The sequence below is a fragment of the Lolium rigidum genome, chromosome 2, assembly GCF_022539505.1.
Source record: "Lolium rigidum isolate FL_2022 chromosome 2, APGP_CSIRO_Lrig_0.1, whole genome shotgun sequence".
Lineage (NCBI taxonomy): Eukaryota > Viridiplantae > Streptophyta > Magnoliopsida > Poales > Poaceae > Lolium > Lolium rigidum.
This window is the reverse complement of record NC_061509.1, coordinates 45,427,433-45,498,016: the sequence shown is the minus strand read 5'-3', so window position 1 is coordinate 45,498,016 and position 70,584 is coordinate 45,427,433. Positions and strand designations below refer to the sequence as shown.

General features: G+C 44.6%; 5 protein-coding genes and 1 non-coding gene across 8 annotated transcripts in view; 2 read left to right on the top strand and 4 right to left on the bottom strand.

Moving 5' to 3' along the window:
• Window positions 1-23,511: 23,511 nt before the first annotated feature.
• Window positions 23,512-23,593, top strand: TRNAS-GCU. The gene has a single exon. It is a non-coding gene; the product is annotated as a tRNA-Ser (tRNA).
• Window positions 23,594-24,009: 416 nt separating this feature from the next.
• LOC124686347 (ADP-ribosylation factor-like) lies at window positions 24,010-27,380 on the bottom strand. Its single transcript, XM_047220312.1, has 7 exons — window positions 27,087-27,380; window positions 26,180-26,270; window positions 25,623-25,738; window positions 25,209-25,268; window positions 25,036-25,101; window positions 24,471-24,682; window positions 24,010-24,291 (listed from the first exon to the last, which is right to left on the bottom strand). The coding sequence occupies exons 1-6, from the start codon at window positions 27,141-27,143 to the stop codon at window positions 24,488-24,490; spliced, it is 585 nt and encodes a 194-aa protein (XP_047076268.1). The 5' UTR covers window positions 27,144-27,380; the 3' UTR covers window positions 24,010-24,291; window positions 24,471-24,487.
• A 2,850-nt stretch (window positions 27,381-30,230) lies between these two features.
• LOC124691686 (dnaJ homolog subfamily B member 1-like) lies at window positions 30,231-34,843 on the top strand. Of its 2 annotated transcripts, none has more exons than XM_047224964.1 (5): window positions 30,231-30,387; window positions 30,486-30,669; window positions 30,792-30,957; window positions 32,811-33,226; window positions 34,069-34,843. In XM_047224964.1, the coding sequence occupies exons 3-5, from the start codon at window positions 30,799-30,801 to the stop codon at window positions 34,505-34,507; spliced, it is 1,014 nt and encodes a 337-aa protein (XP_047080920.1). In that variant the 5' UTR covers window positions 30,231-30,387; window positions 30,486-30,669; window positions 30,792-30,798; the 3' UTR covers window positions 34,508-34,843. The 2 variants fall into 2 exon arrangements, with proteins under 2 accessions (XP_047080920.1, XP_047080919.1); XM_047224963.1 differs by having other exon boundaries at window positions 30,486-30,670; window positions 30,788-30,957.
• Window positions 34,844-44,752: 9,909 nt separating this feature from the next.
• On the bottom strand, window positions 44,753-51,550 carry LOC124689644 (protein SENSITIVE TO UV 2-like). Its single transcript, XM_047223140.1, has 12 exons — window positions 50,951-51,550; window positions 50,811-50,855; window positions 50,481-50,578; window positions 50,096-50,238; window positions 49,573-49,928; window positions 48,895-48,963; window positions 48,076-48,158; window positions 47,468-47,740; window positions 47,275-47,381; window positions 46,310-46,464; window positions 45,692-45,888; window positions 44,753-45,339 (listed from the first exon to the last, which is right to left on the bottom strand). The coding sequence occupies exons 1-12, from the start codon at window positions 51,548-51,550 to the stop codon at window positions 45,003-45,005; spliced, it is 2,463 nt and encodes an 820-aa protein (XP_047079096.1). The 3' UTR covers window positions 44,753-45,002.
• A 10,197-nt stretch (window positions 51,551-61,747) lies between these two features.
• On the bottom strand, window positions 61,748-67,030 carry LOC124691685 (transcription factor HBP-1a-like). 2 transcript variants are annotated; one of them, XM_047224961.1, is made up of 14 exons: window positions 66,910-67,030; window positions 66,391-66,537; window positions 64,947-65,012; window positions 64,746-64,829; window positions 64,321-64,404; window positions 64,156-64,209; window positions 64,048-64,078; window positions 63,910-63,967; window positions 63,777-63,828; window positions 63,541-63,577; window positions 63,231-63,448; window positions 62,717-62,794; window positions 62,514-62,639; window positions 61,748-62,112 (listed from the first exon to the last, which is right to left on the bottom strand). In XM_047224961.1, exons 2-14 carry the CDS (start codon window positions 66,442-66,444, stop codon window positions 62,020-62,022), a joined length of 1,035 nt encoding a protein of 344 aa, XP_047080917.1. In that variant the 5' UTR covers window positions 66,445-66,537; window positions 66,910-67,030; the 3' UTR covers window positions 61,748-62,019. The 2 variants fall into 2 exon arrangements, with proteins under 2 accessions (XP_047080917.1, XP_047080918.1); XM_047224962.1 differs by having other exon boundaries at window positions 63,231-63,376; window positions 66,910-67,028.
• A 2,102-nt stretch (window positions 67,031-69,132) lies between these two features.
• The window catches only part of LOC124686346, a 4,483-nt gene continuing 3,031 nt past the window's right edge, over window positions 69,133-70,584 (bottom strand). Inside the window, exon 2 of the mRNA XM_047220311.1 lies at window positions 69,133-69,840. Within this exon, the coding sequence (XP_047076267.1) occupies window positions 69,604-69,840 (237 nt within the window). The 3' untranslated portion in view covers window positions 69,133-69,603. The remainder of the gene's footprint in view (window positions 69,841-70,584) is intronic.

Here is a 70,584-nt window from a genome sequence, read left to right as displayed (position 1 = left end):
GGGGGTTCTTCCGCTTATTACTGTTGCTGACGCCATTGTCACAGTTTTTCTTTTGTTGATGCAGGGGTATGGCTGTAGCTGCGAGATCTCCGCCTGCGTCGTCATCGGCGGCAGTGTGATCGATGGCGATGTTTATCATCTCATCAAGCGTGAGTTTGTTTGCATTCACCAGGCAAGTAAGCTTGTGCCACAGTAGCCCTCCACGTTGCAGGCTGATACGTCTCCGACGTATCGATAATTTCTTATGTTCCATACCACATTATTGATGTTATCTACATGTTTTATGCACACTTTATGTCATATTCGTGCATTTTACGGAACTAACCTATTAACAAGATGCCGAAGTGCCGAGTTCTGTTTTACTGCTGTTTTTGGTTTCAGAAATCCTAGTAACGAAATATTCTCGAAATCGGACGAAATCAACGCCCGGGTTCCTATTTTACCCGGAAGCATCCAGAACACACGAGAACCACCGGAGAGGGGCACGAGGCCCACCAAACCACGAGCCGGCGCGGCCGGGGGGCCCGCGCCACCCTATGGTGTGGGCACCCTTCGACCCTCCGAGGCTGCCCTTCGCCTATTTAAAGCCTCCGTCGCGAAAACCCTATGAAGATTGACGAAACCCACGAAACCTTCCGGAGCCGCCGCCATCGCGAGGCCAAGATGCAGGGGACAGGAGTCTCGTTCGGCACGCCGCCGGAGCGGGGAAGTGCCCCGGAAGGCTTCTCCATCGACACCGGAGCCATCTCCACCGCCATCTTCATCACCGCTGCTGCTCCCATGAGGAGGAGTAGTTCTCCATCGAGGCTCGGGGCTGTGCCGGTAGCTATGTGGTTCATCTCTCTCCTATGTACTTCAATACAATAATCTCATGAGCTGCTTTACATGATTGAGATTCATATGATGATGCTTGTAATCTAGATGTCATTATGCTAGTCAAGTGAGTTTTACTTATGTGATCTCCAGGAGACTCCTTGTCCCACGTGTGTAAAGGTGACGGTGTGTGCACCGTGTGGGTCTCTTAGGCTATATTTCACAGAATACTTATTCACTGTTATGAAGAGCATAGTGAAGTGCTTATTTATATCTCTTTATGATTGCAATGTGTTTGTATCACAATTTATCTATGTGCTACTCTAGCAATGTTATTAAAGTAGTTTTATTCCTCCTGCACGATGTAATGGTGACAGTGTGTGCATCCGTGTTAGTACTTGGTTTATGCTATGATCATGATCTCTTGTAGATTGCGAAGTTAACTATTGCTATGATAGTATTGATGTGTATTATTCCTCCTACATAAGCATGAAGGTGACAGTGTGCATGCTATGTTAGTACTTGGTTTAGTCGAATTGATCTATCTTACACTCTAAGGTTACTTAAATATGAACATTGAATTGTGGACCTTGTTAACTCCGGCATTGAGGGTTCGTGTAATCCTACGCAATGTGTTCATCATCCAACAAGAGTGTAGAGTATGCATTTATCTATTATGTTATGTGATCAATGTTGAGAGTGTCCACTAATGAAAGTCTAATCCCTAGGCCTTGTTCCTAAATGTCTGCTATCGTTGCTTGTTTCTTGTTTTTCTTGCGTTACTACTGCTGCAATACTACCACCATCAACTACACGCCGGCAAGCTATTTTACGGCACCGTTGCTACTGCTCATACTTATTCATACCACCTGTATTTCACTATCTCTTCGCCGAACTAGTGCACCTATTAGGTGTGTTGGGGACACAAGAGACTTCTTGCTTTGTGGTTGCGGGGTTGCATGAGAGGGATATCTTTGACCTCTTCCTCCCCGAGTTCGATAAACCTTGGGTGATCCACTTAAGGGAAAACTTGCTCAGCTGTTCTACAAACCTCTGCTCTTGGAGGCCCAACACGTCTCTACGGAAAAGGAGGGGAAGTAGACATCAAGCTATTTTCTGGCGCCGTTGCCGGGGAGGAAAGGTAAAAGGTACTCACACTCCGGATCTCGGCAACTAAGCTATTTTCCGCCGTCGTAAGTACTCGAAGCTATTTCCTTTAGATCCTGCAATTGCAACTTTTTGTTTCTTGTTTACACTAGTTTGGCATAATGGACAAGAATGAGCTTCTTATGCTATTTCCTGATTTAAAACATGGATTGTTTGATGCGAAAATTAAAAAACCTATGGAATCTTATTTGCATGCTGGTAGTAATATTATTATGAACGCTTTGAGCACCATTGTTGATAATGATATAGAAAGTTCTAAGCTTGGGGAAGCTGGTTTTCATGATCTTTTTAGTTCCCCAAGAATTGAGGAGAAAATTTACTTTGATGATGCTTTGCCTCCTATTTATGATGATTATAATGATAGTAATCTTTTGTTACCACCTATTATGGAGGATAAATTTGATTATGATTACAATATGCCTCCTATATTTGATGATGAGAATAATAATGATAGCTACTTTGTTGAATTTGCTCCCACTACAACTAATAAAATTGATTATGCCTATGTGGAGAGTAATAATTTTATGCATGAGACTCATGATAAGAATGTTTCATTTGATAGTTATATTGTTGAGTTTGCTCATGATGCTACTGGACATTATTATGAGAGAGGAAAATATGGTTGTAGAAATTTTCATGTTACTAAAACACCTCTCTATGTGCTGAAATTTTTGAAGCTATACTTGTTTTATCTTCCTATGCTTGTCACTTTGCTCCTCATGAACTTGTTTATTTACAAGATTCCTTTTCATAGGAAGCATGTTAGACTTAAATGTGTTTTGAATTTGCTTCTTGATGCTCTCTTTTGCTTCAACTACTATTTATTGCGAGTGCATCATTAAAACTGCTGAGCCCATCTTAATGGCTATAAAGAAAGAACTTCTTGGGAGATAACCCATGTGTTATTTTGCTACAGTACTTTGTTTTATATTTGTGTCTTGGAAGTTGTTTACTACTGTAGCAACCTCTCCTTATCTTAGTTTTGTGTTTTGTTGTGCCAAGTGAAGCCTCTAATCGAAGGTTGATACTAGATTTGGATTTCTGCGCAGAAACAGATTTCTATCTGTCACGAATCTGGGCTGTTTTCTCTGTAGAAAAATCAGAAAAATATGCCAATTTACGTGCGTGTTCCTCAGATATGTACGCAACTTTCATTAGTTTTGAGTTTTCTGATCTGAGCAACGGAAGTATTTATTAAAAATTCGTCTTTACGGACTATTCTGTTTTGACAGATTCTGCCTTTTATTTCGCATTGCTTCTTTCGCTGTGTTGGGTGGATTTCTTTGTTCCATTACCTTCCAGTAGCTTTGAGCAATGTCCAGAAGTGTTAAGAATGATTGTGTCACCTCTGAACATGTGAGTTTTTGATTATGTACTAACCCCTCTAATGAAGTTTATGAGAAGTTTGGTGTGAAGGAAGTTTTCAAGGGTCAAGAGAGGAGGATGATATACTATGATCAAGAAGAGTGAAAGCTCTAAGCTTGGGGATGCCCGGTGGTTCACCCCTGCATATATCAAGAAGACTCAAGCGTCTAAGCTTGGGGATGCCCAAGGCATCCCCTTCTTCATCGACAAATTATCAGGTTCCTTCTCTTGAAACTATATTTTTATTCGGTCACATCTTATGTGCTTTTCTTGGAGCATCTGTGTGCTTTTGTTTTTGTTTTTGTTTGAATAAATGCCTTTGTGGGAGAGAGACACGCTCCGCTGTAGCATATGGACAAGTATGTCCTTAGGCTCTACTCATAATATTCATGGCGAAGTTTCTTCTTCGTTAAATTGTTATATGGTTGGAATTGGAAAATGATACATGTAGTAATTTGCTATAATATCTTGGGTAATGTGATACTTGGCAATTTTTGTGCTCATGTTTAAGCTCTTGCATCATATGCTTTGCACCCATTAATGAAGAAATACATAGAGCATGCTAAAATTTGGTTTGCATATTTGGTTTCTCTAAGGTCTAGATAATATCTAGTATTGAGTTTGAACAACAAGGAAGACGGTGTAGAGTCTTATAATGTTTACAATATGTCTTGTATGTGAGTTTTGCTGCACCGGTTCATCCTTGTGTTTGTTTCAAATAACCTTGCTAGCCTAAACCTTGTATCGAGAGGGAATACTTCTCATGCATCCAAAATACTTGAGCCAAACAACACTATGCCATTTGTGTCCACCATACCTACCTACTACATGGTATTTCCTGCCATTCCAAAGTAAATTGCTTGAGTGCTACCTTTAAACAATTCAAAATTTATCACCTCTGATTTGTGTCAATGTTTTATAGCTCATGAGGAAGTATGTGTTGTTTATCTTTCAATCTTGTTGGGCAACTTTCACCAATGGACTAGTGGCTTCATCCGCTTATCCAATAATTTTGCAAAAAGAGCTGGCAATGGGATTCCCAGTCCCAAATTAATTAACAAAAATAGACACTCCTCCATGGTATGTGATTGTTGGACGGCACCCGAAGGATTCGGTTAGCCATGGCTTGTGTAAGCAAAGGTTGGGAGGAGTGTCATCATAATAAAACTAAAATAAAAAGGCACTCCTTCATGGTATGAGATTGTTGGCGGGCACCCGAGGATTCGGTTAGCCATGGTTTGTGAAAGAAAGGTTGGAAGGAGTGCCACCCAAAATAAAATAAAATGGGAGCCGCTCTTTGAAGGTTTGTCTGGCAAGGGGGTTAGAGTACCCGCTACCATTCGTTGACAACAACAAACACCTCTCAAAACTTTATTTTTATGCTCTCTTTATGTTTTCAAAATCAAAGCTCTAGCACAAATATAGCAATCGATGCTTTTCCTCTATGAGGACCATTCTTTTACTTTCATTGTTGAGTCGAGTTCACCTATTTCTCTCCACCTCAAGAAGCAAACACTTGTGTGAACTGTGCATTGATTCCTACATACTTGCTTATTGCACTTATTATATTACTCTATGTTGACAATATCAATGAGATATACATGTTATGAGTTGAAAGCAACCGCTGAAACTTAATCTTCATTTGTGTTGCTTCAATGCCTTTACTTTGAATTATTGCTTTATGAGTTAACTCTTATGCAAGACTTATTGATGCTTGTCTTGAAGTGCTATTCATGAAAAGTCTTTGCTATATGATTCACTTGTTTACTAATGTCATATACATTGTTTTGATTGCTGCATTCACTACATATGCTTTACAAATAGTATGATCAAGTTTATGATGGCATGTCACTCCAGAAATTATCTTTGTTATCGTTTTACCTACTCGGGACGAGCAGAACTAAGCTTGGGGATGCTGATACGTCTCCGACGTATCGATAATTTCTTATGTTCCATACCACATTATTGATGTTATCTACATGTTTTATGCACACTTTATGTCATATTCGTGCATTTTACGGAACTAACCTATTAACAAGATGCCGAAGTGCCGGTTCTGTTTTCTGTTGTTTTTGGTTTCAGAAATCCTAGTAACGAAATATTCTCGGAATCGGATGAAATCAACGCCCAGGTTCCTATTTTACCCGGAAGCATCCAGAACACACGAGAACCACCAGAGAGGGGGCACAGGCCCACCAAACCACAGGCCGGCGCGGCCAGGGGGGGCCCGCGCCACCCTATGGTGTGGGCACCCCTTCGACCCTCCGAGGCTGCCCTTCCGCCTATTTAAAGCCTCCGTCGCGAAAACCCTATGAAGATTGACGAAACCCACAGAAACCTTCTAGAGCCGCCGCCATCGCGAGGCCAAGATCTGGGGGACAGGAGTCTCTGTTCCGGCACGCCGCCGGAACGGGGAAGTGCCCCCGGAAGGCTTCTCCATCGACACCGGAGCCATCTCCACCGCCATCTTCATCACCGCTGCTGCTCCCATGAGGAGGGAGTAGTTCTCCATCGAGGCTCGGGGCTGTACCGGTAGCTATGTGGTTCATCTCTCTCCTATGTACTTCAATACAATAATCTCATGAGCTGCTTTACATGATTGAGATTCATATGATGATGCTTGTAATCTAGATGTCATTATGCTAGTCAAGTGAGTTTTACTTATGTGATCTCCGGAGACTCCTTGTCCCACGTGTGTAAAGGTGACAGTGTGTGCACCGTGTGGGTCTCTTAGGCTATATTTCACAGAATACTTATTCACTGTTATGAAGAGCAGAGTGAAGTGCTTATTTATATCTCTTTATGATTGCAATGTGTTTGTATCACAATTTATCTATGTGCTACTCTAGCAATGTTATTAAAGTAGTTTTATTCCTCCTGCACGATGTAATGGTGACAGTGTGTGCATCCGTGTTAGTACTTGGTTTATGCTATGATCATGATCTCTTGTAGATTGCGAAGTTAACTATTGCTATGATAGTATTGATGTGTATCTATTCCTCCTACATAAGCATGAAGGTGACGAGTGTGCATGCTATGTTAGTACTTGGTTTAGTCGAATTGATCTATCTTACACTCTAAGGTTACTTAAATATGAACATTGAATTGTGGAGCTTGTTAACTCCGGCATTGAGGGTTCGTGTAATCCTACGTAATGTGTTCATCATCCAACAAGAGTGTAGAGTATGCATTTATCTATTACGTTATGTGATCAATGTTGAGAGTGTCCACTAGTGAAAGTCTAATCCCTAGGCCTTGTTCCTAAATACGCTATCGCTTGCTTGTTTCTTGTTTTTCTAGCGTTACTCTTGCTGCAATACTACCACCATCAACTACACGCTCGAGCAAGCTATTTTACGGCACCATTGCTACTGCTCATACTTATTCATACCACCTGTATTTCACTATCTCTTCGTCGAACTAGTGCACCTATTAGGTGTGTTGGGGACACAAGAGACTTCTTGCTTTGTGGTTGCGGGGTTGCATGAGAGGGATATCTTTGACCTCTTCCTCCCTGAGTTCGATAAACCTTGGGTGATCCACTTAAGGGAAAACTTGCTGCTGTTCTACAAACCTCTGCTCTTGGAGGCCCAACACTGTCTACAGGAAAAGGAGGGGGAAGTAGACATCACAGGCCACCAATGAAGGCGTGCATTGCTATCTACGTTCTCGCACTCGTTTCTGGTTGCCAACCATCGGGTGAGGAAACTTCTGGATGTTTCACCCTTCTTTTGGATGCAGGCCTGAAGGTCGCTTGTGGTGGCCGGTCTCTTGTAGGTGCCTCTGAAGTGGTTCTCGAAAGCCTTCTTCAGGTCAAACCAGCAAAAGATGGTGTTTTCCTCGAGGTCGCTGAGCCAAACACGAGCCTCCGGCAATAAGGTACAACTGGAGCATGCGGCAGGCTATATTCGGGGTTCCTCCGGCAAAGGTCACTGCATTGTAGTAATCCTCAATCCAGGTATCCGGCCTCTCACTGCCATCATAATGCTTCAGATTTCCGGGTAGCTTAAGGTTCAAGCTTCTTGGCTTTGGTTCCTCTCGGATCATCCGGCCAAAGCACTTTGGACCGATGTAATCGGATCTGTACTCGTTGAGACGTTCCCGAGCGTCGCGGGGACCGCCGCCAGGTGATTTTGAGCGGGAACGGGATCTCCGGCCTCCGCCTCCGCCTCCTCCTCCGCCTCCACTGGGTGGTGGCGAGGGAGATCTGCGAGGGGGCCTGTAAGATGTTCTTCCGCCTTCAGATTCTCGGCGGTCTTCCCGCGGCTGGCTCCGGCTTCGGTGGCTTCCTTCCTCTTGGTGGTGGTTGCCGCCGTCATTCCGGCTCCTGCGAAGCTCAGGCGCGTGCTCGTCGTTCCGGCTCCTTCTGGGTTCAGGCTCGCGTCCTTGGCTTCTGCGAGGCTCAGGCTCGCGGTCTTGGTTCCGGCGAGGCTCAGGCTCGCGGTCTTGGTTCCGGCTCCTGCGTAGCTCCAGCGGGCGATCCCTGTTCCTTGGCGGTGGCATATTGTCGCGGATGTTAATTCCACCTGGCCCATGGGGCCTAGTGTTTCCGGCGGGACTGCGACGACGAGGGGGCGGCGGAGGACGCGAAGGCCCGGGTGGTGGTGTTGGATGACAATATTTGTCTCTGCCAGTGTTCATTGGGCCCTTACCCTTTGCTGGGTCTCTCGGAGTTGAATCCGAAGGCACCGGGATCGGGTTTGGATGTTCTCTGGCTTGTCTCCTGCGTTCCGTGGAACCGGTGCGCGATTCACCATCACGATGTTGATCTTCTGGGGCGTCCTTCTGCGCGGTGGACAAGCAGTGATCCGGATTGGACTCCAACCTGCGCGAAGTATCTGCCTTACTCTGTTGCTGCATTGCTGAAGCAACGAGCGTCCGGACGTAATTGATGTCAATCTCCTCGTCCTTCTTTTTCAAGAGCTCAGCGGCCTTCTTCATGTTATCCTTTGGAGTTGCGAGCGGCTGCTGCTCTGTGGGGGTTGCGAAGGTAATCTTGCGGGGAGGGATGGCTTCACGCCTGATCCTAGCTTCCTCCTCTTCAACGAATTTTACCTTGGCCTCCCAGTGCTTCTCGAGTTCCCTGACTTTTGCAAGAGATTCATCGACCTTGCGATCCTTCTTCTGAAAGTGGACCACAAAGTTGGCAGCTTCTGTTCTCTCATCCAGCATCGCAGCTGCGGTGTTGGCGAACTTTTTGGCAGTAGCCAGCATCTCCTTCCTTGTGGCTTCTAAAGCCTCTAGATCTGCGGCGTTGTCAGGGGTTATCGGCTTGTTGAGGACATCAGACTGTGCGACTAAATCCATGCGTGCTTGCTCGACCATCTCTTCCGGAGACAAAACTGCCCTGCGCGGTCGTTCCCGTGATAACGGAGATCCTGCGTTGGATGGTTCTGGGTCGGGGGTGGAGTCTTCATCTTCCGTTTCCTGCCCATCCAGCGGTGCCACGGTTGCGAGAACCTGCATAGGCTGGGCGGATTCTGCGTCAGATTGCTCACCAGCTCCGAGTTCCTCTAGCTTGCGGTTGAACTCTTCCGTATCCATGGATGAAGCATCGTCGGAATTTGGGCTTAGGTTGCCGAGGATTGATTCCTCAGGGTTTCCGGCACCCTCTTGCCCCGGAGCGTCGCTTTCTCCGACAGCCTCCTGCTGATCCGGAGCGACAGCGTTTTCCGGCGCCTCATCCTGCACGGGGCCAGCTCCGACTTCTTGAGGGCGGCTCCGGCGGTATGGGCTATGAAGTGCACGAAGTGACACCTTTGCTTCTCTAACACCTGGGAGACCCAGGCGGATCTGCATTGGTCTTCCACCGTTATTTCCCGCTCAGGGGCGGATTGGGTGGGCCTTGATTTTTTCAGATCTAAGGCGGAATCTTCCTTAGGAAGCTCCTGCGACTCAGATCGGATCTTCGCGACTGCGTCCTGCTCAGCGGCGGTCGCGTCAGCGTTACTTACCAGGGCGTTTCCGTCGGAGTCGACGGTTTCACCAATGAAGATGTGGATGCCGCCGATTGGGACGATGGAGAGCTTGACGGGGTTAGTCTTAGCCGGAATCCAGCACTCATCCGGAGGGACGATCGGAAGGTTTCCGGCGTAAAGAACACGCCCCACCGCGATCGTGTTGTCGTAGCTTCCCATGGCGGAACCCTCCCGGTTCCGGCCTCCAGACGCCACAGGCCCCACGGTGGGCGCCAACTGTCGTTGCCTATTCGACGGTACCCCGGAGGAGGGATCCTCACGAGGGGGAAAAGAAGTAGGGGCCATAGGGCGGAGTGCACACGGGACGGTGGTACGCGAGTTACCCAGCTTCGGAACACCTGCACGAGGACAGGGCCTACTGCTGCTTGTCTGGAATTATCTGGGCGCTTGCGCGTTGTTACAATGCTTGTGGTTGTGCCTCTAGGGCTCCCGGGATCCGGCTTATATAGGCGCACGGATCTAGGGTTTACATGGAGAGTCCTAGCCGGAATACAAGTTGCCTAACTACGGTACAATATCTTGCCGTGTACGTCAAGGATCCGCCTTCCTTCTTGGCCGTCGTTGGATCCGGGATACTTTATGGGCCTCCACGGATCCGGCCTCCTTCGTAGGTCGGTTGAGATCCGGCTCCTCGTTCCTGGGCTGGACTTCATCCTTCATGATCAACAGCAACTGGGCCGCCCGATGGGCCACATGCCACCATCACCGTCTGTGGGCCACCCGGGCTTGCCGGATCCAGGCCACGTCGTTGATATACCCATAAAGTATACCCACAACAACGAGATATGTAGACACGTCCTGTGGATACATCAAGACATTTAACTCCTTTATGCATGGGACTATAGCCAAGAAAAACACACCGTTGTGAGCGGAAAGCGAGCTTGCGTTTGTTATAGGGACGAAGATTGGGCCAACAGGCACAACCAAAAATACGAAGTGCATCATATTTGGGCATAACATGAAGAAGGCGCTCAGCTGGAGACTGAAAATCAATAACTTTGCTAGGGAGCAAGTTAATGAGAAAAGTGGCAGTGAGAAAGGCTTCGTCCCAATATTTAAGAGGCATTGATGCATGTGCAAGCAAGGCAAGACCAACTTCAACTATATGATGGTGTTTGCGTTCAGCAGAGCCATTTTGTTGGTGAGCATGAGGACATGAAACATGATGTGTAATGCCAGCCTTTTGTAAGAAGGAATTTAACTTTTCATACTCACCCCCCCCAGTCAGTTTGCATAGTGACAATTTTCCTATCAAACTTACGCTCAACATATTGCTGAAAATTGAGAAAGGCTTGATAAACATCGGAGCGCTTTTTAAGCAAATAGATCCAAGTAAATTTGCTAAAATCATCAATGAAGCTTACATAGTACTCATGTTTCCCAACAGAAAGAGGTGCTGGTCCCCATACATCAGAAAAGACCTATTCTAAGGGAACAGTGGATCGACTGGTAGAGATGGGGTATGGAAACTGGTGGCTCTTGGCAAGTTGACAAGAGTCACATACATAGGAGTACTTTTCAGGGTGTAGTCTATTTTATTTCTTCTAAGAACTTGCTGAACGACAAATGAAGAAGGATGTCCTAGACGGCGATGCCACGTGGAGGAGGATGGCTTTATTGTGATGAAGGCATGCTTGGATGCCGCGGAGGTGATGGGCATCAGGGGATAGAGGCCTCCATAGCACGGGCCTCTAAACAGAATTCGGCGTGTTGCTTGGTCCTTTATCAAAAAATGAAAAGGATGAAACTCAATAAAGACATGATTATCAAGAGTAAATCGATGTACGGATAAGAGATTTTTGGTGGCATTAGGAACATGTAATATATAAGTAAGGCTGAAAGAATTATGAGGAGTGCTTAAAACTGAGTAACCAATATGACTAATGCGCATACCTGTGCCGTCTGCGGTGCGCACACGGTCTTCGCCTGGATATGGATCATAGGTGGTAAGCTTGTTTAGCTGACCCGTGAGATGCTCAGTAGCCCCCGTGTCGTAGTACCAGTTGGTGTCAACTCCATGAGCAGCAACAAAATTTGCACCTTTGTTGTCACGATCACCGCGGTCAGCGCGGTTAGAGCAATCATCTTCGTTGCGCCACCAGCAGTCACGAGCAGGATGCCCATGAATGTCACATATCTGACAGGTTACGTTGACGTAGGGCGTGGGGCGACGGTCACGGCGGCGACCACCATCATCACGGCGGCGACGATCATCATCATAGCGACGAGGGCGATCGTCGCGGTATTCCTGGCGTGGACGGTCTTGGCATCGCCGATCATCATAGCGAGGCCGGTCATCCTGGCGGGGACGCCGGTCGTCGTAGCGGGGGCGGTCCTCCTGGCGCTCCTCCTGGCGTGGGCGGCGATCATCATGGCGGGGGCGATTGTCGCGGCGAGCCACGTTGGCAGAGGAGGTAAACCCCGGCTCATCGGTCTTGTGCTGCCGGTCGAAGGCTTGTATTTGAGTGAGAAGTTCGGCGAGGGTGGTGTTGGGATTGGCATTGACAGCAGTACGGAGGTTGTTGTAGTGACTCCCGAGGCCTTGCAGGACGTAGTAGACGAGCTCATCTTCATCGAGAGATTTTCCCACCGCGGCAAGCTCAGCGGCAATACACTTCATCTTGGCAACATATTTTTCCGCGGACAGATCACCTTTGCGCGTGTCGTTGAGGGCCGAGCGAAGCTGTTGGACCCTAGTCTTGGACTGGCCGGAGACGTGGGCGTTGAGGGCTGCCCAAACGGCGGATGAGGAATCGAGGCCGACGACGTGAGCGAGCACATCGGGCGACAGCGCATTGAGAAGCCAGCGCAGAACTTGCTGATCACGGGAGATCCACGCCTCGTAGTCAGGATTGACGACGGTGATCGGCTTGTTGTTGGCATCCTCGGCAGAGACGGACTCAGCGGGTGCCTTGTCCTTACCCTCAACCAGATCGAGCACACGGGCGCCGCGCAGCGTGGGAATCACCAATGCCTTCCATACGAGCGCGTTTTCACGCGTAAGCGGCTGGGATGGAGGTGTCCCAAGCGCAGCAGCGAGAGCGGTGGCGGACATGGACGTAGAGGAGGCCATCAGATCGGAAACGAGAACGACGGCAGAGACGCAGCAGCAGCGATTTTGGTGTTTGGTTTTGGTGTGAGCGGCAGCGGCAACAAGGCGGCAGCGGCTAGGGTTTTTGGTGTGTGGGCGGCGGCGGCAGCAGCAAGTGCAACAGCGGCGGCTAGGTTTTGTAGTGTGGCGGTGGCGGCAGACTAAGGCTACGGCGGCGGCTAGGTTTGTAGTGCGGCGGCGGCAGACGAGGGCTGCGACGGCGGCAGATGGTGTTTGGCGGCGGCGGCAGCAAGGTGCGGCGGCGGCTATTTTGTTTTAGGGTTTTGGCAGCTAGAGGGAAGAGACCCGCTCTGATACCATGTTGGTTTTGGTGTAACGATGCGTAACCCTTTCGGGCCATCGGTTGCGTGTTATATAGAGTAGGGAAAAGCCCCCTACGTGGCAGTACATGAGGTGTACGTGTATAGTCGGAGTACTACTCCGTACATATACACGTACCATATTACATACGCTAACAATTCAACCTACCCATATAAGTGCTATGTCAATTGGTGTGCTGGCTACTAATTATTGGAGGGAGGGAAAGAAGCCTATTGGGAGGAAGAAAGAATCATGGGCACGCCCTCCTGAAGGTAAAATAAATATTAATGTTGATGATGCGTTTGATATTGATCAAGGTAAAGGGCCATGTGAGGTATAGCAAGAAACAGTGATGGTAAATTTGTGTGATTGCTAGATACATGGAAATACACTTTGGCGGACCCTCTCATGGTGGAGGAAAATGCATCGAGAGTTGGTTTGAGCTTGGTTCAACATATAGGAGGTGACAAGTTGATACCCAATTTGATAATAGTAAGGTGATTGAGACTATGTTAGATGGAGGTTAGATGGCTAGGAGGACAGTGACATCCCCAGCCCGCCAAGGATCAAATCCCAGGTTTAACACTCTGGTGTCTTATAAAGGTGGAATATTCTTCAGTGGAAGGTGACGTTCTCGTTAAGAGCGAGGCCTCTCTGGTGACTTCGTCAATCTCAAGACATTGTACCAAATGAAGCCAGTCCTCCCATTTATTTCTTATTAAAAATCTTTGAGATTCTACATACAAATGGACCTTGGAATGTATTTTTGCAACCAAAACATTATTCTGGCATACGGTATTATAAAGCAATGGGTATTGCTTAGACAGTAGCGTTTCACCCAACCAAGTATCTTCTCAAAAGCTAGCTTCTTGCCCATTTCCAATAACAAAAGACCCACTATAAAAAAATCACCTTTAACTTTTATCAGACCCTTCTAGGATTGATAATTCGTGGATTTATCCCATTAGTGTCGTGCTGTCCTAGAATCTATGAGAGAGAGAGATGAAGTCCAGGTCTCTTCGCATGCCAAACTGTTTGATGAGAGATCAAGTGTTAACCGATTCACCAACACTGTTATAAATCAAAATATATGGAAAAGTGCACTTTTTTACACGAACACATATGAAGGGGCCTATGTGGGAGGAGACACTGGTGAGGGTGGATTTCAGTCGAAAGAGCTTATGCAGTCGCAAGTGACAGGGTCTTGATTCTAGGTATTTTTTAGGTAAATAGCTCTTTCCATACTCTCTCCTCGTTCAAAAGTTTGAACAACCATATTATTAATAGGCACATGTTCTTTATATCAAGAACCTGGCTTCCTAAAACCCCTGATCTTTGGGTCTACACATGATAGTCCAATTAATTAGACGGTACTTCCGTTGTGCTGATCACTCTGTTTTTTTACCGGTAGTGATTTACTAAATATTTTTCTCACCACTTCCGGTATCTCTAGAAAATAAGCATAAACATGGATAAACTTGTAAGAACAGAATTAATAAGTACAAGTCTGCCTCCGTATGGGAGTAGCTTTACTTGCCAGCATCCCAAATTCTTTCCATACTGGTTCTCTATTGGATTTCATTCTTTATGTAGAAGTTTCCTATAATCAATTTGGATACCCAATTATCGAAAAGGAAGAGATCTAGCCTAAGGGCCGAAAATCATCTTGTACCGTTCTTCCATTTATTTTTCCTCACCAAAACGCAAAAATATCGCTCTTGTGAATGTCTATTTTAAACATGACAATTGCTTGAAGATAAATAAGATTAGCTTCATGTTAACCGCCTTCTCAGAGTCGTGTTCCATGAAAAGAATCGTTTCATCGGTATGCCTACAAGATAGAACCCCTCCCTCAACGAGATGAGGGATGAGTCCTCCAACCTTGTCATCATGTTTTGCCCGTGCAATCAGCATTTCTAACATATATGCCACAATTAAGAAAAGCGTTGGTGAAAGTGGGTCTCCCTGCCTCAGACCCTTTCTAGTTTGAAAATATTGGCATGCGTCGTCATTGACTCAAATACCCACCCTGAATAAAATTTGCATTAAGATGTACCACTTTTGGTCAAAACCTTTCATGCACAATGTTTGCTCCAAAAAAAAGGCCATTTCATTTTGTTGTTTGCTTTCTCAAAGTTGATCTTTAATAAAACCCATTCGTTTGCTTCCTATGAAGCTCATGTATGGTTTCATGCAAAAACACTACCCCCTCCAGGATATGTCGTCCAGCCATAAAGGTTGTTTAGGTGGGTCGAATGAACTTGTGAGCTATTCCTCTGATATTATTTGTACCTACTTTGGTTTTAAAAAACTAAAGCTCACATTAAGAAAACAGATTGATCTATAGTACTACTAGATTTTGACCGCATCTTCTTTCTTTGGCAAGAGAGTAATTACACCGAACTTTACACTAGTAGGAAAACTCTTATAGGCGGAGCTTAGTTCTGTGGCGGACCCCTAAGAATGCGCCACAGAATGTTATTTTGTGGCGCACCAGGAACGGTGCGCCACAGAAATAGCTTAATTTTGTGCCGCACCATGGAACCATGCGCCACAAAAACTTGGTGGGGCCCACACCCTGTCACGCCCAATCATTGGTTTTACTTTTTCTACGGCGCACTGCACTTGGTGCGCCACAGAAATAACGTATTCTGTGGCGCACTGGCCTCGGTGCGCCACAGAAATAACGTGTTCTGTGGCGCACTGTCACAGGTGCGCCACAGATATAACTTCTCCTATATCATGCCGTACCCCTCCCTCGCCCGTATACCACTCTCTCCCCTCTCCATACTGCCTCGCGCTGCCGCCTTCCATGGCGAGCGCTGCCGTCGCCATCGCCGCCGCCGCCTTCCTCCGCGAGGGCCGCATGCCGCCACGCTCCACCCATCCCCGCCACCAGCAGCACAAGCCGCTGCGGCGTGGAGGAGGAGGGGCCGGCGTGGCGTCAAGGTGGAGGAGCCGCCGCCGCGTCAAGGTGGAGGAGCCGCCGCGACCTCCACCCCTGCCGTCGTCGTCGGTGAGCTCCTCCACAACTGCCGTCGTCGTCGGTGAGCTTTCTCCCCTCCCCTCCCTCTTCCTCTCCCGCGCGAGCACAACGTGCTCGACGAAATGTCGTCGTCGTCGGTGATGCCCTGGTTCGATCCCCTCTTTGAATTTGATGCCCTGCAGGTTTAGGGTTCATAGGAATTTGATGCCCTGGTTTAGGGTTCATTTGATGCTACTGGTTCATTTAAATGCATGAAATGCTACTGGTTCATTTGTTGTGTTCAGTGAGGTTAACTGTTAATCTTGATAGCTTATTACTACTGGTTCATTTGTTGTGCTCAGTGAGGTTAACTGTTAACAATTTTCTTGATGGGTTCATAGGAATTTGATGCTACTAGTTCATTTAAATGCTTGTTGTGCTCGATCGATGAGGTTAAGCTGGTTCATAGTAATTCTCTGTTGGGATTAGTTTTCCGGACCCCAAGTTTTCTGGACCCCGATGATTTACTTGATGGATTCTTGTGAGCTTATGGTATGCTACTATGCTTATAATGCTCTGATTAGTGGGGATGCTTACTGGATCATGTGCATATAGTTCATATAGTTCCCTAAAAGGAAAGAATGCTCCCTGGCCAGATGCTTGATGTCTTCGCTCAGCCAATGATGCAAAGGCTGAGGCAAAAACTTGGATAAGAACAGATACTAAAATGTGTGATTTAAATGGAATGCTTATGATGGTATACTAAAATAGATATATTCACATTAGGGAATCATGTAAATGAATGCCACTGTGGTATCCTTTGAAGAAAATGGGAAGTTTCTGATGGTTTAAAAGACTAGGTGATACTAGGTTATTAAGTTGGCTGTCAAGGTTGGTTTTATCTGGTTAACTTGGATAGGCTATGTGTTCTTGCTTACTTATGCATATCCATCTCTACTCGGATTGACTAGCTCAGGCTTGGCCTCTCTCTTGCCAAGCATCACTTGGTTACTACCAAGTGATGAATAATCCCTTATGGTACCCCAGCTTTGTTTCGAACTCAACCGAGTAATGATAAATTTCTATTTCTTGTTGGCTTTGATGAAAATAGAGATATCCACGGTAGGGGATCATGTAAATGAATGCCACCGTGGTATCCTTTGAAGAAAAAGGATCATGCTTCGATGGTTTTAAAAGGCTAGGTGGTGCTAGGTGATTAAGTTGGCTACCAAGACTTGTCTCATCTGGTTAGCTAGGATATGCTATGTGTTGTTGCTTGTTTAGGCATATCTATCACTTCATTGGATTTACTTGGTTCTTGATTGGCCTCTCTTTTGCCAGCATCACTTGGTCTATATACCAAGTGATGAATAATCCCTTTGGAGCATCTGCTCCATGCATGCTATGTGTGTTTGAGCATCTTGACTTATGTCACCATGGTTGCTGGTTTGGTGGTGTTTTTGTACTTGCCGATGATTAGATGGTTGGTCGATCACTCGTACACTCGGGGTGGAGCAAGTGAGCCCTGGTGTGATGGCACAAATATCAATATCTTGTGCATCCTACCTGGCCTCACTTACTCCATCCCTGGATGTTAATATTTGTTTCGACCAACAAAGTATGAAGCATTCCATTTAGTTCATACTAGCTACTTCTTAATTGCATTGGTCTTTCTTCCATTTTAGTGCCGATGATTAAATTGTTTGGTCACTTGTACACTCTGGGGTGGGGCCAGTGAGCCTGGTGCGATGGCACAAATATCAATCTCTTGTGCATCCTACCTGGCCTCGCTGACCCCATCCATGAATGTTAATATTTCTTTCGACCAACAAAGTATGAGGCATATGATATCTAGTTGAGATACCACTTGGCTCTTTCTTCCATTTTAGTGCCGATGATTAGAATGTTTGGTCACCTATACGCCGCAATATACTTTGTAGACGGGCCCCCCTTTCCCCGGCCGCCGTTCCGTGAACGAGTCCTTGACGAGACAACAACGCCGACATGTCTCTTCGGCGCAGAACCACGCCAGTCCCAGCCGTCTCCCTTGTGGCCGTGTCTCCTGCGCTCTGCGCTTTTCTCCATGGCCGGACCACGATTGGACTCACCGGAGGAATAATGATAATCGCCATCACCACTATCGTCAGACTCCACAGGTGTAGAGTATTTTGCAGCAGATGCCACTTTTCTTCTCTCGCCGTCCAGTGAACGAGTCCTTGATGCAAAGATCGTGCCGGCCTCCCTAGCATCAGGCCGGCACGGTCCTAGGGAGGCCGGCACGGTCTTTGCATCAAGGACTCGTTCACTGCACGGCGAGGGAAGAAAAGTGGCATCTGCTGCAAACTGCTATGCTCCTGTGGAGTCTGGCGATAGTGGTGATGGCGATTATCATTATTCCCCCGGTGAGTCCAATCGTGGTCCGGCCATGGAGAAGAGCGCAGGAGACGCGGCCACAAGGGAGGCGGCTGGGACTGCCGTGGTTCTGCGCCGGAGAGGCAGATCAGCGTTGTTGTGTCGTCAAGGACCCGTTCACGGAATGGCGGCCGAGGAAAGGGGGCCCTTCTGCAAAGTATACTGCGGTGTATACTGCAACTATGGTTTCTGACCATAGTATTTGTGTTGACCAACAATGTATGAGGCACTTATTCCATTTTGTCATTCCATTTGCTTTGAGATTTTCAAAATGCCGATGATTAAAATGTTTGGTCCCCGTACACTTGGGGCTGGCGTAAGTGAGCCTGGTAAGATAGCACAAATATCAATCTCTTGTGCATCGGACTTGGTCTCACTTACGCCATCCCTGAATGTTAATATTTGTGTTGACCAACAATGTATGAGGCATTTATTCCATTTCTCTTGTGCATCGGACTTGTTGGTCTCACTTTCTTCCATTTTCATCATAGTAGGAACTGGATATGAAGACCCCGATGCAAGCGAGCCTGGTGGGTAGAGATGAGGGAGCAAAGGAGGAACCGGATGAAGACTACTTTGTATCTCGAAATTGTGAAATTTGTATGAATTAAGAGTTGTATGCAAAACATTTGTCTATATTGTTGTGTAATGTGATAATGATGTATAATGTTGCTATGTTATATGTGTCCATATTATATCTGTCTATATTATATCTGTATATAACCTGTATACTGTGTATAAAACTTGTATAATACACCAGGCAGTATAAAATCGAGTATACCTGTACAATGTGCCACACCAAAATGTAATTCAGTGGCGCACATGTTTCTGTGGCGCAGGGGGAACCATGTGCGCCACAGAAACCTTAATTTTGTGGCGCACGGGCCTCTGTGCCACAGAAACCTTATTTTTTTGGCGACGTTTCTGTGGCGCACCACCCGTGCGCCACAGAATCACTTTTTCGTGCGCCACTGATGAGGCTTTTCCTACTGGTGTTAGTTTGTTGAGTGACAAATCTCCCTATTGCAACTATACAAACATTGCCAACAATTCTTTTTTGACGACATGCCAAAAGTTCTTACAGAATTCAGCTGGAAGCCCATATGATCTCAGGGCTTTGTTATGCTTGAGAGATTGTCTAAAAAACTTCTTCCGCTATAAGAGATGTGTGACTGAAATTTTTATTTCCAATACTTTCTAACCCAGATTAAATCGGTTTTCATGGACTGTCCGCACTTAGATGGTAGATTATTGTGCTACAAATATGTGAAAACATATAACTTTGTGAGACCTCATTCACTGGACGCGTACATGGATACTGAGGCTCTGCATTTCTTTGTTATGAGGCTCCCTCCAGTGGCCATTATTGCAACCCTTTAGATATCAACCTACCCAATTTCTACTATATGATATGCATGGAAGAAAAAATAAATCCTAGAATTTATCTTAGTAACTATATTTGAGATTTCAAATTAAGGATGCTTGTGTCAAACTAACGATATGCTTGCCAAGGATTATGTTCGAACGATATGACACAAAAATATGAATCATGGCGGCTGGTGTTAATGTCTCTTCAGACAACGGAGTTTTATGAGTTTTTCTTTGGTACGCTCAGAATGGGATTTTTGTGCCGATGAGCATGCGTTGTTGTAGCTTGATGCATGCCCACAAAAAAAACCAAGGCAACTACACATACAGGAGTGACATCAGCCATGTGCTGACCAATCCTTCCACAAAATTATGAAAAAAAAATTAAAACATAATTGAAACATAACTGAAACACGAATATTTTGTGAAATAAACCCCAGTGATGTCAGCAGTAACGTCATCGGTTTTACTTTTTATCAGAATGTTTCACAATATTTTTCATGTATCACTTTAGTTTCACAAAAGTTTCACTTGTGTTTCAGTTATTAGTTTTATTTTAAATCAAAATCAAAATCCGCACTAATCTTAAAGCAGAAAGTGGATGGTAGATATGACACCGGTAGGTACCGTTGCCTTTAAATTCGCTGCATTCATGCCCACAACCACTGACTGTCGGTGCTGCTAGCCTCTGAAGTGTCCCTGATAAGCGAATTCCAGCCTTGTGCAGGATAGAAATATATAGTTTGGATTATGATCCATAATAATAGGGCGAGTCAAAATTGTACAAGTATGTAATTTTTTTGACTTTGCATGCACATGTTCATGGTATTGGTCAGTTCTCGGGAATATACACAGAAGTTATGTTGGCCTAAAAATTTCCATATGTTTTTCATGTCATCACGACTCAAGGCCTTTCACTTGCACTACGTTAGAAATATTTAAAAACTGATAGGAAAACTAATCCTCTCAGTTTTCTTGTCTGGGGCGGACTGTTTATATGAGCTTTTCTTTGATACACTCAATCATGTGCAATCTAAAAGTTGTTCCTGGCCTCACCCCGCTTTTGCCATGCTGATCTTCAGGTGCTAATGACTTGTATGTGATACTATATCATAGAAAGTTCGCTTTCCGACACCTCCTAAGTCCTAACGCTAGGCTGATTTGGCTCTCATGGACTCTTTGCACGCCGTGCAAAGTTTAACCGATGGTTGTGGCACAAATAGGCTAAATTCAAATAACTCTGTATGACCTTGTCGGGTGGGATGTACACGGGTATGGAGGCTCCTTGCTTCTTTTTCTAGTGCTCATATGTTGATGCAAATAGTAGTAGCTTTACTATTGAGGTGTAGTTATTTTTAATAATTAGGGCTCACCAACTGTCTACCATCATCCCTAGTTCCTTACTCATTTGCACTGTTGGCCCAGACTTATTCTGCACCTCCTCACGCAGAATTTGAACTTATATTAGCGCTAAAAAAAGTATATACATATTTTAACGGTAACAAATCTTGAGGTGAATATCTCAAATAAATCTCGGTATCAGCTTGTAAATATTGCTCAAAAGTCAGTAGCCCATCCAGTTTGTTATTCACGTTAGTTCTCTCTCTTCTCGAGTCTGTTGCGCATGTTGATTATTCACGAATAAGCCCCCATCAATCTGTGGTGGTTCTTGAAGTAGATGACTGAACTGTGACATATATCTATAGGTAGTTACCATGTGTCCATGTGTAGCTAGATGTGGAGATTGCGATTGATTGTCATCCTCACCAACCAAGTACCTGTAAATCTTCTAAAACATATAGTATATAAGTTTCAAAAGGGTATTTGCACATTTACATTTTTTATAAAGGGACTTTTTACCTCAATTTTGAATCTCTAAAATAAATGCACGTACAACCTCCCCATACCCGCGTCCTAGGAGAAATTGCACCAAAGCTCTACCATAGTGGAACTTGTCAAACATGTCAAGCGCCACATGCCGTAATTAGACAGAAAACAAACAGATCTTTGTAAATGTTGATACTTTTCTAGAGATTATTTCAGAATTTGAATCAAGGCACAATCGCCTTCTTCTGTCCCAAGTTCATCTTGTTCCACACCTTGTGATTTTCTAATCCCATTCTTCTTCTTTTTTGAACAGGAAGGGTCCCGAAGGACCTAGGGCTTCATTTCTTCAGCGGTGGAGTACATTTTACAGATAAGACCAGAAAGAAACAGGAAAATTACACGCCAACCCTTACAAATTGCACTGAGGACCTCAAGATAAAACCAGAAAAAGCAATCAGGTCCAGCTCCTTCTTCACCGCGTTGAAGCTCGCCGGAGTCAACCGCTACGCCGCCGGGGACGAGACCACTTGGGGCGCAGAGGTGGGAGCCAACTCCAACAAGACTGTAGAGCCTCCAAGTCAGCATGAACGCTTGACGGAGGTAGCTGCTGCCTTGAGGACGGCTTGTCGCCGTCACACGAGGGTGGAGGGGCCGCCCTTCGGCCATGGGATACGGCGACAGTGGCGCCGTGGAGATCCTCCGAAAGTCCTGTGGGCGGCCTTGATTTGTCGCCACCACACAAGGTTGGAGGGGTTGCCTTTCAGCCATGGGATACGGCGACAGTGGCGCCATGGAGATCCTCCGAGAAGAAGCCGATGAAGATCCACCGGACCACCACCTACAGCCGCTGGCGATGATGCAGTCATCCACAACCTCTCCCTCACCACCAAGGCCGGCCGAGAGGAGGGGAGAAGCAGCATCACACCGGAGAAGGTGGCTGCGCTTATTGAAGCAGGGGCTCACCATTAGAGGATACACCGGCTCCTTCCTCCATGGAAGCTTGCCGGAGCACTCTGCAAATGACTGATCTGCGCCGCGCAGATGCAGTAGAGCAGCTGAAGACCCCCACCACCCAGCAAATCGACTGTATTTGCTATGTCTCCCCCCTCCTCCTCACCTCCATGGCCGGCCAGAAGGAAGAGAGAAAGAAAGACAACAACATAGATTACTGGACGGCGACCCTTAACCTTATTGACGGAGATAGTTGCGCCGGCGACGAAAACCAGCAGCTCCGCCCCTCGGAGCTTGCCGGAGAAAAGCCACCACCGGTTGCACCAGATCTGGTCAACCGAGATCTATGCACGCCTCCAAACATTGGCACAACGGCCAAACCTACAACTATCTACACTACGAGGGCTGGCACGGAGCCTCAGCCGCCGGCCAAAAGCGGCGGAGAACCCACTCAGGTACTGTAGCTGGGTGAGAGAGGAGGAGGGGGGAAATGCCGTGATCTCTAATCCCATTCCCAATATCTGATTCTTCCACTACTCGATCACAAAATTATGTTATATTTCGGTGGATCATGTCAACTCAATCCAATTATACGTTGGGATATAACACTTCGGTTGTTGTTAACCATGGTCATTATTTTTTTCTAGTCATGTGGAGAATTGTTACTTGATGTATATATGCTTTGAGAAAATTGGGGTGTGCATGTATATCGAGACTACATAAATTTCCCAGTGTGAACAGAATGGAGGCTGAGCTAGATGTAGCTTTTCATTTTTGAAAATTCGAAGATCATATTTATAAGTTTCAAAAAAAAATCAAAAGGATGTTTGGGTGTAGTCAATGATGTGTCCCACAAGCATGCAAAATTCTTTATATTCTAAGGTACACAAGAATATATAATCCAACAAATTTATAGTTTTTACTATGCACTACTTAATAGACTTAGATTCACACTTTTATCATTTTTGTGTAGCCTACCATATAAAATAGTTTGTACTGAAATTTCCATGTTTATAGGGTACATCTTTGACTATATCTAGACTTTTTCGGTATTTTTTGAAATTTAATTTTTTAAATAAAAAGCTATGTAGCCCACTCCGTTTGATGTTTTCGTGAATATTCCCTCCTTTTATCATTCTGTATCTTCACGGGCCTGACCCGTCTAGCATGCTCTGGCTGTGTATGGTAGGAGCACTCTCCAATAGGCAGGGAACTAGGGTAAGTAATGCCTCCGGCCTCAGCTTTCAACAACCGACGCTTTGGCCGAGTGGTTAAGGCGTGTGCCTGCTAAGTACATGGGGTTTCCCCGCGAGAGTTCGAATCTCTCAGGCGTCGTTTATTTTTTACTTTCTTTCTGTCTCTCAAAGATGCAACAATTTCAACCATTTCGTTTTGCAGCTGCTCTTTATTTTAATTTTTTCCTTTCTTTGTCTCTCGCACGCAAATAATTTCTGTCTCTTGTTTGTCTTGATGGTTACAAAAGTCCATTTTTTTGTCCTAGTTATTAACACAGTCAATGTTTGTTTCTACAAACTGCATCGAGCTGGAGCAGCAAATTCCATTAATTGGGCTTCACCATTTTCCTAAATATATATTGCTGAACTAGTTTATAGATCTAAATGTACACCTTCCATGTTTAACAGCTTATTATTCAGGCTCTCTTTATTTGTCTCTTAACACTGAACATCAACACAAAGCATCCGTGAAGTCATGAGCGATCATACAGCCAGTTCACCACGTACAGACAGTCATACAGTCGTAAGCTTTTTTCTCTCTTTTCATCAATAGGAATGGCGGAAAGCAATCACGTGCACAAGTGGCTCCCCCTCAAGTATACACACATACAACCATAACAGGTGTTGTTTATCATTCACCCATTCATACAGCAAGCATCCCAGTACGAAGAGGATAAACTGCAAGTGAGTGTCATCCTGTGCGACAACCCGCCACACGGGAATCTAAAGCGTGATGTGGATCATATTCTTGTGGGATGAACAGATCGGCAGATGGGCATGACTGTCGTTGCGAGGTCACTGCGCAAACAGAACACCAGTTTCAGACTTGAGCAGAAAAAATGCGACCAAATTGGTCAGTGGAAGGCAATAATACTTTAGGCATGATTGATGTTAACAAACGAACTAACACAATTATTATTGATGTTATAAGGGTAGGAGTTAAATGGAATCGAGGTAGGTTTGGAATCGTGTAGGACCTTTCTGTCGGTGAAAGTTAGATTGAAGGTCCAGCGACTGAAGTAGCATGGCCCGTCTCCTGCAACTGCTTCAGGGTGGACGCGAGCCAGTCCAGCCCATCATAGAGGCCCTCGCCACGGAGTGCACACGTCCCCTGTATATGCCATATTCTGTTCTTGAGATCATGCAGGCCCATTCCTTCGCTCACCTCCTCCGGGCTCATCGAACCTCTCTATGTGAAGATGGAAAACATAGTGAGTCTAGATTGGCTGAAAGTAAGCATCCACGTGCATTCTCTAATATATGCAGGCTGAAAGGTCATATCTGATTATGTCAGTAATCAACATAAAATTTGATGCCCAAACAGACATGCTGGTAAAGATTTTTTGTTTGTGATAACATGATTCTAATAGGACGGCAATTATTAAGATTATGCTAAACAGCTAACATGCTTCTAATCGGAGGGCAATTATTAAGATTATGCTAAACAGCTATCCTTATCAAGATATGTATGGCGACGCAGGTAAAAAATAAGGTTGTCATGAACAGGTAGGAAATTATGCAGTAGCAGTTAATTTAACTTACCAAGTCCTGTTTGTTTGCTAATATTAAGATTATGCTGTTTGCCATCAAAGGGTCCTTGATAATGGTCTGAAAGTGGCAATGGAATGCAAGTTAGCAGGATCTCACGTTCTCGGCAAATGTAGTTTAAGGCAATTGGAAGTCATATACTACAGAGATAGTATAAAATATGTTACCTGGAATTCTTGTCGGGCATCTCCTATCCTTTCTCTGTCCAAAGAATCAACAACGTAGATCTACACCAAATCAAAAGTGGAAACACATCCTTAAGCATTGGCAGCGAAAGATTTGTATATGATCCATGCAACAATTCAAGCAGTCAATGAACTCAATCAACAGCGAATCAGCTAAACAGCTATCCTTATAAAGAAGTCTAAATGATCTTCAGGTATATAATGCACATCAATCTACTCACCCAACAGCTAAAAGAATAGGAAATGAAACGACATGTCCAAAAAATTTAAGAAGCCCTAAGATTTGAGGCTGCAGTTAACACATGAGATAAATCAATGATTTATTTTGTAGGTACTAAAGCACAGCTAAAATGGTAAAAATGATATGCTAAATTTCAATATTTGTGTAATTATTACCAATGCATCGGAATTGCTGAGGTACATCTTCCATAATGGTCTGAGCTTTTCTTGTCCACCAACATCCCAGACTGTAAATGCCACATTTTTGTACTGAACCTTCTCGACGTTAAAACCTGCAGAGAAAAAAACATATCCGAAAGAATTAGACACAAGACCAATGAATGGGGAAATTGAGGGCTTCTGTAAAGCCCAACATGCCATCTGGTTCAATTTATTGTCAGAAACTAGATAAACTTGTGTAAGCTCCCAAATTTTTGCTACTCCCAATTATTTTTTTAAGATGAGTTGTTCTAAGAAACATAATCTGGTAGAAGACAACGCTAACCACTCCAATAACAAGGAGACTCAATTTTAACAACATGAAACCAATTTTTGTATAAGTAATAAAATGAAAGAACAGCATCTTCATGGCATGATCTCATAGTCATATAGAAGCCACACACAATGAGGATAAGTACCAGCTTATTCATTATTACCACCTGCATTTTTAGCATGGTACAGTAGGGCAACATAAACAAATACAGAAACGATAGTATAATATATCAGTCTCCTACCTACTGTTGGGACCGTTGAAAGAACCTCCCCCATATGCAGCCTATACAATATTGTTGTTTTGCCAGCTGCATCCAAACCAAGCATCACAACCTTCAAAAGGTTATTCACCATCAGCAGGAAAAAAAATCACCAAAGAATGTACTTTGCAGAACGATTTGAAATGAACAGATAGAGCAAGACTTGGCGAAACACTTCCGCCTAGCCACCACAAACTGTTGAGTTAAGTCAGATGAAATGGTTGAGATCTTCTGAATTTCGTAAGAAAAAAGAAGTATTATGAAGAACTGCAGAATCAATGTACATCTACATTTAACTAGGCCACTAGCTAGATTCGCCAACTGTCATACTATTTCGTCCTACGCAAAATTAACTGAACTGAGTTTTTTTCTTTTTGCGGGGGAACTGAACTGAGATTCAGTATACACCCATTAATTGCAACTGCACACTGCTAGAGTGCCATCCCAAACCGTTTGGCCACAAATTGCTCACTTCCCTGCAGGGACAAATCCGACCAGAGAACACTGGATTCATCAGACCTGCGGCGTGCACTTGACGATTCCAGCCTCAGCAACGAAACCCCTAAATTAAGAATCCCAGGCCACCACACCAGGATGAGCGACAGGACCCACCCAAGAACTCGGATCGGCGCGCGGCTCACCCTTGCCATGGAACGTCAGACAAACTAGCACACGGGTTCAGATTGGCACCCTAACTCGAAGTCTGGTCGGGATTCAAGCAAGCCCCAGGCTCCAGGAGGGATGGTTCGATTAGAGCAGTCACATCGAGAAATTTAATAATTGATCCAAAGAACTGCGCCGCATCGAGAAAGCTACAAGGACCTGCAAGATCGAGCGCCTAGGTACCCCCGAAGCGAGGAAGATTGAGAGGGGGGAGAGAGATTTTTACCCTCATCTCTTTGGTGGAGAAGAAGTTGTCGAAGAGCCTGCGCAGCGCCTGCCCCATCTTCTTGCTCCCGCTCCCTACTTCTCCCTTCTCTCTCTGTCTCTCTCTTGATTGAGTGAGTGAGTAGGGTGGATTCTTAGCTGCGGTGGTCCAGTTCAGGGGCCGGGTTTGGGTTGGTGAGAGGAGAGGAGAGTTGGCGAGGAAGAAAGGGCAGCGCCCACGGTTGGAATACTCGTCTTGCTTTCGCCTGGTGGACGGTGTTTCTGCTGTTGCTCTCCCTGGTTCAGCTCCTTCACGGCGAGGTTTTTGTTTGCGTCAGTGCTGCTATGACACCTCCAATTTCAGTACTACTACCAATTCTCAACAAAAAAAATCAGTATACTAATTAATAAACTGAGCAATCCAACATCTAAGCTTTGATTCGGATCCAGCTATTCCTACTCTGAACAGTGTGTACAATTAAAGGTGGTTAGAAAGACGTTTAGAAATAATAAAACAGTTTTTCATTGGTAGTACTCGTGCATGTTATGTTAGCAAAACTTTAATATGGTAAAATAATTAACGAGAGAGGTGAGAATGGTATCACTGGTTACGGTATCATAACACGGAAAACTAGAAAAACTTGATAGCAAATGCATCATGTACATAAATTATAAATTTGTATTTAGATTCTATAAAACATTAAATTTAACGAAATTATAATATTACCTTATGATATTATGCATTATAGAGGTGGTATCATAAACTAGTATCATTTGCATGATACTAATTTGTGATACTTTTTATTATGACTAGTCTTACATATCTTCTACTTTCTAAATAGAAATCTTCCATTAAAGAAATTCTCTCAACACGCAAGGTATCCACCTCATAACCATCTAAGCAATAATAGCTTGCCACCTAATGCAAAGGAATTTTTTTGTTTGAGTACATAGCTGCGGACCTCACCACCTACGGTCCATTATTGCAAGTGCGTTGATGCTAACCGATCGGTCCAATTGATATTCTTCTTCTCTATTGACATGTGAAGCTAGAGCGTTCGGTGGATTTTTATCTTCATATCCTCCTTTATCAATGTTCCCGCACCCAAGCAATAACTCAAAAGACGATTTGTCCCTGCCTTTTCATCTTCTCCAAACAAGAATAACCGATGTGGAGATTAGCCTTTATAAAAGTTGGTCTCGATTTCACTAGGGGTCTCCCCACACGCCCATCTCATACACCCTACGCCTCGAAAACTTCGGCCGCCACAATCAACTGCTCCATCTCTAATCATGCCAGCGCCATCATCAGTAGCAGTCCGCAAACGCGACCTCTTCTTCTCCTTAGCTACTAGGTTGTGTTCCTTTTGTCCCTCCTGCTTCTCTCCTTGACATCTGCCATATTGGCCGCCACATGCTCTGGTTATGGTTCAAGTGGGGGGTTGGTCCGCAGGTTAACACTGCCAGCGGACGACGTCTCTAAATGTATATGCTAGTGTGTGCCTAGGATCTTTGTGTGCGTCTTTCTTCTCACCCCAAGTTGTGTACTAGGAGTATATGTCAAGTAGCTAGCTATGTTTTCCGGTTATACCACTATTGTTATTGTATTTTTTTAGAGTATTCATATTCTAGTTATGCCATTGAGCATTAATCATGTATGACTGCCATATATCTCACTTTGACCTGAACAGCTAATTCTCTTGATTTCCATTGTCTTAGTCCCCCTATATCATACAATGTGTTGCTACTTTCCCTTCAGATAAAATCGAAGCTCGGGTATTCTAGCAAAAACAAATCTTCCTTACAATCCCTCCAGAAGGGGCTCCTGGAGTGCCTTATATCAGGCGTCCAAGTTACACAGGAAAAGCCAAGGGGAAGAGGGTCGTGTCCTCCGGTACTTCCTAGGCATGCTGGTGGGTCCTGCTGGCTGCTCCGTCTTATCCCCCTATCATCAGCGACAGGACATGGTGTTGACGCTACATGCCCGTAGCGCCAATGTAGCCTCTTACCCCCATGGTCATGAACATGGTATGTTCCATTGTCCACCGTATTGGCGACGTGCAGAGCGATCAAGAACAATGCCACATCGTGAAAAAATGGATGTGACAGGAGCACAGACTTCCAGCAGTCGACAGTCGGCCTCCAAGCGGTAGTCGGCAGATGGCCGGATCGGTCGACCAACGCCAGGTCAGCCTTCTTCTTGGTTATTCCTTGTCTTTGGCATACCCCCCCCCCCACATATTTTTGCTGGAAAAAATATATTTTAAGTTGGCCACACACTAAATTGAACACTTGAACTAAGGAGGATACGCCACCTTACTTTATTGCCAGTTGATGCCACCAAGAAGAAGTAAATGACTTCATACTGACTTCTTAATTGTTTATCTGAAATGGCAATTAATAAAGAATAAGTAAATGGCTTCAAGACAACATCCCGAGAAGGAAGGGCATGACTCAACAAAGACTATTGTTCCAGCCAAGACTACACACATGGCCACACTTTATACAACATTGGCTGAATTCAACACTTATACACACTTTATTGCCAACTGCGGCCACCGAGAAGAAGTAGATGGCTTCATACCAACTTTTGAACTTTTTATCTAAAATGGCAATCAACAAAGAAGAAGTAAATGGCATCAAGACAACATCACAAGAAGGAAAATCAAGACAATTTTTTTTTTGTATATGAGAAGGTATATAATGGACTGAAGAAAGCATATGATGGACAAGACTCATGTTGGTCTTGTTGGAATGTGCATAGAGGGAAGAAGTTTTGATAGGATATGTTTTTAGTACTCCTTTCATCTAAAAATAAGTGTCTCAACTTTATCTCAATTCGGATGTATCTCTAACTAAAATGCATCTAGATACATTCGTATGTAGACAAAAATAAGACACCTATTTTAAAACCGATGGAGTAGTACTCAGATATTATGGATAGTTTTTCAAAATTAGGTGTATATGAGGTGAATACAAACTGGTGCAAAATTTCCGATCAAAACACATGAATAGCCGGCTCACACAATTTCAAACCCAGACCATACTAAAAAAAGGGTACGGAGTATCCCACTCCTTCCATCCTTAAAAATACCGAATACATATAATAAATCCATCCAAAGAAAACAAGGAAATCAGGGGGCGGAAAAGAAAAAAGAGACCAAATCCCAAACGTCTCCATTCCAAAATCATTCCGCGCACCGCCCGGCGAGATCAGGCGGCTCCGTCGCCAATTCTCTGCCGGAGCCGGGAAGGTGCGATTTTCCGAGGCGGCGGACCCATTTTCCTGTGAGATTTACTACGGTGGCGTTTCGAAGTCTCAGGTAGCAGCAGTATTGTTTTATCAGGTCGCCTCATCTTTACCTCTATCCTGCGCATTCCGGGCTATCCAGAGCGGTGATCCGGCGTGGTTTGGCTGTAGGCAGTCGGAAGGCGCGATCTTGCCGCTGCGAACTCGGGCAGATTCTTGCCGCTCATCTGAGGATTAGAGGTCGCGTGCGGAGGTGAGAGGCTGGGCACCTCCACCGCGTTTCTTGCGCGGATTTCATCCATTTCCTGGTGCTGTTGCCGAGAATCCGGCGTGAAATTCGTTGCGGGAGGCGAAAGGTAGGATCTGGATCATTCAAATTCCCGAATTTATCTGGACTCCATGCTGACTTGGAGTCCGGGGGCATGGTGATCTAGGGTTAGGTTTTGATTACCCTTTTGTGATTGTTTGGCAAGACACGAAGGCGATGGACTACTACAACATCCTCAAGGTGAACCGCAATGCCACCTTGGAGGACCTCAAGAAGTCGTACCGGCGGCTCGCGAGGACGTGGCACCCCGACAAGAACCCAACAGCTGGCGCCGAGGCTGAGGCCAAGTTCAAACAGATAACCGAGGCCTATGAGGCAAGTGAACTCTGCATTTGTTTTCTCGCAGTATCTGTTGTTGAGTACATGGTTGATTCCTTGCCAGTTTGAAATTAAATGATAGCTGTTCCTGTGAAGAGATTTTAGTTTTAATAAATGTTAGGAAGATTTATCCTTTTGTTTTCACGCATATTAAATATTGGTTGCTTAATGCATGTGTTCAATTGTATATCTTGATTATGAGGATTGGCCATTTAGTTGTAATACCAAATCATGAACATCTCTTTGCCGCGCCGAGCGCATGCTACAGAAGTTTTTTAGCTCAGCTTTGTACCTGGATCTACCAAGTTGTGCTCCAGGTGGCCCATTTGGAAATTGAAATATTCGATCGACTTGGATCTACAAGGAGCAACATATAGCTCTTGTTTTTTCCTCTTCGGATTATTTTTTGAGTTTACTTCTTCGGAATTTTGTGCATGTTGTGCATTAGTCCTTTACGAACATATCGTTGTGCAAAATGAAGGCATTATTGCCGGTTACATGTTTGATTCTTTGCCAGTTTTAAATAAAGTGATAGCTATTGTTGTGGAGAGATTTTAGTTTGAATAATTTTCAGATTTATCCTTTTGTTCCATGCTCATAAGAAATTATTGCTTGATTCATGTGTTCAGTATTATATCATGATTATGGGGACTGGCCGTTTAGTTGTGAACTTGTAATACCATACCACAAGCATCTCTTTGTTGCGCTGAGAGCATTCTACTTAAGCTTTTTAGCTCAGGTTTGTACTTAGCTGGGTTTCCAAGTTTTGCTCCGGTGCCCATCTGGAAACTGGAATCTCTACTTGGATCTACAAGGAGCAACATATAGTTCGTTTTTCTTATTCATGATTTAGTACCTGTTGTGCATTTACTCTTTTCCTATAGTACTCCTTCCATCCCACTGAACTTGTCTGAGTTTTATCAAAATTTGGATGTATCTAGATGCTGTTTAGTGTCTAGGTACATCCCAATCTAGACATATTCGGACAATTTTCATGGGACGAAGGGAGTATTTCCGTATTCATAATGAGAGCATTGTTTCACCATCCATTTGAATTTTAACATTTCAAAATTGACTGAAAAAAGTCAATTTGATTATGCAAATTCCTGGTGGAGTTTGTTAGTCTTGTTAGTTCAGAGGCAATGTGTAGGAAGTGGTCTATGTGTGATGCTGCCAAAAGCTTGCTGCAGCTTGTATTGCATAGTGCTATTTATAGGATATACAAGCTAGGTACAACATGTAGATTTCTAAAGCCTTCTAGAGCTTTCTACTGTTATCCTAACATTCTACAGGTTTCTACTGCTAACCAGAGTTAGCTACTGCCTAGTGCTTATGCTTATACATATGAAATGTACCACTACAACATACTAGAACATACCAGCACCTACAGTACTACTAGAACCTACCAGTCCTACTAGAAGGTACTAGCTTAACTCCAAAGCAAGGATTACTCTTAACAGATTTATCTTGCAAAAGAAGCTTCACTTTTGTTTTCTGTTTGAAAAATAGCTATACTATTTGGCATATGAGAAGTTAAATTTGTAACCTGTAACTATAAATTACATTTAACATTGTTTTGAATGGTGAAACTGGGGCTTCTCTGATAATACATTTTTTACAAAAGAAGTTGCAGCTGATTTCATCTCTGGTAAACATCACATGCATATGACTTCATTACCCCTCAAGGCATTAAGAGTTGTACTGCATTGCCTTCACAGTTATACATGGTTGTAGGCATGCAGTATGTGATGTAGTGTACTTTTTTCCAATTTCCTTAATGACTGAAATATTTAGTTCATGAGTTGTTATACTTATTTGCTCTTCTCACCAGCTTTGTATGATTTTGCCAGGTACTAAGTGATCCAGAAAAGCGTGCAGTATATGACCAATATGGTGAAGAAGGTTTAAAGGGGATGCCTCCACCTGGTTCGTATAGCCGTACCTCCACAACTGCAGGCCCAAGTGGTCCAAGTAATTTCCGGTACAATCCTAGTGACCCAGATGATTTCTTTAACGAGTTCATGGCGAGCAACAAGACATACACCTTTGACCAAGACCGAAGGCGCTTTCAACCAACACACCGGACCTCAGCAAGGAATAGTCGAAGTGAGGCTTCTTCCAGTTCTCAGAAGGAACCCAGTACTAGCACAAGACAGCTAGAAAAGCCCCCGCCTGTGGAAAAAACATTAATGTGTTCTCTTGAAGAGTTGTTTAATGGAACAAAAAAGAAGATGAAGATCACTAGGAATGTCGCAAAACCTGATGGGTATGTATCTACTTTTACCATATACACACATGTTTTAAAAGTTTTATTTAATCCTGGGAAGACAAGTATGAAACTTGAAATGTAAGCCTGTACTGAGATTAACTTTGCAATTTTTGATTGTCAGAAGCTTGGTTTGTGTTCTCCATTGCACTTTCATGGGATAAATATTTTAACTGCAATATTGTGTTTGTTTAGAGACAATATTGCGTTAATATTTCATATTACCTAGTCGGATTTTTTGCAAGCAAGTTGTGTGGATTTGAAATGCTTGTTAAAAGCTTAACTTGAGTGCATCTTTGTGGTATTTAATTTTAAACATCTGTAAACACACATCAGCTTTTCTTATTCAACGATATCTTTGCTGCAATGTTGTCTCAGATAGAAGCCCCTACTCTTTTTATAATCTTGTTATCTCCAGTTAAATGACCCGACAAATCCAAAATAGAATTGTTGGAAGTTAAATTAAGGAGTTTGGTGGCAAGGGCGTGGCTACTGTTTGCCTGGATTCTGAGTGTTCTTAAATCTTAACCCTGATGAGCAGGTGGCTGGTAAATGCACAATGTGTTTTTTGTAATTGATGTGAATGTGAAAATAATACTGTGATTGACATCCTACCTGCCATCCTACTACTTATCTTGGTTCAGTTCTACATGTCTATTTCTTTTGGTCTCTTTAGTTCTTCATACTATTTCGTATTTTCTTATTTACCCTAGGACTGAGTCCCAATTGGTTAAAGTCCTTCCTCTTAGTTTTGCTGCATTACATGGCAGCACAATTGGCTTGAGATGTTTTCAGTTCGATATTGGGTATCTGATTCTCCATCTTCATGTCATCTTCTGCAGAAAGCTAGAGGTCGAGACAGAGGTCTTGCAGGTCGAGGTGCTGCCAGGCTGGAAAAGGGGAACAAAGGTGACATTTGACAACAAAGGAGACACGCTGCATGGCTATCTACCACAGGACCTTACCTTCGTGATCGACGTGAAGCCTCATGACACCTACACTCTAGAAGGGAACAACCTCCTAGTAAGCCACAAGATCGCTTTGGTGGATGCTCTTGCCGGGACGACCATAAACCTCAAGACCCTCGATGGCAGGAGCCTTCCTGTCAGTGTGGACGAAGTGGTGCGCCCTGGGCATGAGATCGTGATCGAGAACGAAGGGTGGCCGATCCGGAAGGAGCCAGGGAAGAAGGGGAGCCTGAGGATCAGGTTTGATGTGACCTTCCCGGCGAGGCTGTCGTCGTCGCAGCGAGCTGCCATTAGGCGGATCATGGGGAGCTAACCTGAGATACATATAAACAAAGAAAAAGAACTGGCTAGTGTGGGGGCAGGTTGAGCTGATTTAGATAGTTCATCTAGCGATTGTAGGTCCGGTAGCAGCGGTTGTGGCACTGATTCTATCTTGTCGGTGCTGTTGTTTGGAAAGTGAGATGGTTTTTTGTTTCTTTGCTCATCATTAGAAATGATGCTAATTTTGGTCATGTTGAACTGATCCATTTTGAAAGCTTTGTTATTGGTGGTAGTTCTTCAAATAATTGGAAGGAACCATGCGGATGGTTTAAGCTACTGATAAGATATATAGTTAGATGAATGAACATCATTGTTATTTCAAAGATCAGAAGACCTGGCAAAAAAAAGTTGATTACCTGCGATGTACAAATAAATCTACCCCCGTCCAAAAGATAATATTTCTACACATATGTAACATGATTATCGATGAAAAGCTGTTCTTGCTATTACCATATGTCAATGTCTAATGGTTAACCCAACTGCTAAAAAGCTCTCAGATGCTGGTTGTCATTTTGAGCACTACCTAGGATAGCGTGCTAAGATACAATCTATTGTGAAAGGCCTAAATTTGGTGTGGCTTGTAGGCGACCTGGAGGTGCTGGGTGTCCATTTTCTTAGAGGTACCATGTCGAATTTTTTTGATTAATTGGAGAAGAGAGAATGAAGAAAGAGAATCATCTCTTAGGAAATAAGAGATGACTATCTTCTCCACCGTAGTCTTCCCGAGCCACAAATTTTTAACCAAATTCTAATTATTAATATTAATTGCTAGAAATAGTTATAAAAGATAATGCATTATATGACTTGTATCTATTGACTTCTCTAGCTGATGTGGCGAGGTAAGGGAAGACATGCCTTCTCTACCATTGTGCATGCTCTAAATAAAATTAACGTATATACAGTCCTTAAAACTCTAATAAGAAATACTATGCATGAAAACTTGGAAAAATCTGAATAATGGATTTTCTAAGCTCAATTTTAAGTCGGACAAGAATCATTCACTCTAAACTAATATAATACATTCAAAATTTGTAGATGTTTCAATTAAATCTACTCCCTTCGACTTATAATAACTGTTGTAATTTTAATTTATTTTTAAAAATAAGGGGAATCTCAGTCACCTTATGTCATCTAGTCTCAACTACAACCTAATTGCAACTAATGCAACTCATAACCCAGCATGAATTTTGGAACAAATTCAATGGTGTGGATATTTTCTCAATTACAAGTTACAACCCACTTGCATGTGGGGAAAGTCTTAGTTGCAACCCACTTGCAACTAGTAAAATCTCAATCAGTTGACGAGGCTAACCTAATGACTAAGAAGTAGACTAGGACATAATAAAAATCAGACGCCTAGCAAATCTGTAAATAACTACTATACTAAACCTGAACGATTTCGATTTTTCTCAGTTTTTTGGGATTTTTTTTGGGCACTCCTGCTGGTTGACACGTGTAATTCTGTCCGTCCCTTTGTTTTTGTGTACGTTTTTTGGTGTAGGTTGCACTTCTTTTTTACCCACCTCCACTGTGTTTCCTGTTGGTTGGCCCCTTTTTGGTGTACGTAATGTTTTCTCCCCACCGCCTGGTCGTTCGCTTGCGGGCCCGCTTCCATCTGTTCGTGCGGAGTGGCCGGTGCTATTTTATCGCCGCGTCTCCTTCCTTCCTTTCCTTGGCTGTCCCCGGCGAGCTCGACGCCAGCACGCAGCACGACGTGCACGGCCGGGACGAGCACCACGCCGGTGGCCAGCTCCGCCCCGCCCACACCCGCGGCCGTCGCAGCGAGCGCCGCCCCCGCCCGGCCACTGCTCGCCCCGCCCCGGCGTCCGCCGCGTCCCGGCAGGCCACGCCCGGCCATGGCTCGCCAGGTCACGCCCGCGGCCGTCGCGGCGAGCGCCGCCCCCGCCCAGCCACGGCTCGCCCCGCTCCGGCGACCTCCGCCGCGTCCCGGCAGGCCACGCCCGGCCATGGCTCGCCAGGCCACGCCGGCGGCCAGCTCCGTCCCGCCCACGCCCACGCCCGCGCCCGTCGCGGCGAGCGCCGCACCCGCCCGGCCACGGCTCGCCCCGCCGACAACCGCGCCCCGCCTGCCCGTCCGTGGCCGAGCTGCAGCTGCTGCCTGGCCGGGCCTGCTCGCCCGTGCCCGCGAGTGGCCGACGCGGCCGGCGGCGTGCCCGCCCGTGCGTGGCCGACGCGGCCGGAGTCGAGGCGCGCACGAACAGCTCCGGCCGGCTCCACCCCTGCTGCGACGATGTAGAGGCGGCGGGAATGGCGCCGCTGTAGAGGTCGGCTGAAATTTGGCCGGGGGCAAGCTGCTGGTGGCCGGGGTGCAGCCGAGGCGGACGCGTCGAGCGGCGCCTGCCGCGGGAGTCAGGCGATCGCGCGACGCCTCCCCTTTCCAAAACTGAGGGCCTCCTCTCTCAGCTGCCCCCTTGCCCTTCCTATAAGCTGCTCCCTGTCGTGGGTGTCGCCATGGCAGTATAATCAAAGCATCAAGATGTGCCGCTAGGGCCAGAGCCCAGTTCTCTCCCTCTCCACCGTCGTGCCGCCGTCTGCGCAGCTATCGCCCTGCCGCGCCCTCCTCTCTCTCCCGAGACGGCTGACAGCGTGGAGAAGGATCTCGGACCTCTCCTTTCCTTCTCGAGGTGGCTGGTGGCACGGTTGAGGACCCGACGACGTGTACGTGGTCGCTGGCAGAGCGGACGGACTGGAGTGGGGGCGCCGTTGAAGCCTCCTCCTCTCACCGGCACGGGCGCCCTCCTCTCTCTCTCTCCGTGGCTGTCATGGGAGCCCCTGCCCCAGTTCCTTCCTGTCAGCTCAGGACCGGAAGCGGGAAGGAGGTAGGTGCCGATGGGAATTTTCTGATGATTAGATGATCTGCTTTGTGATTTTGGTGCCTAAGAACTGTTTGTTTTTATGCCTACAAGAACTCAATCAGTGTATTTTCAGATTTCTCATTTGGTCTGTGTGGGCTAAATCAATTTATTCAGCTTAGCATGCGGTGCATCTGGGACTTCTTGCTAGCCTTGATATATTATCGCTGTTGGGAGTGGTATGGTGATTTGATTTTTTTTGCTGTGAGATTCCGCAATTATATATTGGAGCGCATTATATAGTCAAGCATGGACACAATCGAATGATTCATGGGTATCATCTTAAACAATGATTTTTCTTATGACAACGGTTGGCATTATGCATTGCAGATTTAGGCCTCAAAGACTAAACTGGCTGTTCGAGGTATCATCTTAAACTATGATTTTTTTTTCTCACTGCACTATTTAGGTGATTTGCAATAAATGGTTGGCAATATATACAGTGGGTTTATTCCTGTAGATTTTTCTCACTGCACTATTCAGCACGTACTCTAGAAATGTAATGGTTAATTTTGATGATGATTGATGGTTGATATTTTTTGTTGCTTTATCAGGAACTGAACATTCAAAATTAGCGTGCATTTTGAACTATGCCATATCCAGGTGAATTATTAGTGTTTTGAGTTTCTATGCTGGTTTCCATTTGATATGTATGCTACAAACCAGTGGAGGTTTGGCTGGGCATCACTCTAACACATGTTTACTTATACCGAAGGAACTACAAATACTTTTATCAACACTACCGACTGAACCTGGCTACACTGCTTCAACGATGTTTGATCAAATGGATGAAAAATACTTGTTCTCTTTTGCCATCTCAAGATAATTCTCCCTATCTCTACAATAATATTTTGTCACCTATATCAAGCGATGCTTTAATTGGTTTGAAAGTGAACTTCTTTTTTGTACGCCAATTTCAAACCTCCCAAAGCGGTCCGCGATGGGATACCCATTTGCTTTCCCCAAGTATGCAACATTCACCTTTAATGACTTGGTCATGTTAAGTGTTTTCGGCTGATCACTTAAGAACTACCCTGTTAAGGCAGTTTGGATCTAATGGAAATCTTGAGCAGCATGGATTTGCAAGGAATTGGCTTTGGACAATTGATGATAATTCACCCCCTTCACCAGTAAATCCTCCAATTAAAGCTTTTGTTGATATTATCCTGAAGCCTAATGAAGATGATTTAAAAATATGGCCCCACAGGTTTGTGTTAGAGGCTTAACCCACGAATTGGCACATTGACAACCTTTTATGCATTTGATCATGTATACACATATTTGACTCTGCTCTTTTCTTATTTAACAATAACAGTTTTGAGTTTGGCTTCAGAATTGCTCTTGATGCTTTGGGGGATGTGAGTCTCACGTCTACAATCAGAAATACCAACACTGATGGAAGACCTTTTTCTTATACATTTGCATATCACACAAACTTCTCTGTTTCTGACATAAGGTATGTTTCTTTGTGGCTTCTTTGCTCTCTGTGTTCTTATTGGCAATGGACTGCTTCATTCATTTAGGTTGCTTGGAAATTAAGATTTTTTTTTACCGTTGTGCATTATTTTAATAGTCATTGTACATGTATGAAAATATATTCACTCTACTGGTCCTGGTGAGTTGTTATATCTGTATGGATGTGAATCGGTCCAGTGCAAGCATTTTTTTTTTTTTGCGAGAACAACAATATGGATATCTTTTTATTCTTCTCTGAAATTTTCATATTTGTAATTTCACAAGATGATATTTTATAGTAGAACTGATGACCTGATCAGAATTTCACTCCATTCGAGTTTGTTTTAAGAAAACTATGTTACAGATTCGTGAGATAGCTTCCACTTATAAGGTGGGATTTTTCAACCAATTATGGGTTATATGAACATGTCTTAATTTTGACAAAGACTCATTGTGAGTTGCAGTGATATGCTGGTATTCTTTGGTGCAATGTAGTCTTAGTTTTGACAAAGAAGCATCTCACCGTATATCATGAGAGAATGTAGTCGGGAGTTGTTTTGTTGAGTATTCGATACAACCTTCCATCCACCTGCCGAGTACATTCCACCTGATTTAGCTGTTGATGTAGCAAGATATTCATTGTTGTGGTTACATGAGCACCTCGCTTGATGCAGAGTACAACTGCTTCCAACTGCACCAAGTAGAGCCCATAATTGAGCCACTTTCCCTCTGACAGTCACCGCTGGGCAGCCTTGACTCCCCGTGAGGCACTGAGCACACATCACAGTCAATGGTGGTGCAGCTAAACATGGTGCCCAGTGCTCCCTCTACACTGCTATCACCTGTAGGGATGAAACCGCATGCTAGGGGATCGGATTCCGGTTGTTGTGTTCTGTAATTCTTAGTGTTGGATCCTAAGGACATGCTGAATCAGGTGTCAGTTTTGTGTTTCCTGATGCTTTATTGGTACAAGGTCTTGGTTATATTGCTCCTTAGTTCCGGAATTTGGTTGTGACATTGCATTCCTGCAGGTTTCTTGTGATAGTTGTGCATGTGGTTTGTCTGATTGTGGTGGTCATTGGGCTGTAGTTATTCCTGCAGGTTAGTCAGGTTTTTTTTCTTCCCTGGTACATGGTTCACATTAACAGGTTCAGGTATAACATTGATCAACACATACACTTTTTTTTTTGAGAAAAACACATACACTTTCTACATCAAGAAACCATGTTATTATCATCTCCTTTACCAGGTACACACCTCTGTATGCAGGTTATTTAGACATGGGAGTGAACTGTCAGATAACACTAACCGAGATATGTTATATGTTAGTTAATATCCTAGTGTTCAAATGTTTGGTAGTGTCTATTTCACTTGCACCACTGTCAAACATTTTCACCTCTTATGAGCTACCATGTTTGACCTTCGATCTCTTGCAATATTCATCTTACTGCCACCAAGCTTTATTTTATATATTACATGTATTTTACTGTATAGCTTGCTAGCTTCTTTTGATTTTCTTTGTATTATGTCTTTTCCAGTCGCAGGCTGTTTGCATGTGTCGTGTCTCTCCAACATATGAATTGAACTACCGCAAATAAAAACAGTGCCATCTCATGCTAAATTATGTGTGACCTTCCAAGTGGGGTATAAAATCTGAATATTGGGGGATATAAGCAAAAGATTTATGCAAATCTAAGCAAGCGGCAGATATTAATACAACTTCCATAAGTAATGTAGTACCGACAGGTTTACTGTTCTTATGATTGATGGTCATCCCAAACTAAAGAAAGGATTAGAGGTACTTTAATTACTACCCTCGAGGGCGGCAGCCACAAGCATCCTTCACTCTGCCGGACGCTGGCACATCTTTTTTCTCAGTCGGGTAGGTGAGGTTATTCTATCTGATTCATGACGCCGGGTTATTTTTCCTGCTCATTCGCCTTCTCACTACCTCCAAGCAACCTCTGAACTTGCATTCCTTTGTCATATTGCTATATAAGGGCTTCGGATTTGGAAGAGGGTGCGGACAGTCAAGGGAGCTGCTGCTGTTACAGCAGCACAACAGCACCACAAGAGACAACAGGAGAATGAGAAGGAAGTGCGGCGCAAGATTTTAGGGCCCATTGGTGAGGTGGTTCTTCAGTGGGGGTGAGTCGGTGGCTGTTTACCACAGGTGGCAATTGTTGGTACTTGGGTTGATCCTTTAGGTCCATATGATGGTAAGGTGGATTAAGGAGGTGATGAAGTCATGGCGGAGTTTCGTACTGATTTCCATCTGGTCCCTGGCATCTTCTCTACAGTTTCTTATGTTACATGCTTTGGCAATATGTCATAAGTTCTGCAGTCCTTTTATTCTGATTTTCTTATCTTACTGATTTAGGTTTACACCTATCATGATATTTGTCATTTAGCAGGACATATGTTCTTCATATACAATATGCATGACTTCTAAGTTTCATAAGTTTTCTCTGTTCATTCACAAGTCTCCTACTTTCTGATCGCTCTCATGGCGGTATTCGCGTAAGCTGAGTACCAAAAATGCATACATAGTGGACATTTTATTTAGTATTTCACACATGATTCATTGGAATGACTGTAGGCAAAGTAGATTGGTATATAGTTAAATTTGTTGCTACCTGAGTTCTATTCTCCTTTGGCAATCCCGTGTTGCTGATCTTTGCCTTCAGCCTGGAGTTTTATTGTGCCGACGTCGGTGTACTTACCATCCCTGCTCCGGCTCTCCGCCTCTGCCACAGACGTGTGCAGCCTGCAGGTTGCAGCACCGAGACATGGAGCACTTGCTACATGGTGTCACATACTGACGTCTAATATTTTGTCTGCATGGTTTGCAGATAGAGACTGATATAGATGATGACCAGATCTTAAACTGAGGTAAATGAACAAACTTCTCCAATCCGTTTTTTTAACTTACTTTATTAAGAAAAAAATATTTTTTCTCTGTGGTTGCGATTAGATGTTTGTAATACATAGGATTGTGGAATTTCAGCTGCACACACTCTTCTCTGTATACCTTGATTGTCCGCGAGCTGAGCTACGATGAGCTGTGCTGAACTGCGGGTATAGAGGAGGAATGTAGGACCAAACCTGCAGCTAAAAGAAAGAAGCCATCATAAAGGGAATAGACAAATAAAAGCTACAGCCACAGTTTTATTACTCCTTCCACAAGTAATGAATATTCTCCTAGATATTACCATGCCACAGTACTTTGTAATAGCCAATTAGCATTGCCATCGGTCTGTATTAAATATGTACCCATGCATATAAGCTGATTTTCAGTGGAGTTTGATGGTAGATTTTTTTGCAGCCTAAAACTTCGTATCTAGCTTAGTGATATGTTGGCTTAATGTGACTAAAAAGGAATAGTGTAGAATAGGATCAGTGAACGATCATGTGTCCTTTATTATTTACGAATGACCACAACTAACAGGAATGTATTCATATGTGCTTTTTCACCTAGACCGAATGAGAATGGAATCCTAGCTTCAGAATATTTTCAGGGGTAATTTTGATTTGCTATCAGGACATCCTGAAATATATGTTTCCCTTGTAGCTTATGGTGATAGTTATGCATTTCATCAATTTAGATATTCTCAGATGTTGAATTTTATAAGCAGTGCCGTCATCAACCTTGTGGACTCCACTCACATGCTTCTTTTGTACTTCTTATGAGAAAAGTTTGCTGACAAGAGTTTACTTACTCCCAACTATCCTGCAAGTTAGCTATGTCAAATGTTTTCTTGGGCCCTTCTTCCGTAGAGCTATATGTATATACATTTACCAGTATATTATACAAAATAAGGTCTTTGCCTTGGATGGAGATTATATAGAGCGGACAAGCAGAGAACTCACTTATATCCCCATGCTACTGCGGCACAGAGTGCCATTTTAGTCATTTTTTGTTATAGGTGGTTGAGCAAAGAAAAAGAAAACTGAACCATTTCCTCCTCCATTAGCTCATGTTCTTTGACCACCAACTTACTAGAATAATTGAAATGAGTGACCTAGATCAATCAGGGGTAACTGTTGTGCTTTTCCTCATCTCGATGGGTTTCTGTTTGCTAAACTGTACCAGTAATGCAAACAACCTTAAACAAAGGTGCGTCGAAATAGGCAACGTAGGAAACTTGCGCGTGGTTGAATCTGGGAAACAGAGATAGAGAAACTGGAAGAATTGTATACGAATTATGTTCTCCGCCATGGTAGATCACCTGGTAGAGGTTACATAAAGCGTCTTTCAAGAAATGTTCCAAAGTAAAATATCAGTTGACTTGATATAATAGTTCATCCTATAGAAAACATGTGATATATCTATCCGTGAACTTCTGAACAACAGTAACTCTATACTGATGTGTCCAACTAATTTACAAATCGTATTCTATGATCAATTTGCACTCATACTTTCATGTTTTATCTGTCAAACTTCGGAATTACCTGTATCTCCATGTCCAACTACCATGCGAAGCATGCTATATGTATGATCAGAACACACTTACCCCTTTGTTGATCTTCTTGGTAGAATAAGGCTATGTATTACATTGGTATTAATAAATTCAGTTCTAAATAAACAATATCAGTCTTATCCCTTTAACAACTCACTCACGAAACAAACATTAAACAGTGGTATTGCTTACTCTTTGTTCGTCCTTTTATTAGTATTCTACCAGCAATATAAAAGAATGTCATGAATTGGTCGTTGTACTCAGTTTATGAATTCTTGTGCCATTAGAATTATTACCGCTAACACACTTACTCATAGGTTCAGTAAAAATATAATCACCGAGTGTTTTAAACTTTTTTGCTTATCACAAACAGATCTCCATTCATGATGTAAGGTGTACACAACATAAGAAATCTTGGCAATAAACACGTGAGCTATTTTAGATGCTCATCATCCGGTCTCTAGCACATCTCTACGCCGCCATATTAACTTATAGTAGAAATATCTTTTGTTCATCTTAAAACCCATGGTTTAAACAGCAAAATATGTATTACTTTTATCAGTTCAGATGTGGTTTTAAAATCATTTACACCATCGCATTACATTGTCTCCACGCCGCCATATTAACTTATAGTAGAAATATATTTTCTTCATCTTAATACCCATGGTTTAAACAGCGAAATATGTATTACTTTTATCAGTTTAGATGTGGTCTTAAAATCATTTACACCATCGCATTACATTGTCGGCGCGGCGTGCCGCCGCGCCATTCCTGCTAGTTTAAACTAACATCATAAAACTTATCATGAATCGGAGGAAATACTGTTTAGGGTGTCAAATAAGATAATATTGTCACGGATAAACACGTTCGAGCAACCCTAATTAGAGTCCCTTAATCACATGAAAAACTTTCCCAAATTGAAACGGACACCGCGTGGGAACCAACATAGCCAGGTGCCTGTGCCTGGAGCGCGGAACCAAGGACGCCCATCGCTGTTTCTCAACCCCACCCACAAAAAGCACACCCTATCGTTGTGCCCTCCTCCTTCCTTTCCTTCACGCAAAACTTTCGTGCACTGATTCTACCTTTGGCTGTGTTCTTGCAAAATTTCTTTTGCTTTTTTGCTAATTAAAAACAACGCTTGTTCAGAAAATATTCAACTAATTGTTTAACTAGTGATAAAAGCTACTCCTTCCAATACATAATGAGTTTGGAGCGTTTAGTTTAAATTTGAGCTACAACTTCGACACTAATTATTGATCAGAGGCTGAAGTTTGAACTAAACCCTCGACACGTATTATAGATTGGAGGGAGTATAATTATTCTTAAATGGGAAATGCTTGTTATTTAAGAAAATCTGAGATTTAGCCACATGGCAGAACTTAGTTTCCTTACATTGTCATATCAATTCAGTACAGCAAATCGCCCAAAAAAAATCAATGAAATACAAAAAAGAAAGATGACTATCTTGCCACGAACTGCTGTTGTGCCGTATGCCAATTTCTCAGTACAATTCTAACAACACATTCCCTCGAGTTTTCAAACTTACACATCCCCAAAATGGCGAGGAATCACACCCCACTGTACACCACCAGCCAAAACCTACCTACTCGCCCTACCCAGAAAGACCCTACTACGGTTAGCCCAAAAGAAAAAAAAAATCAAGAAAACAATCTCCAGTAAGCTAAGATAGACCCAACTATCTTGGAACTCTAGGAGGCAGTCGCAGACTCTTGGCCGGACCACTTGAACTGGAACGGTCAGCCTTTGAATGCTGTTGCTCTTCCAGGAAACCGTACACTCGCGAACGGAACTTCTGGGCCAGCTCTGCGAGGTCGTTCGCCATCTGGGGATTCAGCTCGGTAAGGTGCCTCAAGGGGTACTTGCTCCTCTGGGGAAGCCGGTTCGCAGTATCAATTGTCAAGCTTGCGCACTGGTTACCACTGCCTACCAACACTTCCAGAGTTGGCTTCGAAAACATAGCGTGTGAAGCTAATCGGTTCAGAAGGATCAGGGCTTCTCTCATCAGCAAATACCTACAGGAAACATTTATGTTACATGAAATACAAATAATACAGCACAGAGAACTCTCATATTTAAACAACACAAAAACGTCCACAGTTGTAAACTACAATCAACACAAAAGCATCCACAGTTGTAAGTTACGATAAATGACAACAATTTCGTGACACCGTCTCAGACTTAACCTGTCATTTACTTGTGATAGTATCTCTTAATTGTGGAACTATTTTAGAATATTTTGAAACTTTGAGCGTGCCAACACAGTAGCTTCAGTTGGCAATAAACAGAGTGCATGGAACATTCATACAAACATGCGACAGACTGGGAGAAATGCATAGTTTAGTACGGAGAATTTTTTCAATTTACCTTTCTTTCAATAGCTCGTGTGCCTCAGTTGAAAAATCAACCTCCTGTTCCATCTGGGAAGCAAGGACTTCCATGATCAACTCCAAAAAGCTGGAACCATTGGCAGTCACTGAATCTAGAAGCACTTGATATCCCAACTTGCCACTAGATGCTATGTATGCTAATAGATTGACAACTAGACGACAAAGCTTGAGCTCCTGAAAAATATCAGCTTGCTTTAGTTGTAAAACAATGGAAACAAATGAAACACTTAAGACACTTAGTTGTGATGAACTCCTATTGTTGCAATCGAGCTTAAAAATTTGAAGGTAGCAAATGCCACAATTTTTTTTAGGATGGTAAGGGAAAGAACCCATTACTCCGTTCAATCCATGCAGGCTAGAATCTTAATTAGGTGAAAAAGTTTTCAACCTATAAATGCTACTCCCTCCATCCACAAAAGAATGTCTCAACTTTTTCTAAATTTGCATGTATCTACACACTAAAACTCTAGATACATGCATATTTTGACAAAGTTGAGACATTCTTTTGTGGATGCAGGGAGCTCAAACAAAAAGTTAAAGCTAAATGTGTTTATGCAGAGTCCTGACTGAATCACTAAAGAACCAAGGAACACACCAGAGAAGATGTTGCCTCACAGGTAAAACATTCAGACAAGTCCTGAAGTACTGCGCTTATAGCTTGTTGTGATCTATCATTTTCAGATCCAACAGCTTCCATCACTTCAGAGCCATCTGTACCTCCATTGCACAGAAGCTTCAACATCGTTGGGCCTACCATTAAGGCAGCAACAGGAATTAGGTTGCAGTTACTGGCACAGGGAAAGCCAAATAGCAGGAAAGAAAATATTAACATCATGTTAAAGATTTCTTCAGAATGAAACACCACTGAGATTGAACAAACATGGCTAGAATAACAATTCTTCTTCCAGCACGTAGTTGTTTAAAACCCTAAACCCTAAAACCGAATATGGTCTCACATGTATGAACTCAAACCATATCTAAATTTGAAGGTACATGTACTGTCATCTCTAGACAATTGTTTTTTTAACATATGAACTGAAACCCTCAGTTTTAGGTTTTTACTACGTAGATATTAGGTGGCTGTTTGGTACCACCAGAAAGAAGAAAAAAAATCTAAGAAACTGAAGGAATTATAGAGGGATGGGTGGGGATTGGATGTATGTTCAACGGAAAAATTTCCCAAGAGGAAGGAGAAGTATTTCATTTCCATTCACCTGGCAGTCGCATATGAAATGGATGAAGGGGGAAATCTAGCAACATTTGTTCCCGCAGGATCACTTGCAAGAAGAATACAGCTTCGAACTTCGACATGTCAATTTATCTCTCAAGAAAAGTCAAGTTAACTCAAAGAATTTATCACCCAAATAGTCAATTTGTTAGAACTTGCTACCTATACTCCCTTAAATAGCTAAGGAATCCATGAAAATGGCGTCAAAATAACTAGCTACTCTGCAGAATGCACAGTGGAGCATTCAACTGGCAAAAACAGTACTTTGTATAAAACATCTTAAGTTTCTAAAGATAATACGAGAAATGGAATATCTAACCAAAAGAACTTACAGTTCAAAAGCAAAAAAAGTAGATGCACAGAATGCTTCTTTACAAGCAATCCATTTTCCTTCTGCAACAATGGATGTAAGCTTTCCATTACAGAAGTAAATCCAAATCTGAAAGTAGTAGCAGAATATCATTTGGCAATAATAGCATTAAAAAGTTTGACCAATTTAAGAAAAGATAGCTCATGATTGCTTACTTTTCACGTTCCACTTTGGGATCACTTGTCCTTACAACGAGAATAACTATGGATAGTGCATCAACACGAATACTCTCTTCTGAATACTTTAGCGCAATTTGTAGCACAGCAGTGAAGAATGAAGGCCAGAATGTAGAAGGAAGAAACATATTTCCAATGTGAAGTCCATCTTCACTTCTTACTAGATTCTCCATGCCAGGTGCATTAAGCAACCTACTGTTACTCCCCATTTCCATGTTACCGTTAGCATTCGTCCCAATAATAACATTGTTCCTGAGTTTACACTGAGGAAAATCGTATTAAAGTTCATAAGCATAGGAGCCTATGATTATAAAGAAGTAAAATAAACTAACAAAGTACCAAAAGGAAAAGGATATTTGACAAACAAAAAGGCAACCATGCCAACAAGGAAAAGGTCAATGGATCATTAGACATGACATTCATACAGAGTCCAGCAAAACAGCTGTTCTACATTCACCTTGTCTTATACACTACTAATTTATTTTAATATTTAGTTGGTGATTTTTCTTACATTCACCACCACAAATTGTTTATCACATAGCAGCTATCCTGGATACTAGAAATATATCCAATGAGGCAAAGCATACCTTTGGTTAGACTTGACTCCATGGGTTAGCAAGTTTTGCAAGATGCTATACAATATCCGCAGGGCCCTACCAACAACAACGACCTGAAAGGAGCAGGTAAAATACATGCATAAATGAGCTGGCCGGTTAAAATTCAAGACTCCAAGTAGTTAAAAAGATGACTGTTTCACTTCAACGTTGAAAAGCCAAGACGGCTTAACAACAATGCAGTATGCACTACAGAGAAAAATCAAAAAATATATATCTTTAATTACTAATCCTTCAACTCAGTAGCAACTGTACTATCCAATCTACTGACTCAACCTACAGCTGCGTAGTTGCATGAGTAAACTGTAGCTATTAAAACTAGCAGTTTCCAGAGTCTACATAGTGTCAACTGGTGTGGTGAGACTTCTATTGTTCAATAAACAACAACCTAGGAGTAAGAGGAAACCTGTGCTCAGAACTTGGTTTGGAAAACAACTATTGTGATGGTTCTTATTTATTCCTGCCGGTTCTGGTCCGGCTAGATTTTTTACATCAAAAATGTCTAAGATGGAAACCAGTCAAAGGTAACTCATTGTCCATCGACAATTACTTTAAATCAACCATTACCTTCCCAAAAGTGACTACAAATAAAACAGAGAACTGCATTCCAATTATTCATGCTGTCAGTGTACCCAACTATGTTAAAAATCACTAATAAACTGAACTCATTAGTATTTGGTTGTATGGAGTGATAAACCTATTTTTCGTATGCCAGTGGAAAAGCACAATGGCTGGTCATGGAAAAAATAAGCAACCTTGCTATGGAAATACAGTGAGATAATAGGTTCTCACATTACCAACAACACACAGATTTAGCAATGCTTCAAGAAGAGTTTGTACAGGTACTGCGTCACTATTCACCTGCAGGAACAAAACAGAAAAAATATGAGATGTTATTTCAAATGAATATGTACTTCCATCATTCAAAATATAGGGTATGCTATATACAATGCATGTATGCAGTAATAAAAATTAAAACTGCATATGTGTTGGGTATAGGGGAGAACACACTTATTTCACATCGGACCAAAATAAACCTACATTTGCGAACAAGACGTTACAAAAAATGGCCCCTCTTTTTTAGGGAGGGACTAACTTGATTAGAATTTAGAAGAAAAGGCTAGTAGTAGCATTGATATATACATACAGATGTTGTGTAAACCCCTTGTACAACAAGGATACTACACAGCTAATATAAAAGAAATATACACGTTTCTTACACTAGGTACTCCAAAAACAACAAATGGGTGGGCATAGTATTCCCTATTCAAACGTGACATTATTCTGGTGAAAGCAAATCTTGTACCCCTCTTATCACTATATCACAGAGCAGCCAAATTGCAAAGCATTGTATGACAGGTTTTGGCATTAAAATAAAGTTCAAAAGCAAAGTAGCATTTCGCCCTTGAAAAGCACATATAGTGCGAGCTACAATAGCAAAGAGAATAGGTGCTTTTGCATGACCATCACCTTGATGATAATATCATATACTTCTGATATAGCATTATGCATTGAGGAGCTCCCTTCAGAAGAGTTTTCACACTTGTCTGGCGATCTCGTAGACTGGAGAAGTGTCAACATTTCTTCTGAGCAAGAAGCAAGGATCTTTGAGATCAGACTCCTCCCCAGCATACTGTTAGCTGGCCTACCCCAGATTGCACAGAGGCTGCTAGAGATGTTATTTATTGGTACTTTCTTGTGCTCAAGATGTTCATTGTTCACTGGAAGATCTGTTTGGACTCCTTTAGCCTTATTGTCCGTGCATTTGTTATTTTTTAATTCAAGGTGTGCATTCTCCTCCAAATATGCTCCTGAGGTACTTGTTCCTGTTCATTAAGAAATCACTCGTTTATTATATTAGAAGACAGGAGATAGGAAAACACACTCAGCTTCAAAAAGATTTATAATTATTTAGTGCTATTAACAGTTCTTTGGTGTTTGAGTTTCCAAGAAGTCAGACGCATCAATCAAATATGCTCGTTGAAACACAAACCATCTCGGGAAGAACAGAGGTCCTTATTTTTTCCATTCAACTTGTCTGCTCTCCTTGTGGATGTGCGACAAGAACCCCCAGCTTGCAAAGCCTCATTTGCAGGGGCATGATCAATATCCATCCTTGTACTGCAAATATCTTTGCTGGAAAACAGCCCCGGAATACACAAAAAACTAATGTTAATATAGTATCCAGCATGCACTCAAATGCAGTACAGAAAGACATGTGAACCAACTACTGTTTTAAAAAGCCACTCCCTACCATCCAGGCTGGTTTAAGGTTAGTTAAAAAAAAATTGATTCTTCACATAAAAAACATATGTTACATCAGCTTCATGATGTGCCAAGGGCATGAATAATAAATTATTAAAGAGAATAGCACTTACAGATTCGCCTTCTTCAAAATATGAATTTCTGCTTCTTTAGCCTCGATTTCAAGGTCTTTATTTTTGATGCCTTTCTTCAGCTCCGTGTTCTCGTTTTTCTGCAAGATTAATTCGCAACTTAAAACAAGGGCCAACTTCAATACTACTAGCCTTAGCTGCCATGAACTTTACACCAGTGCCCATCCCAAAGTAGGATCAAACAAGAGCATAACGCACTAAGGCCTGAATCATTTTCGCTGCACGGGCACTGATATAAATGATAAAAACTAGTACTACTACTACTGCTGCATTATCGAATACCAATAGCAGGGCAGCCAGTGAGATGCGCACCATGTCGTTCATCTGCTTCAGGACACGCTCCAGCTCCCTCTGCATCTGCAACACCCAGCGAGCGAGACGACGCGCATCAGAGAACCAAGAAAGCACAGGCATACCAGCAAGGTGAGTACCAGCAAAAATGGCAATCTCACCTTGATCTCCTCGGCCGACTTGCTCTCTGCCGCCCTAGCTTGCCTCCCCCTGGGCAAGGTCTTGACGCGGGCCTGGCTCGCCGCCCTAGCGTCCCTCGGCGGCACGGTCCTGGCCCGGTCGGTGGTCGTGGAGCCCATCGCCTCGATGATCTGGCACTCGCTGTCCTCCTCCGCCGCCGGGCGCTGGGAGAGCTCGCGCGGAGGGGAGAAGCCGCCGCCGCTGGCCGCGGAGCGCTGGGAGAGCTCGCGCGGAGGGGAGAAGAAGTCGGGGGTGGGCGCGCGGGCCGCCGCGGGGGTGCGGGGGAGGGGGAAAGGAGAGGCGGCGGCGACATTGGGGATGCGGGGGAGGGGAGTGGCGTAGGCATGGGGCGCGGCGGGGACGCGGGAGAGGGGGGCGGAAGAGGTGGTGGCGGTGGTGGAGAAGCAGGAAGGGGGCCAAGATGCGGCGGCGGCGGCGGCGGGGGCGGCGGGAAGGTACTGGGTGACTGCAGCTGGAGTGGCGCTAGGGTTGCGGGAGGCGGAGGCCTCCTCGGCGTCGCGGCAGATCGCGTCAAGCAACTGCGCGTTGTCGTCAAACCAGTCGTCGTCGAAGTCCGCCATCCCCGGCTCGCCGGCGGCGGAAGCGGGATGGGGAGGGCGCGGCGGGGGCTGGTGGTGGTGGGGAAGAGAAGAGGCAAGGGCAAGGGCAAGTGCGTGGGGTTTTGCTAGCAGCAAACCCTGATACAGTACTGTATCTCGCTCTCCAACTGAATATCAAAGAGAGAACACCCAAAATACCACCCCGGTTAGCCGGGAACTAAGTTAAAGCTTCATTAACTCGACGACCGTTAGATTTGCATCGTGATTCGTGCATACGAGAATTATACATGAATTTATAATTGGATATGCATGTGCAATTGCATATCTTTTGCTCGTGAATTTGTTATCACCAGATTTTGGCCAAATCAGAAGGTGGGCCGTAAGAGAGATGGGCTTGGAAGATTACGTGTGGAAGATCTCTGAAGCGGCCTTGCACGAAGAGTTTGGGCTAGACTGCCCGTGTATCTTTAATTATAGTAGATTGTATCTTAGATTAAAAGTTAGAGTTTATATCGTGCACGGTGGGGATTATTCCCACGTTAGAAAGTCCCCTGGACTATAAATATGTATCTAGGGTTTATGGAATAAACAACAACCAACGTTCAACCAACCAAATCAATCTCGGCGCATCGCCAACTCCTTCGTCTCGAGGGTTTCTACCGGTAAGCAACATGCTGCCTAGATCGCATCTTGCGATCTAGGCGGCCTAGCTCCACGTTGTTCATGCGTTGCTCGTACTTGAAGCCTTTTTGATGGCGAGCAACGTAGTTATCATAGATGTGTTAGGGTTAGCATAGTTCTTCGCGTAACATGCTATCGTAGTGCAACCCTTGCATGTCTAGCCGCCCTTACACCTATCTTAGGTGTAGGGGCGGCACCCCTCTTGATCATTATTTAGTAGATCCGATCCGTTACGGTTGCTCCTTGTTCATCAAGGATTAGTTTAATATCTGCAATAGTTAGGCCTTACAAGGGACGGGAGGATCCAGCGGCACGTAGGGTGTCGTTTGCTAGTCCTAGACAGGATGTTCCGGGGATCAACCTCGTGTTGGTTTTTAGGCCTTGTCTAGGATCGGCTTACGATCACCGTGCGTGGCCGCGAGGCCCAATCCTGAGTAGGATGATCCGATTATGCGGTGAAAACCCTAAATCGTCGTAGATCTCATTAGCTTTATCTTGATCAAGCGGGACCACCATATATTCGTGCACCTCGTACGAATCATGGGTGGATCGGCTCTTTGAGCCGATTCACGGGATAACTCGAGAGCCGATCGAGGCTCGTATTTAATGTTCACGTGTATGCCATGCGAGGAAACTAAGCGAGGCATCTCCATCACCTTCACGACCGGGTATAGGTCGGGTGGCACGCCCTTGCAATCGGCATCGGACGTGTGACCGAGAAGGCTTTGCGGGCCGTCGCTCGGAGGGACCTCGGCCGGCCGCAGCCCTAGGTTGTTCCCGGCTCTACGGTGTTGCCCGTCGCGCCCGCCGGTGGGTTTCGGACGTCAACACATTCCGGCACGCCCGGTGGGACAAGCTTCTACATCAACCACATCGCCATCTACATCCGAGATGGCGGACGGCACGCCGATCACGTACGAGGATCGACCAGACGAGCTCAAGAAGAAGTATGACGAGATCAAAGTCATCCTCGAAGCCGACCTCATCGGCTCTTTCCACGAGAACCGGTTCACATGGCATCGGGTGGAAGGGGTTCTCGCCTAATGGTGCACTAGATGGGATAGACCTCTCGCCCCGTCGGAAGAACGCACCGAGTCCCTGCGGCGAGGAGATCAACTACTTGGTGGCTCGCTCGCTACACCGCCACTACGAGAACCTGGTCAACACGTTGGAGCGTGTCGGCTCTTCGCGTAATCCGAGGAGATCATGAGGCACCGGTACTCGCCGTCGGGACCAGCTCTCGGGACGCATCAAGGAGAGTTGCCACTCCGGTCCCGTCCACCGCTGCCATATGCGTTGGCGGCACCGGAGTGCCGGCTTCACCGGCATTCGTCGTCTACAAGATCGGTGGTGACCCTAGTGACTACCAGTTCTTGCCTGAGGCGCCTAAGGAGATCCCTCACGGGTACACGTGCACGTATGTGCCAGATTGTGGTAACTGGGCACTCACAAACCAGGCCACAACATCAGGGACTTCTGGGAAAGCAGGAGGGACGTCAACAACAGAGCTTGAGAAGCAGACGTGGCTGACTAAATATGCCACCCCGACGAACCTCCAGAGCCCGACTCCTGCAGTTGGCTCGGAGCTGGAAAAGCAAGCATGGGCTGGCTAAGTACGCCACCCGGCGAATCTTCGAGTTCAACTCCTGCCGGCCGGCCACGGCGGATCAGATCGGTACCATGCGAGAGATCGAGTTCGGCATGGTGCCGAAAAGGAGGGCAATCGGCTATTCCAAGCCGTACCCTGACGACTACGAGATGATCCCGCTGCCACCTAAATATCGGCTCCCTGATTTCTCCAAATTCAGTGGATCAGATGGGTCCAGCTCCATCGAGCACGTAGGCCAATATTTGGCACAACTAGGACCGGCTTCAGTGTCGGATCAACTACGCGTGAGGTTCTTCTCACAGTCCCTCACGGGATCGGCTTTCGGGTGGTACACCTCTTTGCCACCAGACTCGATCCGGACTTGGAAGCAGTTGGAAGAGCAGTTCCATACGCAGTACCACTCAGAGGCTTCCGAGTCTGGCATTGCCGATCTAGCACAATTACGTCAGAAGCGTGGAGAAACGGTGACGAGATACATCCAGCGCTTCGGGAATCTTAGGAACCGATGTTATTCGGTTCGTATAACGAAAAGGAAGCGATCGAGTTGGCGGTAGCGGGCCTTGCAACACCGCTCAAGGACATGGCCTCCCAAGCGGACTACCCCTCATCGGCGCACATGGTTCGAAGCTGTCGGCATATGAACAGCGCCACCCGGACCTGTACCGGGATAAATTCAAGCGTGCGGTAGTCCCGGTCGATGCGGAGGAAGACGAAGTTTCTGCGGGAGATCAAGAGGTAGCGAGTGGTCTGAATGGACTCGGGGAGGAACCCCGTGTCTCGCAAATGGGTAAAGCCACCGAGGCCCGCCCGGGGGTTTGATTTTGACGTGACCAAAAGCTGAGCAAATCTTCGACCTCCTGCTCAAGGAGAAGCGGTTGACGATTCCCGAAGGTCTCAAATTCCCCACGGTGCAAGAGCTGAACGGAAAGCCATGCGCAAATGGCATAACTCGCTCTCCCATGCCACCAACGCTGCACGGGGTATGGCGTCGGCACATCCAAGCGGCGATAGAAAAAGGGCATCCGATTTTCAACCAGATACGCCATGAAGGTCGACACCCAGCCCTTCCCCGCCGTTAACATGGTAGAATGCACTTACCACGAAGGTTGCCGGCCCGGGATCCTCGTTTAGCATCAACATGGTAGGACCCGGGCACCACTGCGGCAAAGATGTAGACGAGGGCAGCTGCTCTCGTAGCAAGGACACGAGAGGAGGCCGCTCCACGCGATCGGCTCCGTCATGATGGCAAGCGCTACGTCACAGGGGGAGAAGTGAAGAACATGAGATATCAGCGACCCCTCTCTGATCACCTCCTCAACAAATATGTGAGTCAGTATGACCAACGCCGACGATCCAGCGATGAGGATGAAAGAGATCGTCTGGCTAGAGAAGCCAGAAGACATCGTCGGCATGATCACGATGAGGAGAAGCACGAGCGCCGTGCCATAGGAAAATCAAGGGAGCAAGACGACAACGACGAGCACTTGGGACCGCCCTTCTTCGGACTCTGCTTGGGATTCGGGAATGAGCCGATTGCCCACAATCGGCAATTGCCCGAGAATGCAACCGGAAGAAGAAGGAGGCAGCCAACGTGTCTGTGTTCGAGCGCTTAGGGCCTCTCCCGCCACAAAGCAAACGCGGCGAGTCCCCTCGGTGGGCGGATCTCGAGGATTCGGAAGACGAGGGACAAGAAGAAGAAGGCAGTACCACCGGCCAAGGTGGTGCCCTGATGGACTCAGCCGTTCACAAAAGCGCAGGGTTCAGCGATTGCGCGGCCTGGAGAAAGCCGAAAGGTTATACTTGCATACGTTAAGGAAGGCACGACCCGATCTGGCTGCGAAAGTTCAGCGAACCCTAGACGAAGAGGGTCGTCCACGGAAAATGGAGTGGCGCCCCAAGCAAAGGAAAGCCGATGATGAAACATCGGCTGGTACAAACATGGTGCTCGTCCTTCCGACGGAGCTTAGTGCTCCACGATTCTACGATGCACTCAAGGTGGACGACAGCAGGCGCATCAAGTCAGAGGTTGGGCTGGTTTTATCCACCAGCCTGACCGAGTAGCAAGAACAAATCGATAAGCAAACGGGGCAAGGCTGATCCTTGTGATCAGCCCCAAAAATTATGAAGGAGCATTACAGAACCTTCAGTCAGCGCTTCAATCGATATGGAGGCCGATTCCAGCAATCGGCCAAAATTATCTTCACCACATGTTCTGCTTATGTTCGAGCATCGAGCTCTCGGGCGGCGGCCACGTCGGCGGATGAAAGTCGGCACGAATCCTTGCGGAGCCGACGTGCAAGTGCAGTGCCCTGGCTAACCATAAAAGCCGATATCTGCAGTCACCTGGCAGATTCGGCTCGGGGGGCATATAGTCAGATGAACATGTGCAGTAAACATGTGTACAATGAAACATTAGGGGCCGATTAGAAAAAATCGGCCAGTAAAAAAAAATTCATAACAGACAGCCGATGCGCAGCCATCGACTCTAGTACAGTTACACAAGACCAAGACCCACTGGCTATGTGCTCAAAGTTCACATCAACATCGACGTTCAGTGGAATAAAGCTGATCAACGATCCGTGCATCCTCGCCGGCATTCTCGCCTTGATTAAGGCTCGGGGGCAGCTAACTTGGTAGATGTTCTGTTTTGGGAGCCGATTGGAGTCGCATCGGCCGACCACTGCATCGTGATCTTCTGCGAAAGCAGTTCAGGTGTTGCAAAGGAAAACTGCTAAAGCTACGGAGAGGAACCGGAAAAGGAGGCCGTCGGCTTTACAGGTTTTGGACCGTCCTGTCGCTGCAAGAAAAGGAAAGGGACTGGATTCTCAAAATAGCCGATGAGTAGTCATCGGCTAAGGGATTGCGAAAAATTATGGTCAGATATCAAATCGCAGCCTGAATTTGAGAAGTGCTTGACTGACGGGCTAATCGACATGTGAGTCCGGCTTCACGGGCGTCCAAAGGAAAAGGAATCCGATACGTTGCTATCGGTCTTGGTATGACAAGCGGAAGGGGTGAAACTGGATTAATTGAAAGATGAATTGAAAGAACAATTTTCATTAATTCAAAGGAGCGGCTTCACAAGAAAGAGCCGATAGCTCTCAAAAGAGGGATCTGGTGCCTAGTGCACTGCTACTACTAGTCCTATTCTACTAGTCGTCGCTGTCCTCGTCATCACCGCCGTCGATGTCGTCGGCGCTGCTCCCAGGAAGCTCCTCGTCGGCTGCTGCCCGGCCCTTGGCCGGAGCCTCGTCTTCCTCGTCATCATCATCATCCTCGCTGTCCGCCCGGGAGCGGAAGCGCTTGGTCGGCGGATACCCGATGGAGGAGGAGGATTCATCCTCCTCCTCTTCCTCCTCGTCATCATCATCGTCTTCGCTGTCCGCCCAAGCGCGGAATCGCTTGGCCGGCGAAGCTTAGCGGGGGAAGAGGGGCCGCCCTCCTCTTTTTCTTCTTCTTCCTCTACTTCTTCCCCCTTCCCGTCGGGGGAGGTGGGGTTCGCCCAGGGATGGAGGTCGTCTTCACTTTCGCTTATCAACTCCCCATCGATGAGGAACTTGAGGTCCTCTTCCCCATCGGTCAGAGGCAGGTCGTCCACTGGCGCGTGGTCGGAGTTCCACTCCGGCTCGCTCGAAGAGAAGGACTGGAGGGAGAGGCCGGAGGAGACAGAGGAAGAGGAAGGCATCGCTACAGAGGAAGAGGGTTTTTTGGTGCCGATGGCTGGAACAGAGGAAGGGGATGAAGTGGGCTGATCAATCGGCACGGTTAAATAATGAGAGATCTGGTGGAAATTTAATGCCGTTGCAGTTTCCGAGGAAGTGGTGCCAAAGCCATCGAATTTTGCAGAGAAGTTGGAAAGACAGGGCATCATGATGAAGAATACTGCGACAGGTCTGCTCTGCCACGACATGACCCTTCGAAGGAAAAACAGGGTGGTTTTGAAATTATCATTGCCAAAACCAGGGGGCATGTGTTATCATCAGATTTTGGCCAAATCAGGAGGTGGGCCGTAAGAGAGATGGGCTTGGAAGATTACGTGTGGAAGATCTCTGAAGCGGCCTTGCACGAAGAGTTTGGGCTAGACTGCCCGTGTATCTTTAATTATAGTAGATTGTATCTTAGATTAAAAGTTAGAGTTTATATCGTGCACGGTGGGGATTATTCCCACGTTAGAAAGTCCCCTGGACTATAAATATGTATCTAGGGTTTATGGAATAAACAACAACCAACGTTCAACCAACCAAATCAATCTCGGCGCATCGCCAACTCCTTCGTCTCGAGGGTTTCTACCGGTAAGCAACATGCTGCCTAGATCGCATCTTGCGATCTAGGCGACACTAAGCTCCACGTTGTTCATGCATTGCTCGTCTTGAAGCCTTTTTGATGGCGAGCAACGTAGTTATCATAGATGTGTTAGGGTTAGCATAGTTCTTCGCGTAACATGCTATCGTAGTGCAACCCTTGCATGTCTAGCCGCCCTTACACCTATCTTAGGTGTAGGGGCGGCACCCGCTTGATCATTATTTAGTAGATCCGATCCGTTACGGTTGCTCCTTGTTCATCAAGGATTAGTTTAATATACTGCAATAGTTAGGCCTTACAAGGGACGGGAGGATCCGGCGGCACGTAGGGTGTCGTTTGCTAGTCCTAGACGAGGATGTTCGGGGATCAACCTCGTGTTGGTTTTTAGGCCTTGTCTAGGATCGGCTTACGATCACCGTGCGTGGCCGCGAGCCCAATCTCGAGTAGGATGATCCGATTATGCGGTGAAAACCCTAAATCGTCGTAGATCTCATTAGCTTTATCTTGATCAAGCAGGACCACCATATATTCGTGCACCTCGTACGAATCATGGGTGGATCGGCTCTTTGAGCCGATTCACGGGATAACTCGAGAGCCGATCGAGGCTCGTATTTAATGTTCACGTGTATGCCATGCGGGAAACTAAGCGAGGCATCTCCATCACCTTCACGACCGGGTATAGGTCGGGTGGCACGCCCTTGCAATCAGCATCGGACGTGTGACCGGAAGGCTTTGCGGGCCGTCGCTCGGAGGGACCTCGGCCAGCCGCAGCCCTAGGTTGTTCCCGGCTCTACGGTGTTGCCCGTCGCTGCCCGCCGGTGGGTTTCGGACGTCAACAGAATTACACATGAAACCAGGTTGATGGGAAATTATCCGCGTCCGTAGTTAAAATCTCGAAACCGAACTTGCCAAAATATCACTAGTATTTTTTTGCAAGAAATACGGTAGGGGGAAGCCCTTACGGTAATAAGAACCCAAATATGCGTCCCTGAGAACTTGAATCTGGTGGCTAGGTTCCACTTCCCTAACCAAAATACCATCGGTAGAGAGAGAGGTAAATGTGTGGGGTTTTGCTGGCAAGCAAACAACAAACCCTGATATCTTGCTCTCCAACTGAATATTGAAGAGAGAACAGCCAAAATACCACTAGTCAAAACCGAACTAGCTAAAATACCACTAGTAGAAATCAAAGTGTCAAAATATCACTAGTGACTAGCTGAGACTAACTTCCTCAAAGAAAGACACAAATGCCTATGCTTTGCCTAGTGGATAGAGGCGGAGGACTGAGAGTGTGTGGTCTTCGTCGTTGGCTATTCTCTCTTCGGGAGAGAGGGGTGACGGCTGCGGGGACGTATAGGGTGACTAGAGTAGTCGCGGCGGCTGGGGTGGCGGCGGCAGCGGGGATGCGGGAGAGGGGAGCAGCAAAGGCGGTTGTTCACGCGTAAAGCACACGCCCGTTGGGAACCCCAAGAGGAAGGTGTGATGCGTACAGCAGCAAGTTTTCCCTCAGTAAAAAACCAAGATTTATCGAACCAGTAGGAGTCAAGGAGCACGTGAAGGTTGTTGGTGACGGAGTGTAGTGCGGCGCAACACCAGGGATTCCGGCGCCAACGTGGAACCTGCACAACACAATCCAAATACTTTGCCCCAACTTAACAGTGAGGTTGTCAATCTCACCGGCTTGCTGTAACAAAGGATTAAATGTATGGTGTGGAAAATGATGTTTGTATGCGAAGAACACTAAAGAACAATGTTTGCAGTAGATTGTATTCGATGTAAAAGAATGGACCGGGGTCCACAGTTCACTAGTGGTGTCTCTCCAATAAGAAATAGCATGTTGGGTGAACAAATTACAGTTGGGCAATTGACAAATAAATAGGGCATAACAATGCACATACATATCATGATGAGTAGTGTGAAATTCAATTGAGCATTACGACAAAGTACATAGACTGCTATCCAGCATGCATCTATGCCTAAAAAGTCCACCTTCAGGTTAGCATCCGCACCCCTTCCAGTATTAAGTTGCAAACAACAGACAATTGCATTAAGTATGGTGCGTAATGTAATCAACACAAATATCCTTAGACAAAGCATTGATGTTTTATCCCTAGTGGCAACACATCCACAACCTTAGAACTTTCTGTCATTGTCTAAGATTAAATGGAGGCATGAACCCACTATCGAGCATAAACACTCCCTCTTGAAGTTACAAGTATCAACTTGGCCAGAGCCTCTACTAGCAACGGAGAGCATGCAAGATCATAAACAACACATATATGATAGATTGATAATCAACATAACATAGTATTCCATATTCATCGGATCCCAACAAACACAACATGTAGCATTACAAATAGATGATCTTTTTTTTTGAAACTACAAATAGATGATCTTGATCATGTTAGGCAGCTCACAAGATCGAACAATGATAGCACATGAGGAGAAGACAACCATCTAGCTACTGCTATGGACCCATAGTCCAGGGGTGAACTACTCACACATCAATCCGGAGGCGATCATGGTGATGAAGAGTCCTCCGGGAGATGATTCCCCTCTCCGGCAGGGTGCCGGAGGCGATCTCATGAATCCCCCGAGATGGGATTGGCGGCGGCGGCGTCTCTGGAAGGTTTTCCGTATCGTGACTCTCGGTACTGGGGTTTTCGCGACGAAGGCTTTGAGTAGACGGAAGGGTAGGGTTGGAGGCGGCGCGAGGGCCCCACACGCCAGGGCGGCGCGGGCCCACCCTTGGCCGCGCGGCCCTGGTGTGGCGGCGCCTCGTCGCCCCACTTCGTAATCCTTTCGGTCTTCTGGAAGCTTCGTGGAAAAATAAAACCCTGTGCGTTGATTTCGTCCAATTCCGAGAATATTTCCTTTGTAGGATTTGTGAAACCAAAAACAGCGAGAAAACAGACAGCGGCTCTTCGGCATCTTGTCAATAGGTTAGTGCCGGAAAATGCATAATAATGACATAAAGTGTGTATAAAACATGTGAGTATCATCATAAAACTAGCATGGAACATAAGAAATTATAGATACGTTGGAGACGTATCAGCTGTGGAGGCACTCGACGCTCCGGGGATGTAGGCGGTTGCGGGGATGCGGGAGAGGGTGTGGTCAACATGCGCGCCCATGACATCGGCGTCGGTGGGGATGCAGGAGAGGTCATGTTCAACGTGGCGGCGGATGCATGAGATCTGGTCCCACCGCGGTTCAGCGCTGCTGCCCATCCCTGCGGCCCTTGTCTCGCCTCGGCAGTGAAGGAAACCGGAGGGTGGTGGTTTAGGGTGGCTCATGGAGAAGATGAGGGACGAAGATTAGAAGAGAAGAGAGGTGGGCTTTTGGTGGCGTGTCCTGCTTCACTCGCTAGCTGGATGAAGCTGGCAGCAAACCCTGATACATATCCCTCTCAAATTGTATTGAACAGCACTAACCCGAAAAAACAAACTAAATTAGCGAGATGCGCCGACATGTGTGTAAATGTGAGCACCAACCTCCTCTGACTGAATAGGAACTCTGCCTTTTCCATTTACATACACAAGAATAACATTGGCCACCTAACAAAGAAAACTGGCCAAAACCCTGATGGAACAAGTATTTTGGCGCAATGTTTGATTCGCAAAATATGAACAAAACTTCAAATGAGTATTCTCTGTATAAAAGTAGGAGTGCACAAATGATTTCTATTTTCCACAATAGCATGAGAAGAACAAGGTGTAAGGAGTAAGTAGTGCTGCAGGTAGCAACAGCTTGCCATGCCATTCTCAGAACCTGGGACTGGCACAGAGGACGCTTTGATAACTAAAAGAAAATCATTGTGTAGCAAATTTGCAGTTGATCTATTACAAGAATCGTAGTCATTGGAGCTAAGTAAGTAGCGGACTCCGTGTTGCACTGGTCAGGCTTCCTTCTGCTCGTGGTGGCTGCCGTTGGTGTCGTTCCGCTTGTTCATGTCGGGTACCGCATCGCCGCCAGTCTCCCCTAGCTTCTCCTGCAGGTACAAAAAAAATCTAGGTAAATTTCTGTGCCAAAATAATAATATGTGTAGTACTTATGTATAAGTTAAAGAGTAGACCAGCAGCAGTAAATAAATGCTCAGTTTCAGTTATGAGCCGCCGTTGTTGTTGAAACTTGATTAAATATACTTGATCAAATAGTTGTTAAAATCATGTGTGAATTTCTCAAGATGTACTTTCATGATATACAATTTTGATAAATTTTATAAATATATTATAATACAAATAGAATAGGTGGACTTTGTCAATTTTTTAGAACTTGAGATTATTGCCGGAACACAATGGAGTACTGTTCATGAACCCCAGCAAACCAAAAAAAAAAGGATATCCACAGATATAGACAATTATTCTTCATGGACTATGCGAATTTAGCTACCTTTAGAGAAGTATTCTTTAAAAGAAGTTCCTCGTACTCCTTTTTGATCCGTTCAAGCTCGACCCTAAGAGACGAGTTCTCTGCCTTCAAAGCTTCAGCGCGTTGGCCGAGCTCTTCACACTCGGCCTGGAACAAACAGTATCATGCTTAGCTAGTGCGTTCAAGTGAATGGTGAGTACGGCATGTGTTTTAGTACATCATACCTGCTTGCGGAGACGGGACCTGCGTGCTGATTCCCGATTAGACAGCTTCCTTTTCTGCTTCTTCAGTTCCCTTTCATCCTGAATATTGGCAAGGGTACAGTTATGACCTTTCCTACATTGATTTATGGAGAAAATCACCGAAGACGATAAATATGTACTATCAAGAACAAAACTATGAACACAACAGCATAACATTGTAAACTGAGTTCACACTGAACAGTGAAAGATAAATTTCAGCTGAAGTTTGAAATGAAACAAAAGGTCGTCAAAAGGTACTTAATGTATGGCCAAGAATTACAGTATAAGCAAGGTGACAATCAGCTTTGTTCCAGTGGACTCTATTAATGCAAATGTATGGTCAGGCACTAGAAAACAAGCAAGCTTACATAGCAAACTAGTTGCCTGACTCCCTTCTACAGAGAAACATTGTGGTAACAAAGCAAGGCATGTCAATTTTCAAACTTAATATCTTAGTCCAATGTTTGTTCTGAAAGTAAGGCAAGCATGTGCATACCCATTGCTCTCCTCGAGCTGAACCAGACGCTACTTTGCTGCGCATTGCAGGAACAGGTGAAGAACCAGTAGCACCCCAGTAATCCATTCCTATATTCAAGTTTGTCGCAGGACCAGCAACTCCCCCTATCAATGCACCTGATTGTACTGGAACCAACGACATGGTTTCATTAAATACGCCATGCGAAGATGAATGAGATACACCATTCTGAGCACTGCCTGCATGATCGAATGCACCCTCCATCTTATGCAAAGAAATGTACAAGTTCATTTATCTATTGTAAAACTACAATAAGCCCCCAAATGCCTACCATTTTCATTTACATCATTCTCCTTTGAATGTGAATCCTGCCACAGCAAATTTAGTCCATGAGTCAAGAGAAAGGACATCAGGAAAAACTGTTTGTCAAATTAAAGACACAAGGCTGACAAACTATTGTTTACAATCATAATTAACTATTGTACAAGGTTGATAAGGAATCTGACTATATTAAACTTCAACCAAAAAGATATATGATATGGAAAGTATTATCAATATCAAACTTACATTTTGAGAATTGGCATCACTTCCTTCACTCTCACTATCACTTCCACTTTCACTGCAGGTTGAAGGTACCATACAATTACTTGTTTTGGAACTAAAGAAACTCGTATTTACCACACAAGGCTAACAAAAAAACCTGTTCGATGTAACCCCGTTGGCAGATGGACCAGATGTTCTGCCGGGCTCATTTTTCCCTGAAATTATGATCAGGAGAAACATAAAAATAATTCCCAAGCTTAAAATAACCTTGATATTGACCTTTGACAAGACTTACCATTCACTTCTGGAGCACCTGGAGCAGCTCCCTGAAAGACATATGTCACAGTTACATGAAGTAGTGACAACCAAAAGATAAAGACAGAAAAAAGAGATTATTACTTACAGCAGGTTCCACATTTCCATTTGTTGCCATAGGATAATGAAATGGATGCACACCCTGCACAATTAGTTATTGATTTGTACAAGCATGCCAGTAAAATTAGAGACAAGGTGTGCGAATCAAAAGATAACATAATGGATTACACTTGTCAGGTGCAAAAGTTCATACAGGAGTGGAGGGATGGGCATATACTGTTCCTGGTGGATACATCATATAAGGTGGTGGTGGCGTCCCATAAGGTGGTACCATATGCTGCAATTAAAGGGTTGATAGTTTAGGTTTACATACAAAAAAAAAGCAAACTGACACTCTTTAACTTTGATCCCTTTGTTCCCCTGACAGAATACTTAGTATCATTGAGTAAATAAAATTGGAGGGACCTTTCTGAAATAATAGCAAGATATGTAGGAACAACATGTTCAATTAACAACATGTTCAAGCCGAGGCTGACACTAACCCCCTCCCTCAACCAAGGTAGGCTCATTTCAATAACAGAGACTAAGATTCCAAACAGCGCGAAGTTCCTACTTTGCTAGTTCTTTAAGCTGAAGTGTAAATGAGGTAAAAGGGATGAAGTTTCCTATAGGGAGCACCTGAGCTCCCCACATGTATGGATGAGCCTGGCCTGCAGCAACAGGAGGGGGGAAAAACCCATGTGGTGGCATCGCTGAGTATCCCTACAAAGATTTACAGAACCAGAGATAGAGTCAATGATAACATTAAATAAAATGATCGATTCAGTAACAAAAACTGTATGTCCAGCTTCATTTGTAATTAAATCATAGATAGATAACCTGAAAGCCGGGCCATTCAGGGTAAACTGGAGCTGTAGTTGCAGAGGTAGTGGCTGGAGGTTGTTCCTGAGAATAGGAAAGTAAGAACCCAGAATGGGGTTAGCAAAAAGAGAATGTTTATTAAAACAGAAACATGAAATTGTATTGTGATCCAACAGGGGTATTTTCTTCTGCTACTAGACTGGGAAACCAGAACAGAAGTAGCCACGAAATATTGGATAGGAATTTGGTGCACATGGGCACCAGTGCTCCTTCCAATTTTAGATTTTAATTTTTTTTAAAACCTCACACTTCTATTTCTCTAAAAATTATGGCGTAAAATATGTAGATAGATATGTACAGGAGAATTCAACGCAAAAAAGTCTCGGTAAAAAATACTTTAAATTTTGAAAATTACAAAATAAACAAATTTCTGACAAAAATATATACTATTTTAACACTATTGTACTACCATTTACTGTCACACATTTGTCTTTTTTATATTTCCAAAAATACAATGTATTTTTTGACGGGACTTTTTTTTGCTTACACCCGTACTGTACATATCAATGTATATATTTAACACCATAATTTTTAGAAACATAGAAATGTGAGGTTTTAAAATTTTCAAAAATCTAAAATTGGAAGGAGCACTGGTGCCCATGTGTCAAAGACACTTTCTAAGAAATATTTTGGTAATGCAGTCCATGCTGTTAAATGTTGCTTGAAAACAATGGTGATTAGACTGACAAGCTGTGGGGTCAGTTTTTCACAGATATGAAGTGTTTGAATGAGCTGAACCCACAGTTTTAAAAATGTCAGAGTAAATATGAAGGAATCACAAACTTTGGAGCACAAGTCACACAAAAACCAATTTATTTTAAGTTTAATCACATAAGGGCTGTTCTGGGGCAAGATGTATCACACGGCCTAAAATATTTTTTTTTAACAAACTAATCGCGAAAACTAACAGGCATGGCCCACATGGCCACTCCCACACAGCCTGTCGAAAACACAGCCCATTGAACACAAAATCCAACCGCAAATTTTTCTGCCAAAATTAACTAATCAATCTAAAGAGAGCCATTTGCAGCACCAATTCCATCCAAAGTTCCCGTTTATCCTCTTGCAAATCCCAAATTTGTATAACCCTAACCCTAACTCCATTAATTAATTTATATCTCCTTGCCACATGGGAACTGCCAAATTATGATAGCCTGAGTAAATGAATGTGAACTTCTACTTCCTCCGTCCATAAAAGGACGTCTTAGAGTTGTCAAATTTGGATGTATCAATATACACTAAATGAGCTTGGCACACATCCAATTGTACAGCGAAACACAGGGGAGGAGCACTACAGAACAATTCCATTTATCTTTTAAGCAGATGATCAGCACCAAACAAAGCACGAGTGCACCCACACGATAAACATTTGGAAAGGTAAAGATGCCGTGCAGTCAAGCACCTGTTCCGACGACTTTGAAGCCTTGGACGGCGTGCTAGGATCGTTGCTCCCCATCAGGTCCACCAACAAAGCTTCCGGGCGGCCCAGTCTTCCAAATCACTCCATCACAACCAGAATACCAATAGTAACTGACCCAAAGACCTACTGCTGCAACAAAAAAGGGAAATCAAGTATTTTAGCAGGGAGGAAGAAGAGGACAGGTTCATCGTCGAAGCAAAAGGTTTCAGAGCTTTGCAAGCAAATTGATATTTCGCCCAGTTTGATACCCTGGTGTGTCCCGATATTGGGCAGTAAGCTACGGCGATTTAAACTAACCCCACTAAACTTGAAGAATTTAAGAACTAGAAGCATTAATTAATGCACCCTAACCCTAATTAATTTGGACACATAATGACCACAGCTATCCTCCTCCATCTGGCACCGCGATTTCAAACCCACCCCGCAGAAACCAGAAATCCGCGGGTGTTTCGCCAAATGCGAGCGAGAGGCCCACGTAATCCCGCGAATTAGCAAGCTCACCGCGCTCAGGCTCGCGGCACGGGTGAATCCCCGCCGGCGAGAGGAAACCGGCGCAACTCGAACGAATCCCGCGAGGGCACCAAGCCAGGAATGCGGCAGGCAGGAGGGCGGCGGCGGCGGCGGAGGAGAGGAGGGCTGTGGTGGAGGGGGATTGAGGGAGGGATCGAGGAGGAAGGAGATGGAGCTCGGAGGTGGGGGGATTGGCGTGGACCTGGCTCACGTCACGGTGGACTGCGGGCTCGAGATCGAGAGGTCAGGGGTGGTGGGGCCCTGGGTCTACGGGGCGCGGATTGGTGGGCCTGGTCCATCCAACGGGGCGGGTATGGCGTGAGCCGGAAGGCGTCGCCGGGCAAGATATGGGTAGATGGATTGCATGGATAGGGCTAGGTGGGTGGCCCAGTTGGATGGATGCTGCGGCTGCAACAACCGGCGCCGGCGCCGACGCCATGCTGGCCATACTCCATCTTCTCCGGTATTGGTACCAGTAGTTAGTTAATTGTTTCTTTTCTTGTGAGGCTATGTGTCATGACATAATGGGTGAGATTCATTATTAATCTTTAATAATGCAAAGGAAGGGCAATAATGTTGATTTTTTAGAAGCAACTTGCATAATGGGCGAGGGTCATAAAAGCGTGGAAGCTAAAGAAAAAAGTAAATTCATGGTAGTGTCACACAAATGCACTTTTGATCCTAGGTGCATATGCTCCTTTACCCAAAAAATGAATTTCAAAATATTAAAAAAATTGGAGAGAAAAATTAGCACGTATATTTTTACATTCTATGTCATTCGCTTATAGTTTCATACTAAAATGATAATTTCTGTGGCATGTGCAAAAAAGATAGAGAACACGATTTTTAGCATCGATTTTTGTCTTTTTTGCGCAAGCCACATAACAATTCACTTTTTCATGAACACGTACGATGTTGAGATGTACGCGCAACATTTTGTTTTGAATTTTTTACTATGTTTAAAATGTATTTTAAATAAAGGGAGCATATGCACCTAGGAGCAAAAGCACCGTGTCCATAGTGTCATGGTTTGAGGAATTCATGAATTTGAGATTTAGGAGCCTTTACATGTTTTATTTGCATCAAGCAAGCTTTTGAATTTAGTTTCTTGATGTAAATTATCAACCCATTGGCAGTGGGTATACGAAAACAATACAATGGCCAAGTTTTTTTTTTTAAAAAATGCAGGGTATATGGCTTAGTACTGCATTCACATGATTATTTTTATCTCATGAACCACCAGTCATCTGTGTTTGCCATCCGAGGAATACAGTCCCTCTCCCAAGCATAATCCGACATCCTATCCAGCTTCCGCAAGGCTTGTGATGAGGCTTCACAAAGGGCATCGCCTTCATTGCATTTGGTGGCATGGCGATGATATGGGATGGGCGAGAACAGGGTGCATCGGCGACGACAACATGGGATGGGCGATGCGTCGACAACAAGAGATTGGCAGGAACAAGAGCAACATGTGGGAGAAATAAAATGGGAGGGAAGGGGAGTGAAAGTGAGGGTTTGGAGTGCACTGCCAGGACTCACCCGCATGTCGCATCCGACGTGGTGGCGACCACTTGCATCCATCACTCCCAAGGAGCACTATATGGGTCGAGGGTAACCTGGGAGCGCCATAGTGATGCCATTGGGGCCATTACAAAGCAAAGTTCACCGTTCAGTGCACCCAATAGCCGAATGGGAGGGCTACTGCAGATGCTTGTGTCAATGGACTCAGGGGAGACATATGCAAAGAGTCAAACAATAGAGTGTTGTCAGTGGACTCAAGGGAGACAAGTACAAGGGAGTCAAACAATAAAACAAAAAATTCCATTAAAAAACAATAAAACAATCAATTGTAAACCGGATCATCGTAAACCCTCAATTTCACATTACTCGGCACACGAGGTGTGGTCTATATGTTCCTAAGCACGGTTTGTGTCAATGGACTCAAGGGAGACAAATGCAAGGAGTCAAACAATAAAGAAAGAGTGTTGTCAGCGGACTCAGGAGAGACAAGTACAAGGCAGTCAAACAATAAAACAAACAATTCCGTTAAAAAAACAATCAATTATAAATCGGATCATCGTACACCCTCAATTTCACATTACTCGGCACACGAGGTGTGGTCTATATGTTCGACTAAACTTTGGCCAACTTTGACCAAAACTAATAGACAAAGTAATTTAAAATAGTGGGAGTATTAAGTTGATTAGGTAAACAGAATTATCACAGTAATCCACCATGACGCCAAACGCAGCCTAGATGGCCAAAAAATGAGCAGCACGCACGTGCAAAGTTCAGGAAATTAAGCAGACCGAAAACCATCAGAGAACACAAGGAATCCCACACAGAAATCATCATTCTGTCGGTTCAAACAACCAGCGCTGCCTCTATTTGCAAGTACATAATAACATTCCCCATTCAACAGTTCCAACAGCTCTTTTCCATTCGTCACTCCCCAACAATGTACAACTACTACTACTGGTACAAAGGGATCTGGTCAACAATAACCGGCCAAGATCCCGACACGCTGAACCGAGAACGGTGCAATGCAATAGCCCTGAACTCTAGACCCACTCCTCCGAGGCTCCGGACAGCAAGGGGCGGAGGTCAGAATCTGCTCCTAGGGCCAGCAGGGTACGGGCGGCCGTTCTTGATTCGGCGCTAGAACTCAGTCTCACGTTGCACCCCTCACACCCACTGGAGCTTCCCTTGGTGCTCCAGGCTATGGCGGATGTCGCCATCGACGGCGACCGTCTGCTTTCTCATTGCTAGAGCGGTTGGTCTCGTATTGTATTTCACTTGAAACCTTCCGACCGGAGCTACGTCGCTATTGGCAAAGTTTTCCGGGAGAACCTCGTCCAAGAACTCGTCGGCGACGTCACCGTCTTCGTCGATCCTCAGCCTCCTTGTGTACCACCGAAAACCCTGGTTGAACAGATAGGACAAGAATAAATTTGTGTTCAAACAATAGGGATGGAAGCAGCAAAATCTCAAGCATTTTCCATTTCCCAACAATGAAAGGAAATCATTTTATCGACAATGCAAAAGAAACATTTTGACGTGTTGAGGACATAACCATTCAATAAAAAGAACAATAGATGGGTAACAGACTGTTCTGGATAGATGCAAGATCTAGAAGTGCTAATCAATGGAATAAAAGAGTCTCCCACATGGTTGTTCCATTACAGAAATAGCCAATGTGGATGCCATCTGCTTGTAAAGAGTAGGCATGTGAAAATGACACCAAATATTGCAGCTAAACAGACCTAATAAAACCTCTATGGTGGTATTAAGTATAACACAATAATGCTCCACACCCATTCATTTTTCATAAAAATCTTCCTGCACACACACAGAAAAAATGCTAGTCTGATGCCCTACAAGTCTACAACAGAGGTCAACTGGGTTACCCATAAACACCATGAAGGCAATGGTGAGAATTATATTGCCTACATACAACAGGTTTGGTGATCAGTAGTCCCTGAATGCTATCTTCAAACTGCTGACATTCAATACCAGATGTTTTATGCAACTCACAAAATTAAGGTATTAGAAACACTGTACTCTGAACTGGGCAGATATTAAACTAATAAATCAAATATCACCTGTACGCCTAAAATGCAATGATCACCCAAATGAACATATGATGCATTCATGTTAAAACTCATA

Coding starts and splice junctions, on each gene's coding strand:
- LOC124686347 (XM_047220312.1), bottom strand. CDS start 27,143: ATGGGGCAGGCGCTGCGCAGGCTCTTCGACAACTTCTTCTCCACCAAA. Junction 25,739..26,179: donor TTCAACGGTCCCAACAGTAG/GTAGGAGACTGA, acceptor TTTTCTCTGCAG/GTTTTAACGTCGAGAAGGTT. Junction 25,269..25,622: donor TCAGCAATTCCGATGCATTG/GTAATAATTACA, acceptor GATTTGGTGTAG/ATCTACGTTGTTGATTCTTT.
- LOC124691686 (XM_047224964.1), top strand. CDS start 30,799: ATGGACTACTACAACATCCTCAAGGTGAACCGCAATGCCACCTTGGAG. Junction 30,958..32,810: donor AGATAACCGAGGCCTATGAG/GCAAGTGAACTC, acceptor TGATTTTGCCAG/GTACTAAGTGATCCAGAAAA. Junction 33,227..34,068: donor AATGTCGCAAAACCTGATGG/GTATGTATCTAC, acceptor CATCTTCTGCAG/AAAGCTAGAGGTCGAGACAG.
- LOC124689644 (XM_047223140.1), bottom strand. CDS start 51,550: ATGGCGGACTTCGACGACGACTGGTTTGACGACAACGCGCAGTTGCTT. Junction 47,382..47,467: donor CCCAAAGTGGAACGTGAAAA/GTAAGCAATCAT, acceptor TACTACTTTCAG/ATTTGGATTTACTTCTGTAA. Junction 45,340..45,691: donor CACGAGCTATTGAAAGAAAG/GTAAATTGAAAA, acceptor TGTTTCCTGTAG/GTATTTGCTGATGAGAGAAG.
- LOC124691685 (XM_047224961.1), bottom strand. CDS start 66,444: ATGGGGAGCAACGATCCTAGCACGCCGTCCAAGGCTTCAAAGTCGTCG. Junction 65,013..66,390: donor CTTCAAAGTCGTCGGAACAG/GTGCTTGACTGC, acceptor TCCTATTCTCAG/GAACAACCTCCAGCCACTAC. Junction 63,578..63,776: donor GTGATGCCAATTCTCAAAAT/GTAAGTTTGATA, acceptor TTGCTGTGGCAG/GATTCACATTCAAAGGAGAA.